This window comes from Nannobrachium achirus (genome assembly GCF_963921795.1).
Source record: "Nannobrachium achirus genome assembly, chromosome: 2".
Classification (NCBI taxonomy): Eukaryota; Metazoa; Chordata; class Actinopteri; order Myctophiformes; family Myctophidae; genus Nannobrachium; species Nannobrachium achirus.
Window position 1 is genome coordinate 64,411,417 of NC_137811.1, and position 72,089 is coordinate 64,483,505.

Here is a 72,089-nt window from a genome sequence, read left to right on the forward strand (position 1 = left end):
TTTCTAATGTATCATACAGTATATATTGATATATTGACCAAATGGACCAATGTCAGATGAAAACTATCATTGTTTCGGGAGCCAATGCCACAACAAATTCTCATATAGAATCAATAACGGCCAGGATTGTTATGTTGTAGGAGGGGGAAAATCATCTTTAAATATGTTATAATGCATTATAGACATGGGCTTCACATAATTAGGTTATATAATTTCCCTCCATATTGAAAAATTAGTTTGCACAAAGTAATGAAAGAAATTCATAACTTTTGCATAGTTTTGTATATATTGCAATAACACTATGGTTGTATCAAAATCCACCAGTGTTTCTTGGTACACCGTTTGGCAATTCACTGGCTTTTAGTGTGCCAGATATTGTCTCTTAAAAAACGTTCAGCAGCAGTAGATTTCTTCTTTTCAAAACCTTTCGGTCTTCACTGTATATGTATTTTAGTTTATTTGAACACTCACCTCCAAGAAACCACGTTCTCCTGGCCACTCAACAGCTGTGTCCCTGACTGACAGCGGAGCCTCCAGGACCTCATGTCTATACGGAGCCCCTGCAGGTTGGAACACAAGACGTTTGGGAAACCCAGAACTCTATGGAAACGCTATCTGCTTTAATTAAATTCAGAACGGGTACACTATATTGTGTGTCATTATTTTATGCTTTAACTATTGAAAAATAGCAGATATACAAGCTCACAGCGTGGCACCGAGTGCCACGCTGCGAGCTTGTAGATCTGCTATTTTTGAAAAATCGTGAAAATTAGAATTTTGACCCGATTATATGAGTGTCTTTTGAGTCCTTATAAGATTTTTTGAAAACCCTATGTTTCTATCTCAGCAATCTGGCCAGCCATCGTCAAAGAAAAGGTCCTTTTCACTTGAACTGGAGCTCAGTTAGTCTTGTTCTTGAGAGACTACTATGTCAGTGGTTCTCAAACCTTTTCATGTGAAGGACCCCCAAAATGATATGTATTTGGCCACGGACCACCATCTCAAAACATTTAGTTCCAGGGACCACCCAGAAGCAAAATTTGAGTTACAAACGTTCGCTTTGAAAATACATATATTCAAAGATTTGCAAACCACGGTTAATGTAACCACTTGAACCGTCAATACTTAATAAACTTGACCTTTCACTCTGATTATACTCTACATCAGGGGTCTTCAACGTTTTCAGGCCAAGGACCCCTTAGCTGAGAGAGAGATGAAGCAGGGACCCCCAGATTCTATATAGTTTTTGACAGCACAATCATCAGTGTATTTTGGATTCATGTCAATTTGTGTTATCAGATATGTAACCACTTGAACCGTCAATACTTAATAAACTTGACCTTTCACTCTGTACTTAGTGTGCTCTTTTTTCCCCTCTAAACCAAAACTCTTTGCCGAAAATAGCCGATCTACAAGCTCACAACGGCGTTGTGAGCTTGTAGATCTGCTATTTATGGCTAAAGTTCTCAGAATATGGACGTTAGGGTTCAAGTGGTTAATATAAAAAAGGAGAGAAAAAGCTTCTATCACACAAAGATTTGAAGGACCCCCTGTAGTAACTCTGAGGACCACCTAGGGGTCCCGGACCCCCTGTTGAAGACCCCTGCTCTACATGACGCTTAACAACTTAAACCCTTTATAAATATATAATGGTTACAACAGTCTAGAATGCTGTCCCTCTTCCTTCCTTCAGTCAGAGGTATCTTACGACAGCAGCACTTCTTAGTTCTTACCTATGGTTTTGCTCAAAACAGTGACCCCTGGAGCGCTGGAGGGCACCAGGGCGTTAAGGGTCGGCCGGGAAGCAGCTCGAACACCACTGACGGGGTCATCCGCAGAATGGAATGCTGGGAACATGGCGAACCGGGAGATGTGAGATGAATAGGGATGCTCTTTTGGAATGGCGACCTTTATCATTCGTTCACTATGTGAAGTGGTAAATAAAGAAATGGACAGGAAGCATTTGAGGAAAATGGTGGCTATACCTATACATAATGGAACATGTTCTATACAGTATGTACAGTATGTAGATAATTATGTCTAAAGTATTGCAGGAGTTGTAATGCTGTAATGTAAAGCACAAAAAAACTCACCCAATGTTTATATCAGTTGGTTTTGGAACACTGAAAAGGAAACGGAAACGGATATTAAAGCCGTCACTTTTGTTTACGCAGAAACATTCACTGTATTCTTGGTCAGTTAATTTATTTTGTATGTTTTATTAAATACTTTATTAATCATAAAGGTAAACAGCACGTGGTACAGTAAAACAGTAAGGCTAAAAGGATAACACAAAAAGTCCATTGTGCTCCTATCTATCTATTCATTTCATCAAAAAGATTAAGAGGAATTGATTGATATGATATGTCACACAGATGGATACCCACAGCTGATCATTGAGACGGATATTGCTTTTCATTGTGGGAGTGATGTCATAACGTTGCTGTATGGTGACGTTCCTGTGAAGGTAAAACAAACATAACATACCGTAAGTAGAAATTAGTCGTTTTTTTTTTTTGCTGTTTAGACTTAAAGCTATACTGTGTAAGATGCCCAACTAGTGGTCATTAGCCCTATAGCAAACCGCGGTCGCGTCCGCGTCTTTCGGACGTTTTTCGTACCTTCAGACCCCCGCGTCTGCCTCCACCTCGCTGAGATCTATCTTTTAAGGGGTCCCTTGTTCCTGTGCGTTCAGTAATTCCAGAGATACGGACTCCTTCACCCTGCCTGGTAGGCGAAATTACCTAGAGAAGGGATGGTACAAACGGGCGACAACAAATATGGCTGCCATAGCGACCCCACTTCAAGATGCGCTGTGATTGGCCGGCAGTTGTATAACCCTCGCTGTGATTGGCCGGTAGTGTGATGACGCAATTTTGGCGCGAGATCCGGTCCACGGCAAGGATCTCAGTTTACATATAGAGAAGGCTTTACAGGCTGAAATTCACGGCGCGGATCTTCTAAAACTTTTGTGATTTAATAGTTAGGAGAATTTTAAGATTTGTTTTATAAAAAAAGTTACATAGTACAACTTTAATCAAAGCAATCTGATTCTAATCAGGATAGGCCAAAAATGTGTTTTGGGCACAGTAGCCTTACTATACTGTTGCTGCTGCCGGGTGGAAAACCTTGCTCTGTATGTCCAAAACCATCCCCTTTTCATTATTGTTATTTGTTTAAAAAAAATTAAATAGTGAAAATAGCCGTGACCAGTGCTTCTTTTCAGATCTTCAATGTGTCAATGATTTTTTTTTTTTACCTAAATGTACACTCATTAGCAGCAACATTTGGTACATGTGGCCCATCAGAACAATCTATGTATGTATGTTTTGTATGTCCAAAACCGTTCCTTTTGCATTTATCATTTTAAAAACGATTTAAACTAGTGAAAACAGACGATCTACAAGCACGTTGTGTGCTTGTAGATCTGCTGTTTTCACTACTTTTGTGCGACGGCCTTGTATGATGAAGCAGGGCTTTACTTTACTAAAAAACATACAAATTTGAAACTTGGAGATACGAGGTTTCCGCCCGACAATGACGATATATATGTATTGTTAACGAAATTCTATGACACATGTATGTGTGAATATCACCACATCCGAAAAATCACAAGAAATTGAACAGAAACATGAAAATACAAAGCAAAGAAAAATGCTGCAGCCAAAAAGGTCTCTATTTGGAAGGAAGAAAACAACTATGCCCAAACAGCTATTTTGATTGACACAGGGAAGGTCCTGGATCCAATCAAATAGGTGCCGGATCCAATCAAAGAGGTGGGGGAACGTGTTCCCCCCTTGTTCCCCCACTAATTAAGCACTGGCCGCGACACTAATTTAGTGTGACACTCTTGGGTGCTGCAATTAAAAGGTTATTCATTTACACAAAAAAAACTAAAAAGTTGAAATATGATAGGAGATTTCTGCCCGACATCAACGGTATGTGTGTGTGTTTGTAAACAGTACTCAGGTATGACTGCTCCTCCGTAGCTGAAGTGCCGATGGCCTTTTATGACAGCAGGAATCCTGCCGCTCGGTGTGTCTTTGGCCTCCATCCGGCTTCTGTTGCTGTCCTCCCTCAACCAATGTGATGGCAGGAGGATGAGACGGTTCCCCACTCCCTAGGTGTGGTCAGACTTGACTTATATGCTGCTGCGCCAGTATGCATTCAAAGTTTCAAACCACAGATACATAGCACATAGAAACCACGCAATAACAACTGGTATTTACCTACTGTATATATTTTTTGCACTGTTTATTTTATTTGTATTTACATTTCTTTTTTACTACATCTACTGCATAGTACTGTGTTCTATCCGTCTGTCATTCAATGTTATATGAGATACTTCAATGGTTTCCTTTGGAAATAAGCTTAGCCTTTTCTAGGATCTCCTTTTAGTTGACCTTGTACCAGTGAACTGTACCGTCATGAAACTGTACCTTTTTCTATGCAAACTTCTGATAAAGTCTTCAATCACTCAATCAATCAAGCCTGCCCTTTCCCTGCCCCAGTGTGTTGGAGTAGGAACATACAAGCTCACTAGTGTGTTTTTATTTTGTTTATTTTGAGCTGTGCTCCTGGAAGGAGCTAAGCTCCAACATCTGACTTTGTCCGTTTGTCCAAAGTTGTTCGCCTAGGGTCACTCGCAGGACACTTAATGCAATTAACTCATAAATAGCACTGCTCACTTCATACTTAGTAAGTATATAGGCTAACAAATAGTAACCATACCCACTGACGTGGCTCAAGACCCTGTTGCTAGATAAGAGGGTGCGGAGGGCAGCGATTCAGGAGTCCCGAGTTGGTGTTGACTGGTGTCTCGCATCGCATTATTAAATATCTGAATTTGGAATAGCTCTTTTATAGAAGAGTTCTTCAATCTGGACTGGAGGTACACAATGTACATTTAGTTAATTCAAAACACTATTTACATCTATCACAAAATAAAGAGCTATCAGGTGATTCATAAAAAAAGACGTATGTACCCGTAGGTACGCAGGTCAACCTGTTGATGAAAACAGAATTTGTGCCTGCGTGACAATATTCCAACTGCCATTATTATCATACAGTATTCTACAGTACATACATTCTTATACTAGACTAGAGTCATGATTAAAATCTACAACATCTAGAGAGAATCGATGTAAAATGTAAGGGCAAACAACACTATCATGTGCTCTTACCTGGACTGCTGGGCGAAGACACGTTTACTCAAAGGCTGTTGAGGGGTCCATCTGGAGTGTGTGTTTGTCCCCTATAGTAGAGATGTTTGAATAAGGGTAGGTAGGTAGTCCTCTTGATCCAGGAGGTTTGGGTGGAGTACAGCAGTACAAGGAGGAAGACGAGGAATTGTCTTCAGTAACTCCAGCAGGACTTCCACTGCTGCCGTGTCTGTACGTGCCCACTCAAATAGACTTGGATTGTGGTGGTACAGGCACAGCACAATGAGGGGGAACAGGATCAGGTTGAGTGACACCCAATCCACTGAGCCAACAGCACAACTGTGTGACCGGTGTCATCAGTGCCTGCGGTACTCACTCAGTAATAAGGATATTAATTGAACTCTGAAAGTGCAAAGTTTTACTTTTCTTTCTTTTCTTTTTTTTTTTTACTTTTATACCGTTCAAGTTAAATTACTCTGGATCTTGCTGGGGAGAGACAGAGAGAGAGAGACAGAGAGATAGAAAGAGAGAAGCTGATGTAAGCCCAAGTCAATTGCTGCAACCATATTGTATATCTGGTATGTTGCAATCTGACAGTACATGTCAGCGTGGATATGAAACTAGTACAACAAATAAAATAAAAAAAGCCCAAGCTTGCATGTATTGTAAATATAAACTTGAATGTGATTATGTATAATCATGTAATAGTACTGATCAACTGATCAATAGATTTGATCAGTGCTGATCAAACTGGCATTGCACTATATGTTTTCATCGGTTTCCAACGAGCAATCAATCACTGCTTGGACTCCCAAACTCATGCCATCAGGCCTCAGATCTGATATGTTATCAAATGTTCACAGCTTGGTCAGCGCACAATCAAGGGCTTTGAAGGACAGGTCAGTAACAAAGCTGCCTCAGGCCGAGGCCTTGTGACACTAGATACAGGGCTGCTGTGTCTAGTTTCACTCATTCTTAATTTATGCTGTTGCCTGAGGCCACACGCTGAAAATAGCTGATCTACAATCTCACAACACGTCGCCATACAACGCATTAGTGAGTTTGTAGATCGTCTATTTTTGCAGCAGCACAGCACCAGCGGGCAAGAAAGTATACATGGCTAAATCAGACTTTAGAGTTCATGTTTCCATAACCCATTACTTTTATGAACACACAGGACCCTGACAGTTGCTTTTCATCAATGTGAAATCTCACCATAGACATGTGGGCTGTATTAATGCCGTAAAGATTGAGGGATGACGCCAGTTCAGAATGAAGGGGGGAAGACAATTCACACAAATAAACACAACTATCTTTTCATATCAAGAGAAATGTCAGAGTATTATCACAAGTTAACAGCAGGTAAAAAAGGGTGGGTGAAAATACTTGGCGCAAGGACGCAAGCTTACCACAAATTGCAATTACATAATTAGAAATTGAAGAAGAGTGAAACTGTGGAGCGTTATAAAAGTTGATAGGTAATGTTAAGTGTCCAGATCAACACATTATTGTACTATAGCATGGATAACCATTAGTTACAGACATACAGTATGTGAAAATAGAGAATTCATAGGTGCAGTTTTATGGTCTGCTTAGTATTATATTGAGCCTGCGGAAGTTCTTTTATACATGGTGAGGCAGAAGGTGGTTGTTGCTATCTCCCCAGACCCCCTCTTCATTCATTAACAAGTTAATTCATTCACACTCCCACAGAGCAGTCTGTCACCTCATGTTCATTCTCATTGGCTTCAAACTCATTCTCATACGCCCTCTTACTCACAATGCATCTCAAGCAGTCTATTTAAGCAGCTCCCTGTTCTGAAGTATGTTCATTCTAGGTGTTTAGCTGTTACTACTGGTTGCAGCTGTAAGGGCAAAAAAACTCCCGTCCTACTCTCTGTAAAATGTAGTTAATCATGTTAATATGTATTGTTTACAAATTGTTCTGTGTTCTATGGATTATGATATGTGATATCTTAAATCATGCAACTGAAGGTTCAATGTTATGTGCATGTAATCTGTATATCATGCTTTGCTCTGGGGGGTTCGTGATATCAGATTATGGCTCATGTTCGAGCAGATAATGGAAAAATGGTAATATCATTGCAATAAATGGTATGGTCAATCTAAGCATGTGTGGTTATTCTGAGCTGAAATATATAAAGAAATACATGTTGAAATACAATAGACCAGTGGCTTTCAACCCTTTCTGGATCAGGGCTCACTTGAAAAAGTGTTTATCAGTGGTTCTCAACCTTTTTAGGAGGCAAACCCCAAAATAATCATATTTTAACTAGAGACCCCCCACCCACCCCCACCCTGAAGAATAGCAGATATACAAGCTTGTAGATCTGCTATTTTTGAAAATTTGTGAAAATGTGTGCAAGTCTTTTGAATATTTCAAATCCTTCTAAGGTTTTTTGAAAGACCTATGTTTCTATTAGGGATGCCCCGATCAGGTTTTTTTTGCTCCCGATCCGATACCGATCAAATATCATTGCTTCCGATTCGATCCCGATCTTTCCCGATCCGATCTTTTGGCAAGGCATTAAGAAAAAAAATTCTATTCATTCTATCACTTAGTGCAGCACTGAATCAACAAATTAAAAACAAAGCTTATGAGTAGTGTATAGTGATATAGGCCTACTAGTGCAGTGTTTCTCAAGCATTGTGCAGCGGACCTTTGGTGTGGCCTTTGAAATTTGGCAGTGAAGTCACGATTTAAGGACTTTTAAAACCTGTTTAATACCTCAAAAAATAAAATAAAATAGACCATTACAGCATCAAAAATAATCAACCAACTATATAAAAACTGGTAAAACACTGGCCATTTTTAAAGTTGAAACAAAATAAGTTAAGAACCAATTAACCAGTCTGCTTGAAAAGTATGCATCTGTAGCAGCTAGTTGACACTGCAGAGAGACATAATTGCCTTCCTTTGATCCATTGACAAGGGGCCAATTACTACTTATTGGCATCAGCTGCCAGCTGGACACAGAGTCTGACACAATCACCTCCCCTCTGCAGGGCTGTGTCTGTCTCATTTCTCGATTGAAAATGATTAAGGATTACTGTGATTATGGTAAGCTTACATTTCATATCGCATTCACCTTACCTGTAACTTTCAGTACTCCCAGAAATTTTTTTTTTGAAAAAATAAATAAATAAATAAAATTTCGATATTTTTTTTCCCGATCTCCGATCTTAAAAAAATGACCATATCGGCGGCCGATCCGATCACGTGATCGGGCATCACTAGTTTCTATGTCAGTGGTGCTCAAACCTTTTCATGTGAATGATCCCCTAGATGATATGTATTTGGCCACGGACCCCCATCTCAAAATATTTAGTTCCAGGGACCCCCAGAAGCAGAATTTGAGTTACAAATGTTCGCTTAAAAAATACATATATTAAATGATTTGCACACATTTTCACAAACTGTGAGCTTGTATATCTGCTATTTTTCAATAGCTAAAATGATTAAGGCCCCTCCACCTTGGGGCCTTGTAACTCAGTTCCACTTTTCCCCCCTTGTGACGGTGCTGGTGCTGAATATACCTGAGCTATCCATGGTGCTGAAACTGCTATTATAGGCATGTAAGCAGGAACGTGTTATCCTCCCAACCACTTCCTTTCCCCTCCACCAGGCTGGCCAGGGGGAGGCAGTATAGACACAAGGATTACTGCATGTTTTTTGTGAGGGTACCTACCAGAGGAGACACGGGGAGAACATGCAAACTCCACACAGAAAGAAAGGCCCTTTCGCGAACCCCAACTTGTATGGTCACTGATGACGTATACAAGAAAGAACACGCCCCCAGCTCCCGCAGCGCGTCCCCAGCGGAATCGAAGCCAGGACCTTCTAGCTGTGAGGCAACATCGCTACTGACTGCGCCACTGTGCCCCCCCCCCCCCTACCCTCCATGTGAGCGGTTTCTAGATTAGCTTGATTTTGTGCAAGCATTATTTGAAAACTTCAAAGGATGAGAAATTCAATTTTCTTTCACTCTCAGTGTTTTATGACCAAACAAAGGTCCAGCCAGCTGTGCTTGACAAATTGTTCATTTCCTTTTTTTTTTCCTTTTCCAACAAACCCATCTTTCCGGACCAGCATTCCACAGCAGCCTAACGCATATAATATAATCAATGCAAGTGTCCGTCTTCAGACCATGGAAGTGCTTTTAAAGCAGCAGCAAAGTCTTGTTTATCAGCTCTTTTACAAGTCCAATATTCTGCATTTGCCTCGTTTTAATTGGAATTCTTGAGAGACCTTGTCCAAAGTATCAGCAAACACACGCACGCACGCACGCACGCACGCACGCACGCACGCACGCACGCACGCACGCACGCACGCACGCACGCACGCACGCACGCACGCACGCACGCACGCACGCACGCACGCACGCACGCACGCACACACACACACACACACACACACACACACACACACACACACACACACACACACACACACACACACACACACACACACACACACACACCAAGAGGCAGACCCAAGAAGTTCAGTCCAACAAGCAATTACTGTGTTTTGCCCCAGTGGGATGGTTGCGCTGCAGATTACATTCCTGCTGCTGCATTATAAATGTGCCACAGCCTGCAGTGATTTCTCCCCCTTGCCTGCTGGTTAATATTCCGTCATTATGGGGATGCAGTTTGATTTGTTCACTGGTGTCAAACTGTATGGCTTGGACCCCGGCAGTGATGTAAACTCCTACCTCTTCTCTCAATTATCCCATTAATTAAACCAGATAAACTTCCCGGAGGCTAAATAATCAGTCTCTCCAGCGCAGTGACAATAATTTACGGCTATCGAAAAACGTAATTCAAGCGTTGTAAAACATGGGCCTTGCACCCAGGTTATCTCTGGGCATGCACCCTGGAAGTATCCCAAGCTTGGGACAGACTCTGATAGGCTGAATTGCAACTGACCAAACCAATATTTATGATCATGTTTGAGGTCAAGGTCAAGCTTCTGTTTTACAATATATTTGCTCAGTGCCAGATCCAGACCCAGAAGGATCAGCAGGGTGGGCACTTGATACACATAGGCAAAATCACAAATCATCGCATCGTCCAAAACATTTATTCTTCAGGATTCAAATAAAAAAGGATATATATATGCAATTTCTTGCTCATTTTGTGTGACACAAGTAGTATGAAATTAATATGGAATAAATTTCAGGAAAAACATAAAAAGGAGATAAGAGTTTTCTGCCCCACAGCAACACAATTCTCATACGTATACAATATGTCATGTGGCCAAAAACAATGATGTACCAAAAAACAACATGTAAAACTAGAAAAAGTGCTTTTCGGAGCACAGGTCTCCGCCAGGTCAGGTAGGTTATTGTGGGCCAGCAATGAAGCCAATGAGGATGTAATATGAAAGAACAGACAAATCCGTCTTAATCTCATAGAGATCATGTGTACTGATTTGCCTGTTGTTTGGTCAAAATATGTAGGAGTAAGGAGTGTTTTGCAAAGATCTGCCTAATAACAGCGGTGACTCTATAACAGGCCCATGTGACGATCAGGCCAACAGAGCTGGAGATTAGCTTTCCACACAGACGGACGGACGGAAGAACAGACAGACTGACAGGGTGCAAAATATAGTCTCGCCATGCCTGAGACAATACAATACTGACAACAAACAAGTAAGTACAATGAAACACAACCAAATTAGGCTATCAATCAAAGCACTGGCAGACGGCTGGGCAGACAAAACCGAGGCGCAAAGCACTTATTGTGCCTATTAGTATAAGCTTACGTCAAACTTGAAGCACAACAAAGATAAAGCATGTTGTCATCCATACAGAAAGCCCACTAACACGGTGATTGCATCACATTAATGTAACTTGTCGGCAGTTCCACGGCAGAGGAGAACAAAACAGCGTGTCCGCAGTGGGATTGAGTGTGAGACATTTCAGGATGGAGAGTTCCTCAGCTACCGTATAAGCGTTGTGGTTGTTGTATTAGATACAGAGTTCTCAAATTCTGCCCAAACCCGACCCGACATTTAGAGTAGGTTAGGGCCTAACATGTATGCTAATTAGTTAGGGACGGCCCTTAATTTGTCAGGCCTGTTGAGAACTCTAATTAGATACAGTCAACAAACTGCTTTCAACCAAATACCAGTAGCAACAATATAATAGTTGACCTACAAACTATATGAGCTTATAGACCATGTGTGCCTGTGTGTGCGTGCGTGCGTGCGTGCGTGCGTGCGTGCGTGCGTGCGTGTACTGTGTGTACCCCTGTGCACTTGTGTGTTGTGTGTATGCATGAGAGAGAGATAGAGCAATAGAGAGGTAATAGGGAGGCAGAAAGACAGTGGTGGGAGACTGAGAGAAAGAGATGAGAGAGAGGGAGAGAAAGAAAGAGAAACACACAGTGTGGGGGTGCAGTGAAAATCAAACATTGAAAGGTAAGTCAAATGCAAATGTGTTCCTTGTCTACTCTAAGGAGAACCTATTTGCATTTGCACAAACGAGCAAATGAGCAGCTCTCAGCCCAAATGTTTTGATGAAAGCCTCCACAGTCCTCCAAGTAGAGGAATTTCACTGAGCCTGCCCTACATGGGTGCTCTGTTCTTTTTCTCGAAATCTTTATAGCCCTCTCTATCCCTCTCTATTTCATTCGGTGTGTGTGTGTGTGTGCGTGTGCGTGCGTGCGTGAGTGCGTGTGTGTGTGTGAGATACCTTGGAGCCTGGCAGCCTTGAGCTCACTTCCAGAAGTATTCACTTATTCAACAGGCGAGTCAGCGCCACACAGCATCTGAACACATTGAAAAATTGTACTGGGTTATACAATGTTTCATACGGTGTCTGTCCTTGCCTGTCTGCATGAGTATAATGTCTGTCTGAGAGAGTGACTGCTAATTGCTGTAAGAGGAGGATTTCTTCAGCGATTCTGTCTTCTGACCTGTCTAGCTGTCTGTCTGTCTGTCTTGCTGTCTGTCCAAGTTTATTTTTCTTCCGATCGCCAAAATAAAAGTCTGGGTTTCCGAGGCCAGTCCAAGTTAGACAGAAAGATACACAGACCAAGAGCTGTAAAAAAGGACCCCAATTGAATCAAGCCCAAAGGCTTACTTGAGGTTTTTATCCATTTAGTTGACCTTGTAGCAGTGAACTGTCCTGTCCTGTATCTTTTCCTATGCAAACGTAATAAAGTCTTCAATCAATCAGACAGTCCATATCACACTGCGTGGATATAGTCTGGTTCTCAGCCATTCAAAAAGTTATTCCAGGGGCGGTTACAAAAGCTATTCAAATGGACTCTATTGGAACGCAAAAACCGAAGTGTTAAATACAAACACAGCGGAAAGTAACAGCAAAGGTGATACACCCTCCCCTAAAACCAATCAGAGTAGCCCCAGAACCCCAAGAAACAAAGTAGAACGCAACAACCAAAGTGGACGATACTAACACAGTGGAACGTAACAGCAAAGATGATAGACCCTCTCCTACATTTGCATACTGGGCTCTGGTTGGTTCCCTCACGACTTGGGTGCTGAGAAAAATGTACATACCGGTAGCTTAGCGAGGCTAGACCCTATCTGCTGCCTTGTGTTAGCCTGGGATTCAAACTCTGGTCTCCCACGTAAAAGTCCAATATCTTAACCAAAGGGATATCCCCATGGACCAGGGAAGATACTAGAATTTTGAGGCCATCAGGCTGAGGCAGTGAGTCACTCTGCTACACTAGGCTAGACCCAGTTTGATATTGATTAGGCCCCATAGAGCCCCATTTAGATGCATTTTATCTCTGTACCACTATAGTCGAATCCTCACTGTTCATTTAACCACTTTCCACTGTCTACAACAAATCACTTCGCAAAAATATGTTTAGCTCCCCCCACTTAACTATGAAGGTATATAATTATGGATCCAAGGGGTCCTATTTGGTTCCATTTTATATTTGCTACCGACCATAAGGGTCCACTTGGTTCCTAATCAATAATTTAGCTCAAGGGCTCCTTGAGGGGGTTCTAGGGTCCCCAGACCCCACTTTAAGAACCAGTACAGTACTGTACTGTACTGTACTGTTGTGATTTGATTATGCCTATACCGGTATGTCCCCAGCACTATAGGCCTATACTGCTTTGTAAACCTCAGCGCAAGTTATACATGTCATGTGCTCACCAGGGAGTTATTCCTAGGCCTACAGGTCCTCACTGCTCCTCAGGCTCCATTCAATAATAAAGGTCAACTTACTTCATTTGCATTTAACGCTGTGCTAATAGCAGACTGCTATACAAATGGACACGCTCTCAGAGCTAGTTATTTAAGCTTGGCAAAAGGTTTACTCGACTGAGTCCGAACCAAGCGGGAGGCTCTCTCCATTCCGACATGTCGCCACTCCGAAATTGACTTCTTATTGTCGGAGTGGCGACACTCCCACATGTCGGAGTGGAGAGATGCACCCTGAGCATATACGGTAGGTTGCAACATCAAATCTGCTTGATTAGAAACCTGTAGTGTAGTACTGTAGATCTATGGCATATGGGCAACAGGCGGCCCGGGGGCCACATGCGGCCTCCACCTTCACTTAATGCGGCCCCAGGTTAATATCGGAATACTGATAGATTTCAACTTTCACAATTCCTAACATGCCCAAACATAACCCGCTTTAATTACTTCAGTAGCTCAAGCCATTAATGACTAATACTAGTCTTTTTTATGCCCAATGTATAAACATAATAAGAACATATAAATGCATTTAAAATTAAATAAAAATGCTCCTTTATTCCAATAAAAAAAACTAAAAATAATTCAGGATTCCAATTCAAAAATAGCAGATCTACAAGCTCAAAACATTGCACTGCTATGCGTTTTGTTGTAGATCGGCTATTTTTGCTATAAATATAGTGGCCCTCTCCATCATCAAAGTTGTCCACCCCTGGTCTGCTACTACCTCAGGTGGTATAAGAGAGCGCATGAACATCAACCCCGCTCTCTCTCTCTCTCTCTCTCTCTCTCTCTCTCTCTCTCTCTCTCTCTCTCTCTCTCTCTCTCTCTCTCTCTCTCTCTCTCTCGCTCTCTCAGTTTTTCTAGAATATATAGGCGCCGCGTGTGTTTTCCCCCCCAGTTCTGTGAGGTGTAGTATAATTCACTATTCAGCTTCCAGCACAGTAATCCCCGGGGGCGTTAGTAATATCAGTCTGACTTGACTGACAGTTTGGAGTGCATCGACTGACTGGAGTGGAGCGTCATCATCATCATCATCATCACCACCACCACCACGGTGGTGACAGAACCAGCTGAGCCGAGATTCCTTCATCATCTACTTGGCCGGTGTTTTGTTTGTGCCACTGCCTCCTGAATTTCAATGGCATAGATGGGGATTGGGGAAGGAACTATCCACTTTATGTGTGAGCCTATCTGCCTTCACAGGCTGCATCCTCTCCTCTTCTTCTCTTTCCCCATTAACGCACTCCGGTTAAACTATTCCGAGAGCTTCGCGCGGCTTAATTCGCGCGTCTCGGAGAGAGAGAGCAACCAACCCGTTGAGAGAGCGGGTTTCAAAACACATCATGACAGCGTTCGACTTCTCGGACGTGGAGGCGTTCCTGGACTGCCACCCGGACCTGTTCGAGGAGTACCTGGTTCGGAAGGGGAAATGCGACGCGGTGAGCAGGTGGCTGAAGGATCACCCCGCGCCGCCCAGCAAGGCGTCCGGGTCCGCCTTGGTCGAGGATGAGGAGGGACAGAAAAGGGACCAGCTATCGTCGGTCAGCGGCTGCGGTAACAGCAGCAACCCCCCGGCCGTCCCGGACGGACTCCGGCGCCGCTCGTCCCACATGGAGCTGCGGAGGAACTTCGCGCGCTCCAAGGCCACCACGGCGCACCGCACTTACGACGAGCAGGTCACCAGTGTTGAACTTGGCCATAACGAGTAACTAGTCTAAACTCTTCAATCAATCAATCAATCAATCAATCAATCAATCAAATCTCCTTTTAGTTGACCTTGTACTAGTGATTTGTACTGTCATGAAACTGTACTTTTTCCTATGCATGCAACCTTCTAATACATTCTTCAATCAATCAATCAATCAATCAATCAATCAATCAATCCCAGTAACGAGTAGTGTAAGGAATTATACACTCTGCCAAAACAGTAATACTATATGACATACATTACTCTGGTTTTGTTGGCTGCCTCTTGAAAACATTTAGTGTAAAAGTTCAAGAAAGATTGCTGCTATATATTCTATAGCCATTTACAGTTCAAAGGAGCTGGCTAAAAAGATTGTGTTGTTATCTCTCTTTTTTATTTTGTATAATAGCCTATTTAGCCCACTGGTTCCCAAGCATTGGGTCGGGACCCATTTGTGGGTCGTGAACACATTTTTATGGGTCCCTTAATTTTTTTCCCCTACATTTTGGTTTTAATTATTATTTCAAATTTCAAATATTAAAAAAAAATAAAAAAAAAAAAAAACATTCCCCCCAAAAGCTAATATTTTCATGAATAAAGTGGTGAAAATAGCTGATCTACAAGCTCACAACACGTCGCTTTGGACGCGTTTGTGAGCTTGTAGATCTGCTGTTTTCACTAGTTTGGTTCCCGGGCCGGGCAAACGTCTAATTTCTCTTTTGGGTCACAACAAGCTAAAATATATTACCCTTGATTCCAAGTAATAAGTAACATAACCTTTTTCAGGAGTAATATGAGTGGAAACACCTGATACACGTGTTATCATATCCTTGCTATGGGACTGTTATCAAAATTGTCATACCTTAGAGAAGGCTCAGTAGTCAGACTACCAGCTACCAGTAGCTGGGTAGTCCCAATATCAACCTTAATATCAGCCGAGAAGAAAGAAAAAAAAAGTTGCTCCCGAAGCGAGATTCGATACCGCGCCCAGTGACATCAGCCACCCGACGCTACCGTTCACGCCACTATAGACGACGGAGCCGCGCCGTCTCAGGCGCCGATGAGCCCCGTGAGGAGCCGCCGAGGCGAGCGATAGCGAAGCCGAGTCGCCGCGACGAGCGGTGCGAACGGCGCCTGAGCCGACTCAGCGGCGTTACCGAATTATGTGCCGTTATGGACAGAATAGTAAATTTTGACCAGGGGACTGCTCAAATAAAGGAGTATCCACGTTGTCAAAAATAAGAGCAGACAAAAGAACGAGCGATTTCCAACCGTCTCGTTAGCTCAGCTGGTAGAGCATGGGACTAGTAAAACTCAGACCCGGGTTCGATTCTCACAGGGAGCCACCAGTACGTTATTCCAGAGAACGTGCGTTGGCGCATGCGCATTGCAATGACAAGTCTATGGGTGATATCGGAACTACCAGCTCCTGGTAGTTGGTAGTCTGACTACTGAGCCTTGGCCAAGGCATGACAGGGGTGATAACAGACCCATCCCAAGGGAGGATAACACGGGGATCGGCTGGTGGAAATGACTCTCCTGATTAATATCGCCCAACAACTGCAGGTCACACAGTCCAGCGTGAGGCGGCGCGCGCTCCTGCGCAAGGCCAGCTCGCTGCCGCCGACCACGGCGCACATCCTGTCGGCGCTGCTGGAGTCCCGGGTCAGCGTGCCCCAGTACGCCTCCAGCGCCATCGACTACAAGTACCGCCTCAAGAAGACCAGCGAGCGCGAGTTCTTCCTGGAGCTCGTCAAGGACATCTCCAACGACCTGGACCTCACCAACCTGAGCTGCAAGATCCTCATCAACGTGTGCATCCTGGTGGACGCCGACAGGTGCTGCTCGGAGGCATCATTTCAGAAAGAATATACCCTACAGTATATAGACTACCTACATTAGACCCTCCAGAAAAAAACACAGCGAAATGTGCAAAAAGTTGTCAGTTACGCAAAATATGCGAAAAGATGCAGGGGTTTTTGTGATTTTGTGTGGTGAAATATGTGGGTAGTTTCGAAATATAATATTTGACCCCGCATAGCATTTGGCTGATTATGTGGGAAATTATGTGATTGCATAATCACATTTCTCTGGAGGGTCTAATATATATATATATATATATATATATATATATATATATATATATAATAGGACGACAAAAAAATAAGTTACCTGTTAACCTACCACAGCCCTTTTTTCAAATAGCAAAAATAGTTGATCTACCAGCATTGAGAGCTTGTAGATCAACTATTTTCACTGGGGGGGCGAAAAGAGAAGAGATGTTTGAAATTGTTCGCCTATACTACAGTAAAGACATTGCCAAAATAGGGAGCCATGTTGAAAGTGGTTAGTAAATTAATGGTTGCATTAAATGATAAAAAGGCTTATATAACATGTGTCATAAGGGCATCAGATTAATCTGCTAATGCAACTCAAAATATGCTTAAAATAACTGAATTCAAGGTTAAATGTGAACAACACTGGCCAACCCGTGATGACCCAAATGACACCCCTCTGCAGGTGTTCGCTGTTCCTCGTGGAGGGCCCCGCGCACAAGAGGGTCCTGGTGTCCAAGTTCTTCGACGTGCACTCCGGCACCACGGTGCGACCCTCGTGCAGCACGCTGGATTCCAACGAGGTGCAGGTGCCGTGGGGGAAGGGCATCATAGGATACGTGGCGGAGCACGGAGAGACCGTCAACGTTCCCAACGCATACGAGGTAAAACATATCGTCGTTGTCGAGCGGAAACCTCGTATCTCCAAGTTTCAAATTTGTACGTTCTTTCGTAAAGTACAGCGCTGCTTCATCATACAAGGCGGTCGCACAAAAGTAGTGAAAACAGCAGATCTACACCGCGAGGCGTTGTGTGCTTGTAGATCGGCTGTTTTCACTAGTTTAAATCATTTTTAAAATGATGAATGCAAAACGAACGGTTTTGGACATACAGGGTTTTCACCTGACAGAGACGATATGAGCCCCATGTGCCATGTCCAGTCTACCAGAAAACTCATGCTCTGTGAATGTTATTACAGTATAAGCCAAATATGTGGTGTAAAGTAACTAAGTACATTTACTTAAATGCTGTACTTAAGTACACTTTTGAAGTATTTTTACTTTACTTGAGTATTTCCAATTACTCCACTACATCTCAGATCCAAATATTGTACTTTTACTCCACTACAATTATTTGAAAACTTATATAAATTAGAATATTATTATAAAACATACATTAATCCACTTTAGCCCTATTTTATATCTAGGCGATTTGAAAATAGCCGATCTACAAGCTCACTTGTAGATCTGCTATTTTCAAACATTTTGTACTTTTACTTTTGGTACTTAAATAAATAAATTGTAAGTACATTTTGATGCCAACACTTTCATACTTTTACTCAAGTACATTTTGAATTACTCAAGTAAAGAATGTGAGTACTTTTGCTGGTCCCTCATTGGCTGTTAATGAAGGAAATGCTGGAGCCTGATTGGGCCATGGGCTTAAACAAAGAAGGACACTGACATACATACCCAGCTGAACACAGTACTTACTCTGCTGGCACAAGTAACTATTTCTAAAATAAATACATTATTTACAGTGGTCCAAACCGCTCCTATATATTCCACTGAGCACGAACCAATCAAAAGCCGTTCTGTCCATGTCCATGACATCACGTGTTAGCCAAACACGGACCTATCAAAAGCTTCGTTTTAGCCAAAAGAAATTGCACCGACCAATCAAAAGTCGTTCTGTCCATGACGTCACGTGTTAGCCAAAAAACGTCACGTGTTTGCACCGCTCACTCCGCATGTGTGCGATTTTGAATTTTACATTTTAGTTAGAGCACAATAATACTGTATATTAAGGTATATTTGGCTTATCTTTTTTGAGCGGTGGTAGACCGCTCCTATACGTGGCTGTGCGTGTGTCTGTAGCCTTTTTCCTCAGCGTTTTGCCATAGCAAAATGTGTGTACGTACTAGCACCATGTTTGTCTAGTGATGTTGTATGTCGTATGTCTGTAGCCTTGTTCGTCTGAAGACATTATGCAAGCACGACCACCGCTCACTTCACATTGGGTGTGATTTTTGTATTTCTGTGGAATGCAACATTGCTCAGACACTGCTATAAACTGAAACGTTTGCGCGTGAGGGCTGGCTATAATTCACCTCTCCACGAAGGCTGGTGAAGGTAATTATCCCAATTACGTCAAAAAATAAAAGACGAGCCCCACCGTCGTAAGAACTGGGTTGGGGAAGCCAATCCACCCCTGCTGCTTCACACAAGCTTATACTATAGGTCTCCTTCCTATCCTCTCCACTACCAGTTGCGCTCCACACATCATTAAGCCATGGCCCTGGGCGTGTTGAGATGCGAGGACCCCTGAGGTCTATTACTGCAGTAAGTGCAGATATGTGTCAACGACAACCAATGTTGTTTTCTACAGGCCCTGGAAAACACGCAGCTGCAGTGGACCAGCCAGGCGTGTAATGCATGTGCGTTTATATAAGTGGACATCTCGCTAATTACATCTAAATGGGTCATAACACCCAGTGGGTTTATTCTAGTGTTTCAACTTTGCATGGGACTCACGTGGAGGATGGCCAAGTGTGTGTATCTCTATAATATGTAGGGCATCTAGTGTAGGAATCAGGCACGTGCACACATAGACATCAAAGGGGGCTTGTGCCCCTGCCCTTTTATCAGTCTGTAAAAAGTGCCCATACCATGAATGCAGTTTTTAGAGAAATGCAAAGGCCCACTTTCCATACCATACCTGAAGGCAGTGTTCAAGAGAATTGCCTTGTCCAAACTCTCCTGAACCTAAATATAGCATCTTATGTTGAAAGAATTGCCCTCTCTGTGTAGAAGTCCATGCCGTTACAACACATCTCCAGTATTCACTTGATTATGCTTAGTTCAGTGTGATGTCAAGTACCGAAAATAGCCGACCTCCAAGACCTCCTGTGAGCTAGCTTGGAGGTCTGCTATTTTCGATATTTTCATCAAAAGACCTTTTTTTTTTTTAGAAATGTCAGCCCCTGCCTCTCTAACATTCTCTGCGGTCTGCACGTCCCTGGTAGGAATACTATTTATTATTAAGCCCTATGAGGTCTGGTTCCATAATACCAAGGTCCATTTGGGTTTGTTTCTCACCAAAATGTACAATTTACAATTTGAATTTAGGCATTTAGTAGACGCTCGACTTACAATGAGCAAGGACAGCACATGGTAATACATCAATATATCAACATTAATACATCAAATGCATAGGAATAGTTATCCAAAAAGGTACAGATGTGCCGTTTCAAGTCTTCAGGCTTCACTGGTCTTTTCATGAAAATGTCCTGCAATTGCATTTTTTTTCACAGGTTTCTTTCCCTGTTTTGCCTTTCAAAAAACACTCCATTCCCATTGTAAAGCAGAATCCACCTTCGTAGATTTAAACTTCAAAGACAGAGGAGGTCATACAAATAGCAAAAACTGCTGATCTACAAGCTCAATGTTCTGCATTCCACTGGAAATCTACTGTCTTGCCAAAGGCAGTACGTGTGAAGTTTTTAAATGGCACATCTGTAGACCAATAACCCATTCAATACATTTCAAAACCAATCAAAACATCAATAGTCTGTACCAGGGGCGTCACAAGGGGTAGGAAAGTGGGACTGAGTTTCTGGGGCCCAAGGTGGAGGAGGGGCCCTAATAACTTTATCTATTGAAAAATAGCAGATATACAAGCTCACAGCGCGGCACCGAGTGCCGCGCTGCGAGCTTGTAGATCTGCTATTTTTGAAAAGTTGTGAAAATGTGTGAAAATCTTTGAATATATGTATTTTTTAAGCGAACATTTCTAACTCAAATTTTGCTTCTGGGGGTCCCTGGAACTAAATATTTTGAGATCGGGGTCTGTGGCCAAATACATATCATCTTGGGGGTCCTTGACATAGGTTTCTTGCACACAATTTCACGATTTTTCAAAAATAGCAGATGTATAAGCTCGCAGCGCGGCACTCGGTGCCGCGCTGTGAGCTTGTATATCTGCTATTTTTCAATAGTTAACATTCATGGGGGGCCCGCAGTGAATCCTTGTACCCAGGGCCCAGAATTTGGTGTGACGCCCCTGGTCTGTACCTCGAAGCTACACACATAGCTTCCATATGTAGATAGGATGACAAGTCAAACATGGCCTGACATATATAACAATGCTATCTAAATGACATGTACGGTCATCGAGGGTGGGCAAGTGGTGTTTTTTTTTTAGCTCGTATAGGGGAACCTCTTTTGGTGCTATACTGTTTGGTGCTATACTGTGCTATACAGTGCCATACTATCCTTAAGGTGCTACGGTATATAGCACCTTTGTCAAATGGTGCAATAAGGCGCCTAAAAAGTAAGCTTAAGAACCTCTAATGCGGTGGTTCTCAAAGTGGGGTCCGGGAACCCCCAGGGTCCTTGAGGGGGTTCCTGTGTGTGTGTGTGTGTGTGTGTGTGTGTGTGTGTGTGTGTGTGTGTGTGTGTGTGTGTGCGTGCGTGCGTGCGTGGGTGCGTGCGTGCGTGCGTGCGTGCGTGCGTGCATGCATACGTGTTTTATTTCTCATGGTGTGCTGTGTCTTGGTGGCTTCAGGACCATCGGTTCAGCGATGAGATTGACAAGATGACAGGCTACAAGACGCAGTCCATCCTGTGCATGGCCATCTGTAACAGCGACGGAGAGGTCATAGGGGTCGTTCAGGCCATCAATAAGAACCCCATGGGCATGCCTTTCACCGAGGATGATGAGAAGGTGAGCAACCACCTGAACCCCAGTTTGAGTAACGTATATTTCAACACCCCGGGGGCGAATAGCCGCTGGGCACCAAATACCGGGGGTTTGACACCGTTTTGTGCATGGACGCAAATAAGTGCTGCAAATAGCCGCTCGGTAAACGCTGGGGGTAGGGCTTTCACGATTATGACATTTTACATGACGATTAATTGTCACTCAAATAATTGCGATTAACTATTTTAATTGTGTTTTTGTTGTTGAGAATTACATTTCTGTTTGGCTTTTAGGCCTTTAAGTTGCACATGGTAGATACAACACATAACCTAAATATACAAAGAAATTACTGACATATTTGACAACTTTATACTTATAAAAGAACATTGATTGTGGAAACAGCCAATCTACAAGCTCACAGCGTGTCGCGATGCGACGCTTTGTGACGCGTAGGTCACGTGGTCTCTGTGTAAACGTTCTGAAACAGGCAGAGAGCAGAGCGAGAGGCAGCAGTGCCTCGCACTGACCAGGACATTGAGGAAGTGGCCTCAACTTAAAATGTATTTTAATTGTAATTCTGCGCATATAAACATATGTACCCAATCGAATATCTTAGTCACATCGATATTGTCCACATGAACTAGTCTGTTCATGTTTATTCATTATAATTATCAAAATCGCTATGAGAGCACCGCACAGCACCATATTTGTCACGGTCAGCGAGCACCACCACATATGTGTCCGTCTTTAGCTCCCTCCTCCCCGAGAGGTTATATAATTTCTACATGCACAGATTTAGTAATAAAATACATTTTCCCGTTAAGGCGACTTCCTGGTTTTCATAGTGTGGGCAAGGGGAGACGGACCAGCCGATCAAGGACGGACAGTACAGTACATACAGTGAAGTACAGTAGAGGCATGCCGTGACGTCATCAACAATATTAGCCAAAGAGATAGCCTGATGTATCTTTTTTTTGCGTGTCATCACAGCTTCAAGTAAAAGTATCAATATTGCAATATAGAAATACTCTGTAATGAAGCGGTCACACCAAAGTACCTATGAGAGTGGATTCCCCATTTCAATGAGAATGGAGCGTTTTTTTTACTGGCATGAAAACGCTCCATTCTCATTGAAATACATTGGCGGAATGGGGAATCCACTCTCATAGGTACTTTGGTGTGACGCAGCCTTAGGGTGCCCTCACACCAAAATACCTAGAGTGGAATCCGCCAATGCATTTCAATGAGAATGGAGCGTTTTTTTTTTTGCAGAAATCCTCTACTGGCAAAAAAACCCCGCTCCATTCTCATTGAAATGCATTGGCGGATTCCACTCTAGGTATTTTGGTGTGAGGGCACCCTTACAAGTAAAAGCCTGGAATTAAAAATGTACTTTATTAAAAGTATACAAAAGTATTGGCACCAAAATGTACTTAAAGTAGCAAAAGTAAAAGTACAAAATTATTGAAAATAGCAGATCTACAATCTCACACGCGACGCGTTGTGTCTAATTTCTCTTTGGGGTCACAAGCTAAACATTTTGATGTGGCATATCTATGACATAAGTTTGGAGAAGAATTGATTATTGATTGATTACTCACGCCATGGAGATCAATAATATTTTTTTGTATTTGTCGCATTTCTAAGACAACATTTTTATTTTAGTACATTTACCTCAATTGATTCCGGATGGGGACCCAAAAGCATTTGGGAGTACATTTATTGTAATCAAATTATTGTCTTATGAATGCGACAAAAAACTATAAATATTATTAAACTCAAGTCTCCATGGCATGAGTAATCATGAGAAAAAAAGTCATTTTGGGACTACTCCTTTAAAGTTAAATATAACCCCAGTTATTGAACAAACACTCCATGGCAATATTTACTAGTGGAATACAGCAAGGCATTTTAAACGTATGTTGTCAAACAAAACAAAAATCACTTACAGCACATGATAACTTTATTGCAAGTGTCAACTGTCCAGTTATATTACTGATGAAGTATCCTTTATGTCCACAAGGTGGCAGAGTACAATTGGTGAATCAGAATCCTATACATTTCTCTCTATACATTTCCCACTCTATTAAACAGTTTCATTTTCAGTAATATCAGAAACTATTATGATGAGACCAGAGACAAATACTGTACAAATTTAAGGGTACAATACATGCTGGAGCTGGAGAAATTGAGATATAAAATAAATATATAGAAATGTCAATAAATGCTACAAACAACTTCCCTTCTTTGGAGAGCTCTAAAACAAAAGATCTTAATAATTCTTTTTACCCTTTTTTTTAATATAGTTTCTATCCCACGATTTTGTAGCCCATTTTTCACCTGATGCCAATTACATAAGCTTCTCTGCCAACCTGATTTTTTATTTATTTAGAAATGAGCACTTAATTAAGTTATTATGTACTGTGTCTGAGTGGCTTTAACGCATCACATTGTGAGCTTATACAGTACGTTGGCTATTTTGGAAATAAAATAAAAAGTAATCATTATTTTTGCCTCTTCCCGTCGCTCACCCACACACGCTCACTCACTCGGAGAGTTTAGTTTTAGTTTCTATAGTGCATGGTGAAGCAGAACCATACTGTGGCTGACCTTTAGAGATGATGGGTGCCCTTGGGCGCGTCGTGTTGTGTGCTCTCCTCCACGCATGCAGGTGCTGCAGATGTATCTGCCATTCTGTGGAATATCAATCTCCAACGCCAAGCTGTTCTCAGAGTCCCGCAAGGAGTACGAGAGGAGCAGGGTGAGGTCACGCAATGTGTGCTTTTGGTTTCGTAACACACCCCCTTCCCAATGTTGCTTCATGGTGATTTAGGTTAGCTCTGTAATAGTTGAAAAATACATTCTGGTTAAACCATTGTCCAACATGTACCGGTATACTCCAATCAATATTCATCCTATGTTATGCAACACTGTTCTGACTTAAAGCCTTTACACGCCTGGGGGGGCATTACTAATAAACAGTACAAAAATGTGGAATATTATATATGCAAGCAAATATTTTGCATCAAAACAATTCATGCAGTAGTTGATGCCTCATTCACACAGGATGACTTCTTCTTCTGATGAATCTCAGACAAATCGGCCTCGTTATAAAATGACAATTACATTGCTTTATCGGCACATAATATATTCGGTCCTGCGTGAATGTACTCATAACTCAAAAAATCACACTCGTGTGAACTGAGCGGTGGTGTGTGTGTGTGTGTGTGTGTGTGTGTGTGTGTGTGTGTGTGTGTGTGTGTGTGCAACAGCGCCCCTCCCTTAACATGTGTGGTCAGAAAAGGTTACTGCAGGCTACAGACAGACAGACAGACAGACACGGAGACAGACAGACAGACAGACCCACACACACGGCCACGTATAGGAGCGTTGTGACCACCGCTCAAAAATATATTTTTCCGGTCAATTATTCGCATTACAAAATACCGTGGCTGTGTAATGACCTTTACAACTCCACCAACAAAGCATTGTGTCGTGCACTGTAAGATGTGTTCATTTAGCTCCCAGGAGTGTAAGAATGGATCCAGAAGGGTTAAGACTTTCAGGTTGAAATTAAGACTGTGGGGTGTTGCAGTGTGGCGATGGTGTAATGCAGGGTTCCCCAATTAGTTTTCCCCAAGGGCCAAATTATGTCTAGCGCGGCTCGGTGCCGCGCTGTGAGCTTGTATATCTGCTATTTTTCACTGGTTAAAGCATTCAATAATTCTAGGCCTAAATGGATTAAAATCTTAGTGTTCTGCCAGTTATTCGTAATATCCTCACAGCCTGCTGCTACTTGTTGAGGATGGCTGGTGTGTGTAACGGCTTCTTGGTTGGTCCGCCCCCACCAGGCACTGCTGGAGGTGGTCAACGACCTGTTTGAGGAGCAGACCGACCTGGAGAAGATCGTGAGGAAGATCATGCAGCGCGCGCTGACCCTCCTGCAGTGCGAGCGCTGCTCCGTGCTGCTGCTGGAGGACATCCATTCACCTGTGAGACCCCTCCCTCCCCCCCTCCTCCTCCTCCTCCTCCTCCTCCTCTTCTGATCTGACTGCTACTGTAGTTGCATGCACGGCGTGTTTGTGTTTGCAGCAAAAGTTGCGGATCTATTAGTACAAGTTCCCTATGCCAGGGGTTTTCAAAGTGGGTGACTGGGCACCCTGGGGTGCCGCGACGGCAGTCCAGGGGTGCCGCGAGATCATTTGATAATATTTGGAATTTATTTGGACACAAAATATTTCATTTTAAACTTGAAGTACAAAGTTATTTTCAGTCAGTTCTAACCAACATGGCTATTATCTCAACATTTTCCTCGCAACATAATCACTAAAATATCGTCACTGTCGGGCAAAAAACCTTGTATCTCCAAGTTTCAAATGTGTACGTCTTTTGGTTAAGCAAAGCCCTGCTTCAGACCGTCGCACAAATCTAGTGAAAACAGCCGATCTACAAGCACACAACGCCTCGCAATGCGAGGCGTTGTGTGCTTGTAGATCTGCTGTTTTCACTAGTTTAATATATTTTTTAGGAGATAAATAGAAATCGAAAGGTTTTGGACATACAAGGTTTCCACCCGACAACGACGATATGCTATAAATATAAGGTGCTGGGAGTGAAAATTATAATGTAGGGGTGCCTCGGATTAAAACAAATATTCATGGGGTGCCCTGAGACAAAAGAGTTTGGGAACCCCTGCCCTATGCGCTGCGATGTGCTGCGAGGTTGTAGATCAGCTATTGTTGTTGGTGCAAAGACTTGCAACTCTCTCTGTGTCGGTCTGTCTTTCTCTCTCTGTGTCTGTCGGTCTCTGTCTGTCTCTCTCTCTCTCTGTTTCTCTCTCTGTCTCACACAGTTTTGTTTTGTTTGCGCGCTCCTCGCTCTAGTGATGAAATGCCGTGAGACGATGATGAGTTCAGATCAGATCAGAGCAGATGAGAAAAGTGTGTGTCTTTGCTTCAGGTGGTGAAGTTCTCCAGGACGTTTGAGCTGATGTCTCCCTTGAGCACCATGGACCGAGATATCAGGTGAATAGTTTAGTTAGTTTAGAACCTAATCATACAACTCCTTTCTCTATCAGGACTTTATTATCGTACCTGTGATACTTATAGTATCCTAATAATTACAGATTATTAGTCTCATAAAGTGTATCACTTTGGATTTTTGTATACGTTTTTTTTTTTTTTTGCTGTGTATCATGGATGTACTACTGGTGTTTTCTTTTGTATTATGTACTGCAGAGATGTGAAATTTTAATCTGCCTCTTGGCCAGTTCCCACTTGAAAATGTGTTTTTACTGGTTAAATAAAGGTTAAATAAATGAAAAATGTCGATAATGCACCACTGCTGCTGTCATAAAGTAGTATAGTAAGTAGGCTACATCGTACCCAGTGGTTTTAAAGTAACTAAGTACATTTAACTCAAGTACTGTACGTAAGTACACTTTTGAGGTATTTGTACTTCACTTGAGTGTTTTCCAATTTCCAATACTTTTACTTATACTCCACTACATCTCAGATCCAAATACTTTACTCCACTACCTTTATTTGAAAACTTTAGTTACTAGTTACTTTTCCGATTCAAATTATAATATTATAAAACATATAAACCACTTTAGCCCTATTTTGTACCATGTCTATTTGAAAATAGCCGATCTACAAGCTCACAACGTGTCGCGATGTGACACGTTATGAGCTTGTAGGCCTACGTGTAGAACTGCTATTTTCAAACATTTTGTACTTTTACTTTTAGTACTTTAAGTACTTTTTGATGCCAATACTTTCATACTTGTATTCAAGTACATTTTGAATTCCGGACTTTTACTTGTAACAGAGTACATCTACATTGTAGTATTGATACTTTTACTTAAGTAAAGAATGTGATTACTTTTTCAACCACTGATCGTACCTTGTCTTGAGAATGTTGTGCTTCTTTGTCTTTTTCTATTGGCTGTGTCAGCATGGAGAAGCTGTCGTGCTCTGATTGGCTGATCAATAACAGCATTGCTGAGCTGGTGGCGTCCACGGGCCTGCCTGTCAACATCAGCGACGTATGTCAGGACCCACGCTTTGATGCCGAGGTGTGACCACCTGTCTGTCACTGATGAGAGACAGGCTGATGCAAGCACTCTCTCTCTCTCTCTCACCCTCTCTCTCACGCACGCACACACGCACGCACGCACGCTAGGGCATTCACGCATAGTGATTTTTAGTATTCGAATTATTCGACCTCTAAGTATTCGAATAGTCGAATATTCGACAGGACTGGCCAAACTGTCAAATATTAAGTAAGCAAGAGACGAACATTGTGAAAATAGCAGATCTACATGCTAGCATGTAGATCGGCTATTTTCACAATATTTATCTGCGGAACAGAATCACATTAAATGTAATACCTACAATTCTAAGTGCTTGTAAAATATGTTTATTTTGGGGGGTGTCACGGCCTAAAAGGTTTGAGAACCCCTCGTATAGAGCATTAACAAATTCATCCACCAGGGGCATTGACAACTCATCATTATGACTTCCTATCTAGATGGCATAAAGATAAGCTAGATTCATCCCTGAACATACTTAGAAATTGCATGGCCAGAATTGGCCACTTATCAGAATGCCGTCAAGGAGGCAAGAAACCTATATTTCTCTAAGTTAATCAGCTCTCAGAGTCACAACCCCAGAGTTCTATTTCAAACCATAGACTCAGCAATCGGCCCACCACCTAGTCAGCCTCTGGAAGCTTCACCAGAAAAATGTGAGGAACTACTCAACCACTTTATAACAAAGATTGCAGTTATCAGACAACAGATCATTCCAGAGCCCAAAGTATTTGGATTTTGTCCTGCTCCCCCAGTTATTTTAACCACCTTTAATCAGGTCCCTTCACTCAGCCTAGAAAAAATAATTTCCCAGATGAAATCTTCGACCTGCGCTCTGGATACTATCCCTACCAGATTTTTTAAGGAAATTTTACAGACAATTGGACCCAATATTTTAAACGTGAACTGCTCCCTGTCCAGTGGCATTTTTCCCTCCACCCTTAAAGCTGCTCTAGTTCAACCTCTCCTAAAGAAACCCTCTCACGACCCCCTGATTTTAAGTAATTTTAGGCCTATCTCAAAACTGCCTTTTTTAGCAAAGATTTTAGAAAAGATTGTGTCCAATCAGCTGATATCTTTTATGAATTTTAACAGCATTTTTGAGAACTTCCAATCCGGTTTCCGCGCATTCCACAGCACAGAAACAACCCTTTTAAAAGTTACCAACGACCTTTTACTTGCAGCTGATGTTGGTGACTGCTCTATTTTAATACTTTTAGATCTCAGCTCGGCTTTTGATACTATAGAACACTCTATTTTAATTGACCGCTTGGAAAAATGGGTGGGTGTCAGGGGTACAGCATTAAATTGGCTGCGCTCCTACCTTACTGACAGGAGCTTCTCAGTAGTGATTGGGGAGGCGTCATCTTCTCAGGTCCCTCTGTCCTGTGGTGTCCCCCAGGGATCAATTCTGGGCCCACTCCTCTTCTCAATATACATGCTCCCAGGCACTCGGCCATATTATCAGAAACCACAACATCAATTTCCACTGTTATGCAGACGACTCCCAATTATAACACAACGACGCAGGCAATATATCCAGGATCCTTGCCTGCCTTTCAGATATAAAGTGCTGGATGTCCCAAAACTTCCTCCAACTAAACGAGTCAAAATATGAGATCCTCCTATTCGGCCCACCAGATTCCACCTCTCTCATTCAGACACAGCTGGGCAGCTTATCAAACAATGTTAAAAACACAGCCCGCAACCTGGGGGTGTGGTTCGATTCCGAACTGTCCTTCGATGGCCAAGTGACCAAAGTAGTTCAGTCCTGCTTCTTCCAGTTGAGAAACATCTCTAGAATTAAGTCATTCCTCACCTTTACAGACCTTGAAAAAGTAATCAATGCATTCATCACTTCACGTCTAGACTATTGTAACTCCCTGTATTCCGGACTCCCCAAAAAGACCATCTCTCGCCTCCAACTAATAAAAAATTCAGCAGCTAGACTACTCACCAACACCAGGAGGCGTGACCACATCACACCAGTCCTGGCCTCCCTGCATTGGCTGCCAGTGAGTTTTAGAATTGATTTTAAAATTTTACTTACAACTTTTAAAGCCCTGCGAGGTTTGGCCCCCAGTTACATTTTAGACATGCTGAATCCATATGAGCCTGTGCGTCCTCTTAGGTCGTCGGACAGGGGTCTCCTGACCCCATACACTGCTAACCTCGTCACCAGGGGTGATCGGGCCTTCACAGCCCAGGCACCTCGCCTCTGGAATGCCCTACCCCAGGAACTGAGGGATGCAAACTCTATAGCATCTTTTAAAACACTTCTGAAAACCTACCTCTACACCAAGGCCTTCCCTTAGATTACTTGTTTATTGTTTCTATTGTTATTTTTATTATTCTTTTGTTGTAATGATTTTATTGCTGCTTATTTGATGCACTGTATTTTTTGCTACTGTAAAGCACTTTGTAACGTTGTTTTGAAAAGCGCTTTATAAATAAAGTTTATTATTATTATTATTATCTAGCCAAGCTTTAGAAACTATATATATTTTAAAGAGAAAATAATAAAATAAAATAAGCGAATATTCGACTTTGGTGAACAACGTCGAATAGTGACTTTGATATTCGAATGTTCGAATATTCAAATATTTGGTGAATGCCCTAACACACGCACGCACACGCGCGCACACACACACACACGCACGCACGCACGCACGCACGCACGCACGCACGCACGCACGCACGCACGCACGCACGCACGCACGCACGCACGCACGCACGCACGCACGCACACACACACACACACACACACACACACACACACACACACACACACACACACACACACACACACACACACACACACACACACACACACACACACACACACACACACACACACACACACATTGTTATGACTCTCTCTCCTCTATACACTGTAGGCAGATCAAGCCTCAGGCTTCCACATCCGGTCGGTGCTGTGTGTGCCCATCTGGAACCGAACCCATCAGATCATCGGTAGGTTGACCTGCAAGACAACACAAGGTTAGGTTGTCCATATCCATCTGACGTGTCTCATTCTTCCCTGTTGGCTCATGCTATTTTAAATCTTTAACTTTCGACCTGCAACAAACAGTAAAGCAAGTACTAAAAGGATAATACAAAAAATCCCTGAGGGCTCGTTTCCATTGTGGTCATGTATTCAATACATAATCAGGACGTATACAAGACATACTGTACATACAATACAATGCATGATGAAGCGTATAGGGAAAGGGTCTTCAACTGGGGGTCAGGGACCCCTAAATCTTTGAGTGATAGAAACTCTTTTTCTTGTTTTCTACAGTATATTAACCACTTGAACCCTAGTGCCCATATTCCGAGAACTTTAGCCAAAAATAGCAGATCTACAAGCTCACAAGGCCTCACGCTGTGAGGCGTTGAGCTTATAAATCGGCTATTTTCGGCAAAGAGGTTTGGTGTAAGGGGGAAAAAAGAGCAGACCAAGTACAGAGTGAAAGGTCAAGTTTATTAAAAGGGTACTGTCACCTAAAGAGGTTGAGGAGCAGATTACACTGTGACATGAGCTTCTCTGAAAACGGTCTGAAACAGTCTGAAGCTCATGTCACAGTGTAATCTGCCCCTCGCCCCCCAACAACAGCTGACCTGTACAGTAAGTAAAGTAGTCATACAGTCAGGCTATACAGACAATTAATTTGATTGGCTTATAATTGCGCATCCCCACAATGACATCATAAAAATATTAACTTGTTTTTTTAAGATGATTCTTAAAGTGACAGTAACCCTTTAGGTGACAGGCCCCCTTTAAGTATTGACGGTTCAAGTGGTTAAATATCTGAAAACACAAATTGACATGAATCCAAAATACACTGATGATCATGCTGTCTGTCAAACAATGACACTATATGGAATCTATGAACAGGTTGTGGGGGTCCCTGCTTCATCTCTCTCTCTCTCTCTCTCTCTCTCTCTCTCTCTCTCTCTCTCTCTCTCTCTCTCTCTCTCTCTCAACTAAGGGGTCCTTGGCCTGAAAACGTTGAAGACATAAGCGGTTAACACTTTTTTGTATTATTATTATTTTTGGACAACCATTCTTTTGCATGTATAAAAGGGTTTCTTTCAACATGTCAACCACAGGCGTGGCCCAGATTCTGAACAGACTGGACAGAAAGACCTTCAACGACGCAGACCAAAGGCTGTTTGAGGTGAATGTCTTCTTCTGACCTGCAGTATGCATGTGCCCCATACCTCTGTGTGGGTGCACAGTACTGTAGTACACTGGTGCTCAACCCTTTCAGTCCGTGACCCCCAAAATAATACTATATGTGAACTGGTGACACCCCGAAATAATCCTATTTGAACTGGGGACACCCCAGAGTTGAGGCATTCAGTTTAGTTTGACTCAATTCCACAGATACATATTGTGTAAATGGCAGATCTGCAAGCTCAATGCATTTACATTTTTGCTTCTTTCTTATAGAATTTAGACAATTTGGCCAATGTTTGGCAGTTTCTATAGTATAGTTTGTTGATTACCTTTGATGCAGTAATGTCTTCTTTCCTTTCTTTCTTTCTTTCTTTCTTTCTTTCTTTCTTTCTTTGTATATTAAAAATGTCTCAAAAGTCCTTATATTGTCACTTCACAGTCCTTCTGGGGACCACCTCAAAATCACATGGGGACCCCCCTGGAGGTCCCGACCCACAGGTGGAGAACCACTACAGTAGTTAGTACAGTGTTTCTCAACCACTGTGCCTGGGGACCTTTGGTGTGCCCCTGAGAAGGGTCAAGTGTGCCCCTCGAAACCAATATATATGAAGCCAATATTGTATTTATCATTTAAAAATGATTTAAACGCGGTGCGAGGCGTTGTGTGCTTGTAGATCTGCTGTTTTCACTACTGTTGTGCGACAGCCTTGTATGATGAAGCAGGGCTTTACTTTGCGAAGAAACGTACACATTTGAAACTTGGAGATACGAGGTCTCTTCCCGACAGTGACGATATTTACACCCCCGTAGTATGTTGGTGTGCCCATGGATTCTTGGGACATGAAAAGTGTGCCCATGCAGAAAAAAGGTTGAGAAACACTAAGTTAGTACACTGCATACATTAAATCCAACTACTTGTGGGCGACAGAAAAAGAGGTTGTCAGCGGAACACAACAACCCTCCCACACACCGTTTCCCCTTTGCTTTTTAATTATGGCAAACACATTTTAGTGCAAGATGCAAAATCTGTATCAGTGTTTGAAAGTAGACACAATTGTGGGTGGCGGACCGATATTTGTGGGTCGCGAGTAAATATCGATTTACTTTCCCTTTTTACTTCCTAAACAAAATATCTTATTCCAAAACATTATACGTTTTTAAAGTTAAGCTTAAACAAAATACCCTAAATCTCAACTTTCCATCAATTAAAAACAATTCCAACAATTCCAAAAGTATTTAATTAAAAACAAAACAAAACAAAAAAACCTTTAAGAAGTAGTCTCTCTGGGAAAGTCTGGGAACCACTGGTATAGAGTGTTTGTTCAGTAACAATCAGGATAGAGAACTGGAGAACAGGATGCAAATTAAAAAAGTGAAATTGGTTGTGATGAACCAGAAACGAGCAGACACGATAGGACCTGATTGGCTGAAATCTTGCAACCTGAAACTGTATTTTCTGTTTAATAAAAGAGCTGGAAAGACTTTTAAAGGTTGCTCATGCAGATACCGTAATTGCTGGACTATAAGCCGCACCTGAATATAAGCTGCACCAGCTACATTTAGAACGAAAAACAAATCTTTACCTATATAAGCTGCACCTGACTATGAGCCGCAGGTGTCCTTCCTGCTTCCTGCTAGAGCGCCCCGGGAGGCCATTAGCCGTACAAATCTATATATAAGTCCTTGTTAAAGACCATTGTAAAACTAACTAACTGGCCGTTTGCTGTAAAAAATCTCTATACAAGCCGCACCGTTGTATAAGCCGCAGGGTTCAAAACATGGGAAAAAGCAGCTGCTTTTAGTCCGGCAATTACGGTACTCATGACTTAAAGCACCCAAAGAGCACTTATAGGAATTGTAGTAATCACACACACTACAACGGATTTAACAGTTATTATAATGCATTATAAATTATTAAATTATTAAATGAACCCGTTAAGAGTTCATTTGGTTCCATTTGTACACTGTCAGAGTTAAGGTGAGATCTCGGAATTTGAAAGTTTGAGAAACACTGCACTAAAAGCTTTTAACACTGAGGATTGTACTGTGCACGCAGGCCTTTGTTATCTTCTGTGGGCTGGGCATCAACAACACCATGATGTACAACCAAGTGAAGAAGACCTGGGCCAAGCAGTCTGTGGCGCTGGACGTGAGCATAGACTTTTTTTTATTTCACTGTTGCACCCTGGTGGCTCCACCAGGTAATGCACCTGCCCCATGGGTGTAACTTACCGTGACAGCGGGAGTGGTGTGCTGTCACCGCACTCTCTGTTTGTGTTGTTTTTCACTGTTTAGCCCAGCGTGATTGTGAGGCATACAGTAGCTCCTGTGAGGGTTTGGGTCAAGGTTAGGTTTAGGTTAGGCATAGTGTTTGTGAGGTTAGGGTCAGGGTCAAGTTTAGGGTTAGGCATAGCAGGGCTGCCATGTTTCAGGAAAGGAGACTTTAGGGGGGCTGGGGCTGGGGTGGATCCTCATGCACACGCGCACATAATAGATTAGCCCCCAAAATGGAACGAAGGCGGTTACTGTAATTACCAGCGGTCGACGTCGAGTCACACTTTAATTACAAATTAATTACAAATGAATTAAGTCCTTGTCCCTTTTATGCCAATATATGGAGATTCCTGTCCTCTACATCTGATTCCCAGATGGAGACGACTGGATCACCACCTACATCTCCATATATGGATCTGACCTCTACACCTGATTCCCAGATGATGCCCTGTTAGGGCAACCACACTGCACGACCTTACCCTTTCGGGCAAAGTCGCTTTTCACCCTTAGGCGTCTTACTGGTAATTTATGTCTGCAAAGTAACTAGTACGTTTTCAAATAATTGCAGTGGAGTAGAAGTAAAAGTATTGGAAATTGGAAATACCTCAATATCTCAAAATTGTACCTAAGTACAGTACTTAAAGAGGCGGTGCCATAGTTTTGTTCTTTTTCTGTTTTTCATGTGTATAGGAGGTTGACAGTACTTCATTAGACCCCCTGGTTGTGTTGTTATGAGCAACGGATAAAATGACATCATATAATCATCCCCTCCCCTTTTACCATTCACCCAACACTGTGGGTGTAGCTAATTTCATCTGGGTCACCACCCACCATGACAACCAGGCATACTAATGAACTGGTGGCTGTGGCCACATAAAAACCAAATTTTAACTCTTTCTGTACACTTTCTTGGAAAAAATCTTCCTCCTAGTATAATCATAATATCTGATAATCATGTTTTGGGAGGGGGGGAAATCATGGCACTCCATCAACTCATTGACTGCCAAGGCCCGAGTTTCCCGAGTTATTACAGTAGTAACAGGGTGCCACAGCCCGAGTTTCCCGAGTTGGAAGCCATTTTGAAAAAAAAAAAAAAAAAAAAAAAAATGTTTTTTTTTTCAATTTTTTTTTTAATAAAAAACATTCTAAAAATGCCTCAAATGTATTAGGCATGATCGCAATTGCGAAATTGCATGTTTAGCCCCATAACAAACACATCTTTCAAAATGTCAAAAATGGCTGTTTTGTCTGACTTTGAAGGCTTGTATCTCATGAATGCCTGAACGGATTTCCAAGCGGATTTTTTTGTTTGAAAGCTGTTAAAAAGTACTACACATATGGTGCATGATCTAGGCATGGGCGTGCACGATCCGTGCACTAAAAATTGATCCGTGCACTAGAAATTTAGGAAGGTGGCAGTGTTTGTTTTGTCTGACTTTGAAGGCTTCTATCTCATGAATGCCTGAACGGATTTCCAAGCGGATTTTTTTGTTTGAAAGCTGTTAAAAAGTACTACACATATGGTGCATATATTTAGGAACGTGGCATCCTGGTACTTGGCGGCCATCTTGAAAAGGGCATTCAATAAGTTAAGTAAATGTTACTTTCCATCACTAATGCAAATGACTTTGCTCATTGGCTTTCTCTTACCATTGTTGCAAGGCTCGGCTCCACCGTGGAACATGAGCAGCTACAACATCCTGCCCAAACAGTGCTGCACTGTCTCCTCCGCTATCAATATTTCAACCATTTTCAATAATTCATAACAAAATACAATTGAGCAGTCTGCTCACACGTTGTTATAAAAGCTACGGTACACTTTTTGTATTTCAATCACACCATCTCTCCCTTTCCTCACTGTTACACAACAACACACTACCAAATGGCCTGCTTTTTCTGGGGCTAATATTATTGCGTAAATAAAATTAAAGCACGGTGGAGCTGTCTGAAATCCAGATTGCACGGTGAAATAAGATGGGAAAGATGCAGGAGCTTGGATAAATATTTCCCAAACATATCAATAATAGAGTAGTTTGTGTCCTAAGAAAACAATGGATCTGGTATGTTTACAAACAGATCTGTAAGGGTACATTTTCATATGCTCAGCTACCAGATGAAGCTACAATCCGTATGTTTTATGACCATGGCCCATCTCCGATGGAGAGAGACAATTTCAACAATGTCCAAATAACAATGAATGGCGCATACGTATATAATATGGGCCCTATTTTCGTCCATGCCTTACCCCTTGTCCCTAAACTTCTTTAGCTTTTCTTTTACTATTTTGAAAAACATTTTAAATAGTTAAAATAGCTGATCTACAAGCTCACAATGTGTCGATGTACATCGGCTATGTGAAGTATTTTCAAACGTTTTTCAAAAATAGTAAAAAAAAAAGGAAAAGACGTTTAAGGATAAGGGGAAAGGCATGGACGAAAATATTCAGCTATATTTTCATGGACGAAAGGCATGGACATCTGCTTCAAATCAATCAGTAGGGGTCCTACCACAGTGGTTCTCAAACCTTTTAATTTCGAGGACCCTCAGTATACTATTAGGCCACGGACCCCCATAACTCTGAGAGCATTCCAATTCCATTTGGGCTCCCCAGGCGGCCCAGGCGGGTACATTTGGTTCCATTTGTACACTCTCAGAGTTGCAATTCATCATTTAGCTGGGGACCACCTGGAAACCCCTCGAGGACCACTGGGGGTCCCCAAACGCCACTATGAGAACCACTGTCCCACCAGACACCAGTGTCTACATTTCTATATGGAAGAGTAGGGAGACCGCACCGCCAACCACAGTCTAAAACCTTATATCCTTATATCCAGTTACAGACAGTCCAACTAAACATAATTTCTTTTCTAATCTTTCCTTAAATTTATTTTTGAAGCTTGATTTATTGTCTATCCTTATTATATGGCACAGGAGCCTACTCCAATGTGTTAGTGCTCTATACTGTTCATACAGGCAGAGTGAAGTGAACACCCATAGCCTGGTGGCATAGCCATGTCTAGAGTTAAATACTTATAGTATTAACTAGGGGTGGGTAAACAAAAACAAAAAAAACACTGTAAATCCAGGATTGTATAGGTTCAACATCATATTGAAAGGTTTATTTTGTCTTTTCTGCTCTCTTTCTCTCTCAGATGCTGTCCTACCATGCTACCTGCTCCAAGGTAGAAGTGGACAGACTGAAGGTAATCTCTAGGCAGTGTTGATTTTGACAGCAATTTTTGATTTCGTCTTAGTCATTCTTTTGAATGAAATTCCATTTAGTTTTAGTCATATTTTAGTCATCTGAAATGTTTTAGTTTTAGTCTAGTTTTAGTTGACTAAATATTATAAGATTTTAGTGGACTAAATCTCCAGTTGATTTAGTCGAGTAAAATGTATTTTGGCAGGCCTTGAGGGTGTCGTAATGGCTGATTATACTCTTGGTTGCATGTTGAAACTAGCCACTCTACAAGCTCACAACGCGTTTTGTGCTTGAAGATTGGCTATTTTCAGAGTGCAACACCCGAGCACAACCAAACATAAAACAACTTGTCTTTTAGTTCTAGTAGTGGATTGATTGATTGATTGATTGAAGACTTTATTAGAAGTTTGCATAGGAAAAGGTACAGTTTCATGACGGTACAGTTCACTGGTACAAGTTCTACTAAAAGGAGATCCATGAAAAGACTAAGCTTATTTCCACAGGAAACCATTTAAGTATCTCATATAACATTTAATGACAGACGAATAGAACACAGTACTATGCAGTAGATATGTAAAGAAAAGAAATAATGAGAGAACAAAAAAAGAGTCTAAAACAGTAAGTAAGTAAGTATATACAAAGAAGGGGCAGGGGAGGGTAGGGTTGGGCTAGGTTCGTTTTTTTACCAGTTGCGAACGGCTGCTGACATTAGTCTAGTTTAGTCTAGTTCTAGTAGTGGATCTCTTCTCCACTAGACATTAGTCTAGTTTTAGTTCTAGTAGTGGATCTCTTCTCCACTAGACATTAGTCTAGTTTTAGTTCTAGTAGTGGATCTCTTCTCCACTAGACATTAGTCTAGTTTCCTAGTTTCCATCCATGAATTCAAGTCTCCACAGGGTGAGTAATCGATAGAAGAAAATATATTTTTGGGGTGAACTATCCCTTTAAAAACCTAGCACCACTATTCTGGGGGGGAACATTCAGCACCAATCTACAGCTTGTATATCAATTATTTATGCAGAAGAGATTTGGTGTAGAGGGAAAAAAGAGTGCAACAAGTACAGAGCCAACTCTGAGTCATATTACCCGTCTTAGCTTCACTACACTGCCTCCCAGTTTTAGCATTGATTTATTTTATTTTTTTTACTTGTTTAGAAAGCCTTAAATGGTCTTGCACCTTTCGTACCTCTATGACTGCCTGCCTAGAAATGTTCCAAATCACCCACTCAGGTGGATCGCTTTAAAGCACAGCTCAAGACCTATTTCTTCACTCTTGCTTTCAGTTGATTTTTAAATCATTTTATTCATGTTCACTGTTTTGTTAACTTCTTTTTACTTTACTTTTCTGCTTTACTGTCAATTATTTGTACTTTCTCTGTAAAGCACTTTGAGCTGCATCTCGTGTCATAAAAGATGCTATAAAGTTTATAATTCTTATTATTAGTCCGGTATCAAGGGTTTAAGTGATTAACAGCCCTGACCTCTCCTCCTATAAGGCAGCCAAGATCCCCCTGGGCAGCGAGCTGGGCATCGACGAGTTCCACTTCAACGACTTCTCTTTGGACAACGACGCCATGATCACTGCCTCGCTACGCATGTTCCTGGAACTCGGAGTGGTCCAGAAGTTTAAGATTGACTACGAGGTGAGGACACGGAACCATGTGTTGGACCACATGTTTGGAATAACATGTAAGGCAAGGCGAGCGTGGAGGAATTCTGGATCAGTGAGGATGTTGAGGCAGAGAGTTAGAGACACGTTTTCTCAAGATTGATGGTTTTAAATCCATTTATGAAAGATTTAACCACTTGAACCCTAGTGTCCCTATTCTGGGGCAAGAATTCAGACTGCAGACGGACCGTTTTGGCTTTGTTTTGCAGTGCAAATAATTGATTGTGTGGAAACTAAGTATTTGTGCCTTGTATTTAGCAATTTTAAGAAGGAAAATTAAAAATAGGGGTTTCATTATTTTTCATTCCATATACCGTAGCTACTCTTGGACTATCGATAAATGTGTGTAATCTCTGTGTTCATGTCAAGGTGCGGGTTTGTCCATACTGTATGTGTTGAAATATAATAAATAAATATATTTGCTAGAGAATCACAGTGTTTACTTATTTATATCCATAATAATAGATTTTAGATAATAGAGTTTCACACAGATTTAATTTCTTTGCTAAATAGTTACTATATCGATTTTAAATCATTGAATCAATTCGTATGTTATCGCCATGAATGAACCAATATTGTCCATGTATCGTATCGTCAACCACGTATCGTGATGCGTATCGTATCATTGTTAAAATCTATCGTTACACCCCTACTGGGGTGTAAAAAACAGGTTTATTATTTTGTCCTTTCTGCCTACGACACGATGCTCAATCAGAAGCATGCTTGACTTGGCTCTTTACTTGCTGTGTTCTTGTTTCCTTCTACACCAATCTCTTCACCAGAAATAGTGGACATACAAGTTCACAACGTGTCGCAATGTGGCATGTTGTGAGCTGGTCGATCTGCTATTTCTGCCGAATGTTCCTCCACTCGGATTCAAGTGGTTAAACATACACCTTAAAATTCACCATTATGCTTGAAAAAGAAGCAAGTGAAGTCTGAAAGTTTTAATAATTGGCCGCAGAGAACAAAAGTTTTTGACCTGAATTTAAAAGTAGTCAGAGTTGGCGAAAGCCTAAGTTCCTCTAGAGGTTTGTTCCAAATGTGGCGTAATAACGAAACGCTGACTCACCATGTTTTGTTTCAACTTTAGGAGTAGTTAGTAGTTAGCAGGCCGGCCCCGCATGACCTGAGACGTCTTAGAGGTTTCATAATGTGAAAAACCATTTAGTGATTTAAAGACGAGAAGAAGCACAAGCAGAAGCACAATCTTATGACTCACTGGAAGCCAGTGCAGAGATCTGAGATTTGGGGTAATGTCAGAACTCTTGCAGCTGCATTATGGGCTGTTTTAACTGTCTGATCCTTTTTTTTTCTTTTTTCTTTTTTACCAGAGAGATCCAAGAGTAGACCATTAGAGTAGTCTAACCCAGTGTTTCCCAAACAAGGGGTCGGGACCCATTTAAATTCAACAAAATGTTAAGTTGAAAAAATATCTGAAAACATTCACAACACCAACCCTTTTCAAAATAATTTCAGAGTTTTTGAAAAATCAACTAAAAAAAGGTTCCATTAAAAAAGAAAAATGGTAATTGTGAAAATATAGAGCCAAAATTGTGAAAATAGCCAATCTACAAGCTCACAACACGTTGCGACACATTGTGGAGACTTCCGGTCACAGACACAAACAAAGTTTCATATTTGACTATGTCTTACTACAGTGGTTCTCAACCTGTGGGTCCTGAAAAGGTTGAGAACCACAGTCTTACTATACAGTATGCAAAGTAAAATGTCTCTCATCTCTTAGGTTCTATGTCTTAAAGTATGCAAAGTAAAATGTCTCTATATCTCTTAGGTTCTATGTCGCTGGCTTCTGACTGTGAGGAAGAACTACAGAACCGTGGCCTATCATAACTGGAGGCACGCCTTCAACGTCTCCCAGTGCATGTTCGTCATGATCACTGTAAGTTTCATCTCATCAGGGACTGTTTTAAAGACGTGCCAGCCGCTTCTACTACTGACTTTGTGTGTTTGTGAGTGCTTTTCCCAATTATAGTCGGGATATCGCTTTTATATTAAATAACAATAGCGTGCGGTCATTGGGACCCGCGGGTGATGCAAAAACTCAATCTCCCATGATCCTTTGGGAGATGACGTCATCAGGAATTGAAATCCTCTGTTGGCTTCAATCTCCAGATCACGTTGATCGTCGGGAAATGCTTTTTTCACCGGCCTGTATCTAACTGACGGACAGTCGGGGTAACAATTTGTATTTTCTCGCGCCCCCCCGCACCCCCCCCCTCGCTCTGAAAGTGCCTTAAGGCAGTAGGGAGTCAGTAATAGAGAAACGAAGCCATGTCGTCATTTGTGCGTAACGACGCCCTCTAGGGGGTTCATGCTGGTATTGTTTTGTATTCAAATCGCCATTGGGAAATTTGCGATTGCCGCATATAAGGACTGTGTTAAAAAAATAAACACACCATGTGTGCGTTTCTGTCAGCGGGGGGGTTCTGCATAGTTTATGATATTCATTCATATCTGATATAGCCTGTTGTCAGAGAAAATGTAATCAACGCTGTCCTAAATGTTGGAAACTACAGAGAGACACTCGTGTCTGGGACAGACTGTCGCTGAGAGCATGTCCGCGCACATGGTGTGTTTATATTTTTAACACAGTTCTTATATGCGGTGATCGCAAATTCCTCAATGGCGATTTGAATACAAAACAATACCAGCATGAACCCCGTAGAGGGCGACATTTCACGCCATTTCACGGAAGTGACATCACACTTCGCTGCTGAATAAGGCAGCACACAGTAAGGCATAGGGAGGCAATAGACTGTAAACTTTGCTGGAGAGCTTGTCTGAGAATGCCCTAAAAAGAGAATATTAATATTTTCACTTGACAAGCAGAGCTAGCTGAAGTTAGTTAATTAGTTAGTACTATGGAGCCAACTTTCAGAAAGTGTTTTCATACTTACTGTAGTCATCCAAATATTTCGACATAATGTTTCTTCTTACAGTAATTAGCAATGCTGCTTCTCATTTTGTGGTCTAGTTTTATTCTTCTAATGGCTGCTGTAACACCTGAATATAATATGATAAAATGACTTCGATGAGGCAGTATTTGGAATAGCTAGTTTCTCCCGACAGCAGAGATGATAAGGTTTAATATTGATCAAACATAATATTCAAATATATTGTTTTTCCAATCCACGAAAACACTACACAAGAATCACTATAATTGAAACGCTGACGTTTCAATCTTTTCCATCTTTGTCAGAACGAAAGTACTTTCAAAATATATTTTCTTACATGCCTGTTTCTCTCTGCTGCATCTGCCAAAAGGCTACACACAGGTGTGGAGAAGATACTTGTGTGAACATTTAATCTCATCTTAACCACAGGAATCCCAGCATCATTGTAATGTACGGTATATGTGTGTTGTATGTCTTTTGCTTGCTACAGTATATAACATAAAAACTGTTAAATAAAATTAGTTACTGTGAAAAAATCACACCTGTGGGAAGTGAGCGGTGCTCACTTTGCATGGCATCAAACATGACACACGGGCATATGTCCTTGTATGGGCCGTTGTGTCTGTGACATCAGCCGTGGTGATGTACTTTCTATGACGTTAGTCTTGTGTGACGTTCGTCTCGTGCTCATACGGACATATAGGGACATAGGGACCTACAAAAATATAGATTTGGTCTAGAGCGGAAAAAAGGAAGGCGCCTTGCAGACCTGGAATTTCATCATTTTAGCGGAAAGGCCACTTGGCCTTTGGTGTTGTCCATTTTTTGAGGGCACAAAGGCCAAATGCCAGGGCAGGAAGGCCATCAAATAAAACAAGATTTCGGTCCATTGAAATAATTTTAAATGTAATATGTAGACTATCTGCTGTGAAATAAATAATTTGTTATTTACAATCTGATCCATTCTCAGCACAAATCAAAGATACTGGTGTCTATATGACAAGAAAGAGACACTGGTGTCTACATACTGACAAGAAAGAGACAGAGGAGAAGGTGGTACAGTCAGCTGGGGCATTAAGGCCACTGTGGCCTCAGGGTATGCCATTTTTTGGAGGGGCACAAGGCCAAACTGAGGGGCAACGACGGCCATGGCCTCCCTGTAATTCCTGCCCTGGGGTCTAGTATAGACCCGTGGGGGACTCCGGGCAACGAGCAGTGTTTCTCAAACTTTAAAATTTCAAGGTTTCCCTTAACTCTGACAGTGTACAAAATGGAACCAAATGAACCCGCTAGGGTTCATTTGGTTCCATTTGTACACTGCCAGAGTTACAGACCTGTATGGTTCAATTTAGACCCCACTGCTGTAGAGTTTAACTGGTAACCAAGTGTTGTTGATGTTTTTCCGCAGAGTGCAGGGTTTCAGGAGGTCTTGACAGATGCAGAAACACTGGCACTGATGGTGGGCTGTCTGTGTCATGACCTGGATCACCGAGGCACCAACAACGCTTTCCAGGCCAAGTATGTCTATATACGCAGTGGGTTTTGTTTGATTTAAAGATTCATTACACCGTGCGTGGATGGCTCGGTCTAGATGCCATCTAGATTAGAAGAGGGTCTGTGAGTGAGTCAGTGTGTGTGTGTGTGTGTGTGTGTGTGTGTGTGTGTGTGTGTGTGTGTGTGTGTGTGTGTGTGTGTGTGTGTGTGTGTGTGTGTCTGATTTCCAGGCTACGACGGAATTTCGACGCGTTGTAGATCGGCTATTTTCGTGAGCTTGTGAGCTTTTTGTGAGCTTATAGATCGGCTATTTTCAGCACGCAACACCTGAGAGCAACCAAACATAAAATGACTCTCTTCTCCACTAGTCCCTCCCTAACGTTTTAGTCTAGTTATTATTTTGTTGACGAAATTGTCAATATATTTAGTCTTAGTTTTAGTCGTCACAGCTTAGTTTTTATTTCGTTTTTATTTAGTTTTCGTCAGTGAAAAAAACGCAGTCGACAAACATTTTTCGTCATAGTTTTAGTCGACGAAATCAACACTGCAGCAGAGCGCAGCCATGCGGTGTGCTCACCACTGGCATCAGCACTGGCATCACCAGGAATGCTGGTCACATGAGCTGGATTCAATCCAAGGAGGTGGATTCACTAGCAGACCCGTCTGTGTTTCACCCTACAGGACGGGGTCTGCTCTGGCGTTGCTCTACGGTACCTCAGCCACCCTTGAACATCACCATTTCAACCATGCAGTCATGATCCTTCAAAGTGAGGTACCAACGAGATCTCATTTCATTTTAAAAAAGGAGAGTAATTTCACTAGAAAGAACCCTTCATTCCCAGCCTTGATTGATTGATTGATTGAGTACTTTACTTAGCGGTTTGCTAAACAAAAGTACAGGAACATACTGTTCAATAGCAGGTCTGCTAAGAGGATTTTAAGCCCAAGAAAGCCTACAACAGTATGGCTTGTTTCCATTGTGGTCCGGTGTACTCAAGTCATCCAAACAGTTATTGACAGACAAATATACAATACTATGCAAAAACATCATTGACTTTTTACAGGGGCCAGTTTCGAATTGCAGCCACCTGTAAGTGCTCTTTTAGAGCGGTTTTGAAGGAGAGTAGGGATTCACACTCCTTTAAGACTGTTGGCAGGGCGTTCCAAATTTTTGAGAACAAATTTAACCCCTTGTTTCAGCCAAATCTGGGTTGATTGATTGATTATTTTATTAGACAAAAATGGAGAACAGTACAAGTATAGTCAATACAATACAAATCTAGTACTGAACGCAAGTACAGTTAAACACCCTGCCTAAAAGGAACATCCCAAATAAGTAATTTTACAGTCTTTTTTACGTCAGAAGTCCTTGGTATTTAATTCATGGACATAAAAAATCATCGCAGTTATAAAAACACTATATATACGGGTTGGGGAAACAAAGGGGTGGGCTAATGTAAGGGAGACTATCTATCTATGGGAGAAGTGATAACTACCTCCGCCTCTGGCCTCCTGAAAGGTGAGTTTTCAGGGCAGTTTTGAAGGAGGCCAGCGAGCTACATGTTTTAAGGGAAGTAGTCAAGGAATTCCACACCTGGGTGGCAGGTGAACATGATTTCTGGGGTTAACATTACAAAAGAAACAATTGACTATTTTTGGTGAAGACCTTGGGTGTAGAGGGGGCGTACCAAGTACAGAGGCAAATCATGTCTAGTGTACAAAGTATGTAAGGTTTATGTGGTTAACTGAGGTGGACAGCAGGAGAGCTGAGAGAGAGAGAGAGAGACAGTGTGGGTAGAAAGCAGATAGAAGGCATTGTGTGGATTCTATCCCCAGCTAACAGTAGAGAATCACATCACAAACAATGATGGCCATAGGCCAGTACTTTTACAGAGTGACAAATTGGGAGCTGCTTCAAGCCATATGTAACATGTATAATCAAACATCACTACATTGCAAAATCCCTGAGTGTTAAATTAACACGGCAGGATTAACTCACTGGAATGTCTAACATCTGATCTGGTTGTTACTGCATAATAACTGATACATTTAAGGTGTAAACTTATTGTTCGTTTGAAGTCCATTCAGCCACTCTGTACTGAATTGGAACATTATTCAAGTGGTGCATGAGAGACCAGAGTATTTTTTTGTGGTATAACTAAAACACTTAAGTAAAAAATCTGATTACTTCTCAGAACACTGGATATGCTGTTATAATTTCTGCTTTGTCCCACAGGTTTTAGTTGATTGTGACAGAAAGAGTTCAATTTACCTGTGCAAAGTCTTAATGAACGCGTTTTACTCATTTACTATTTGTCATGGCCTACTCTGTATTATTATCTACTTTATTTTCCTCCTTTTTCCTGTGTTGTTTATTTCCTGAAACAGGGCCATAATATCTTTGCCAACCTGTGTTCTGAAGAGTACAGTAACATGATGCATCTTCTGAAGCAAGCCATCCTGTCCACTGACCTCACACTCCACTTTCAGTAAGTGGTTTAACCCATTTGAATGCTTTAGCTATAGAAAAATAGCAGATATACAAGTTCACAGCGCGCTGCGAGCTTATAGATCTGCTATTTTTGAAAAAGTCGTGAAAAGTTGTGCAAATCTTTGAATATATGTACTTTTAAAGCGAACATTTGTAACTCAAATTTTGCTTCTGGGGGGGGGGGGGTCCCTGGAACTAGATATTTTGAGATGGGGGTCCGTGGCCAAATACATATAATTTTGGGGGTCCTTCACATGAAAAAGTTTGAGAACCACTGACATAGTAGTCTCTCAAGAACAGACTAACTGAGCTCCAGTTAAGTGAAAAGGACCTTTTCTTTGACGATAGCTGGCCAGATTGCTGACATAGAAACATAGGTTTTTCAAAAAACCTTAGAAGGATTCAAAAGACACTTATAGAATCGGGTCAAAATTTTAATTTTTTCAAGATTTTTCAAAAATAGCAGATCTACAAGCTCGCAGCGCGGCGCTGTGAGCTTGTATATCTGCTATTTTTCAATAGTTAAAGCATAAAATAATGATACACAATAATGTGTACCCGTTCTGAAAATAAGATTAGCGGCTTGTGAATGATAAATTAATGCATGGCATTCTTGACAAGAGTGTGCAGTTTCTGTCAATAATTCTAAATAGTGCTTTGGTCAGAGCAATTACCCAATCCTCTTGGTTTACACCTCCATTTATGTGACGTGCGTGACTTTACCCTGTTGCAGTGGTGGAGTATTTCTCAAGTAAAAAGAAAATAGCAGTACTTCTTCCACTACCACCCTGTTGTTCCGGTTAATTCAATTCGATACAATTTTATTATAGTGCCAAATCACATCATGCTTATTCTGTTTATACTCTGTCACACTTGTAAATCATTCTGGATACAAGTGTCAGTTAAATGCCTAAAATGTCGTTGGGGGGGAAAGGTCAACAGTGAGATTCACACAGTGCTGCTAAACCGCTGCTAAACCCCAAATCCACTAAACATATTCCAAAAGCTATGAAAAAAGTAAAATCGGACAAAATACATTTAAAGGCTTTGAAGAAGGCTCTTTGACCTTTTTTGTAATTTTTTTTTGTAATGTGAAAATGTGAGTATTTTGTCCTCTTTGACTTGAATTTCAGATGTAGTACCCTTTTCATATCCTGTGGATATATGTTTAGTAAGTGTAACTATAGTAATTACAGTGTAAAGTTTAGTCATTCACAGATGATTTATTCAGATTATTACAGCAGTACTTGACAAAGGTTTCAGTATTTAGTTGCTTTACTACAGAAAAGAGTGTGGTTCTGTCATTCACCTCAAGTGTTATTGCTAGTAGCTGTAAACTGGGACCTTTATTGCTTCTAAAATGGTTTTATTATGTCTTCTCTGATTGTGTCTTTCTTCTACTAAAGGCGAAGGACCAAGTTCTTTGACTGTGTTCTGTCTGGAGAATTCAGCTGGACAGATAATGACTGCAGAGAAGTTGCAAGGTATTTCTTCTTCTTTTTTTTTTATTTGTATATATAAAACTTTCCACCGTTTTTCAGTCTGATGATATATGGCTGTCCCTTGAGCAGATCTATGTTGATGACAGCTTGTGATTTGGGTGCTGTCACTCGACCATGGAAGATATCCAAACAGGTGAGACCATCTATTCCTCATGACTGTGTTGTCATTTCTCTGGCTTTGGACACACAAAATAGATTTACTTTATTTATTTTTGGGGGGAGGAGGCTACGAATGAGTTTCAGACCCGTTGTGAGCCGGGTAGATCTGCTATTTTTGCCTATAATGACATGCGCAGGGACGGTGGGTTGAAAGTGCCTAAAAAAAAACTTGGAACATTGAAATGTTGTTCTGCCTTCAGTAGTTAGTTACAATGCACGAGGCATACTGTATTCTAGCACTGAGTCACTTGAAACACAAGTTTGGGATTATAGAGGAGACAATTAGTTCTGTGCAGTTCGTGGTAGGTATTTGTAAAATAGAAGCCTTGTTGTTGTTGTTGCCTATCAGTGGTGCAGAGGTTGAGATACTTGCCCCCGGACCTACATGTACTGTACTGTACAGTATAGCCTTCCCTAACCTTAGGATTGATTGGTGCCAGAGCATTCCTCCTGTCCTCCCACTCACTTCCTCTTGTGCAGATTTATATCGACCATGGTTCACCAAAGGCAAACAGAAAGGAAAGTTAGATGGAGGTTAGATGAGCGATAAGGCAACTCTACGATAACTTTAGCCCAGTGAGACCACTCACCGGTTCTTCTTGCTGCCTAAAGCTGTACACACTCACAGTACACAGGAAAGTAGTGAGTGCAAGTTGCAACAATGGTGACGTATGAGAGAATGTTTACACTTTCTGAATTAAATGAAGACTCAGGTTTTGTTGTGTACGTTTAATTAAACAAGCTCTCAAGGAGCTTCTTACAACTTTAGACCTTTGTATACTTTGTCGCGCAAAATAGCGAAGAAAGACTGTCTTTATGCTCACAAATTAATACTTTGTGAGATGCTGTGAGCTTGTAGATCGGCTATTTTAACTATTTATTTTTACAAAGAAAATCATTCTACCTCTTCTCTTAGCTCTAGTTTTAGTTAAACGTTAAGTAGTGTCATGTAAAGATGTACTGCTGATACTCCGAGGTGTAGTTATGTTCAGAAATGTCATGATATATGATGATTATTGTTGATGTTCCAAGGTGGCTGAGCTGGTGACCAGTGAGTTCTTTGAACAGGGAGACAGGGAGAGGTCTGAGCTAAAGTTGACACCAGCGGTAAGTTACAACTCTCAGCGTTCTTTAAAATCTTGAATTCTGCTATCATTTTAAAATCTTAAATTCTGCTGTAATTTTAAAATCTTAAATTCTGCTGTCATTTAAAATCTTAAATTCGGCTGTCATCAGGGATGTCAAACTCAAATACACAGTGTGCCAAAATAAATTTAAAAAAGTCGAGGGCCGGACTGGTTCAATGTTTATTTATGCTTATTGAAATGATTGCACATATTGAACCTGGACCTAACACAACCTATATGATTGCACTAACATTAATCATTAAATGAATAAAGTAAAACAAACTAAATCAATTGCTCTTATGGCTCTGTCAGTAATTTCAAGTGAAAACGTTTTTCAACAAGCAAACAGCAAAAACTTTCCTTCAAAAATAAAATATGTCCCTTAATAGCAAGATAAATGCAAAAATGAAACTGTGTGCTTTAAAAAAAAGAAAATGTATTATTAAAGCTCAGTTTGCTGCTCTATGATCCTCACCAATTACTGCTTTTAGAGAAAGTAAATCAAATCCATACAGAAGACACCCTGTGTGTCTCCGTGAACATGTACTCTGCCTCCCACCTGGCTTGAAAAGTTCACCTTTCGTTTAGCCATTTTTGGGGAGAGGGGTAGCTGAAAGTTGACCACAGGCGATATGCTTCCGCTGCTGACATATGTCTTAGAGCAGGGGTAGGCAACCTTAGGCACGGGTGCCAACATTGGCACAGGGGAGGGTGATCACCGGCACACTGGCAGAAGTGTGAGAGAGAGGATTTTTATTTTAAAAACAAATCTTTTTTTAAACGTGGTCAATTAAATGAAGTTAGCTAATTTAGAGCAAATTACATCGTGCACAAAATTCTACATTCATTAAAACTCTGAACTCTGACTGGGGAGGGAGTTGGGAAGATAGGTGGATTATTGCTCTGAGTCTAATGATCGTTATAACAATGTACTGCCAATCAAAATATGTAAAAATAGTTGTCATTATTTTTTTTTAAACGTGGTCAGTTAAATGAAGTTAGCTAATTTATATCAAATTACATCTTGCACAAAATTCTACATTCATTAAAACTTTTAACTTTGACTGGGGATGGAGTCGGGGAGGTGGATTATTGCTCTGAGTCTAGTCTAATGATCGTTATATCAATGTCCTGCCAATTAAAATATGTAAAAATATTTGTCATTAAACTTTATGTTGACATGGCACACTAACACTCAAGAAAATAAAAACATGGCACTTCATTTCAAAAAGGTTGCTGACCCCTGTCTTAGAGCATATTCCCTTCTTTTATTAATGCTAATGATTCATGCTGCGATTCCTGTTAAAATACATGTCAGGTCAAAAGGCAATACAAACTAACTTTTAACATGCATTTGTTGGATAAGGATGCTTTTTTTTGTGATGGATGACAACATAACCGAGGCTTCTTGCGTTCTCTGTAGGCCATATTTGATCGCAATCGCAAAGATGAGTTACCGGTCTTACAGTTGGAGTGGATTGATGGGATCTGTATGCCCTTGTTCCAGGTATGGCTCTGAAAACATTCTGTTGTCTTAATTGTTGACCTAGGTCAATGAAGGCGATTATCGTTGAAGGACTTTGCACACTGGGGGGGGGGGGGGGGGGGATCACCGGCTAGTAAAATACTGTAGTAGCACAGTGGTTCTCAAAGTGGGCGCTTCTTTGCGAGTACAAATTGTATTGTTTTCCAGGGGTTAAAGTTCTCAGTCCAGGGGACTGATTTCAGTCTTGAGGATTCCATAGGGGCCATTTCTCAGATCAGTGCAGATCCGCAAAAGAAATAAGGGGGAGGTGTAGCAATGGCCAAATATTAGCGACCTTAAGCAACGCTACGAAACAGCAGATGCCAACGGTAACCGGAAATGATCCGCGCTCGATAGATAAACCTGCCGTCGCCGCAGCCGTCTCTACTACGGCAGAAGGTCCCTTCCCACGTAGCGCCTACTCCTTCTGCTGCGTGTACGCGTCGCCATGGGAACCAAAGTGTTCAGTGAAAGGGGTGGGAACCCGTCGCCGCGAGGATTTGCTTAACCATTTTGATCGCTACAGCGATTACGTCATAGCAGCCGTAGTCCGCCTGGCTTTGCCGTCCTGAAAATCATCTAGCTTAAAGTCGCTATTGGTGTGCGCTGCGCGTGCCATGTTTCTAAAATTACATATTGGGAAAATAAATGTCAGTCTTTTGGGCTTTAACCACTGCTCTTTCCCAGGCAATGGTGAAGCTGAACAGGAAGCTGCAGCCCATGGTGGACGGCATCGATGCCAACCGCAGCAAGTGGCAGGAGCTCTGCTCCTCCTATCAACGGCGCAGGGCGTCCGCGACCAATCAGATTCAGTGCCCTGAACCGTCCGCGACCAATCAGATCCAGAGCCCTGAACCGGATCAAAGCCACCAGTCAGTCCAAGGCACAGAGAGCAGTCAGCAGGAGGAACCCCTTAGAAGCCCCGAGTCTGGAGAAACGCACTCTGAGTGTGACCACGGGGATCCCAGGCAGCAGAGCTCAAGCGCAGATCCTACGAGGAATGTGACATGATGGACATCAGCAGCTCTCTCAGGAAAACAAACAGACCCTTGACCCTTGAAGGCAGAGGAAAAGCAGTAAAAGAACACAAACACATCACTCCGAAAATGACAAAACACCGCAGGGTAAAAGTATTTGCCAATCAATCAATATTTGACCTGAGAAGCACTTTTATTTCAATTCGCATTTTGGTATACGAGTGAGTTTTATTAAATCAAAATATCCCATCCACCGAGCAAATACGTGGTCTTATCGTCGACCATTTCGTGCACTGGGGTTTGTTGACTGTTGCACCGATATGATCGGCACGCCTGAAACTTGTCCATTGAGGAAAGGTTCTATGTTGCAAAAACTTAGCGCGATTAAAATGCGTTAATTTTTTTCATTTTCTGTAATTAATTAATCAAAATTAATCAGTTTAAGTCCCACCCCTTATTTATTTATTTATGTATTTATTTATTTATTTATCTGTTTACGTAAATTACTATTATTACTATTACTATTATTATTAATGCAAACAAGTATTTCCCAAGACAAGGATTTATAATACAGAAATGTCAACGTTCTGAAGTCAGAGTTTCTTGAAGTCCAGTGTGAAGTCCATTGCCCACCAATGAGACGCAGAGTCCAATTATGAAGATAAGGTCGAAAATGGTGAAGTGCCCCTCTAAGCCCTATACTCCTTGTGTAACGAATAGCGAACATAGTAGGGTATTCACCAACTATTAGAATATTCGAATATCAAAGTCACTATTCGATGTTATTCACCGAAGTCGAATATTTGCTTATTTAATTTTTTTATTGTTTTCTCTTTAAAAAATATATAGTTTATAAAGCTTGGCTAGATAGGAAGTCATAAGAATGAGTTGTCAATGCCCCTGGTGGATGAATTTGTCAATGCTCTATACTAGGGGTTCCCAAACCTTTTTAGGCCATGACCCCCCCATTCCCCCAAAATAAACATATTTGAACTGGGGACCCCCACTCTGACAAGCACTTGGAATTTTAGGCATTACATTTAATGTGACTCGGTTCCCCAGATAAATATTGTATTGAGGCGTTGTGAGCATGTAGATAGGCTATTTTCACAATGTTCGCCTCTTGCTTACTTAATATTTGACAGTTTGGCCAGTCCTGTCGAATATTCGACTATTCGAATACTTTGAGGTCGAATAATTAGAATACTAAAAATCACTATTCGTGAATGCCCTAGAACATAGCAGATCTACATGCTCCCCTGAGTGACCGTCCCAAAATCGGGATGCCAGTGTTACTGTGTTGAAATTCTACAGATGTGTACTGAACGATGGACCATTGCTGAAACCAAAGAAGGCTCAGCTATCGATGTCTTGTTATGGAAAATGAACTCCTATATTCAAATGCCTTTTCCAAAACAAACAGGATTCACTGTGATTTCTCTTTCTGTCCCAAAAGCTTTCCATTCTGAATGTAGACCGGAGCATGATGTTGTTCCTGAATGTTGTTCACGAGCTTTCTTACCTCAGTAGCAGGCCTTTGGTTGCATGCCATTATTGTTAGCCTTTGTGTACGTTCACAACCTGTGGCTGTCCAGTTGTTTTGTGAACTGCATGTATGTATTATATTGATCCTGTACAATACTGGTTTGTGTTTAAAATATTTTGGGCCTGCTGATAGCTTAGCCAATTAATACACACACAACATATGTGGCGGAGAGAGTCGCAGCCCCAGCCTGAAGCCTCAAAAGTCTAGTATCTGCTCTCGTTCCATAGAGATATCCCTTTGGAGTAATGGTTAAGATATTGGACTTTAATGCGGGAGACCCGGGTTCGAAGCCGGGTGGGGAGGTCCGGACCACCTCCGTTACCCATATAGACACTCTCTACTCACAATGCAAATGTTTGAATATGTCTTGTGACCTACATGACAGATTGCCAAAAAAGGAATATAATGGTATCATCATTTAAGGGTTGCTAGTTAAAATCTTTAAAAACGTATGTCCAAAACCGTTCGTTTTGCATTTATCATTTTAAAAATGATTTAAACTAGTGAAAACAGCAGATCTACAAGCACACAATGCCTCGCACCGCGAGGCGTTGTTGTGTGCTTGTAGATCTGCTGTTTTCACTACTTGTGTGCGACGGCCTTGTACGATGAAGCAGGGATTTACTTTGCGAAAAAGAGTACGCATTTGAAACTTGGAGATACGAGGTTTCTGCCCGACAACGACGATATGGAACTTGGGAAGCAAATCGAATCCCTCGGTTATCCCTCAGCAATACCAGTTCAGTCAGGGCACTTTCATCTACATAAAACCATTTACTGAAATGAAACTGCATTGTATTTGGCAGTGTGGCAGTGCTTCTGTGATTCTCCTGAACAATCTGCACGAGTGTAGTGCCCCAGACAAGACCCGGGGCACATCATCTCTGCCAATCGAGCTCAGCTCTATGGAATGGTGGGTTGAGTGTCGGACTGTCAGTTTGCCGAGTTGGAGAATGGGGTTTGATCCCAGCTTGGTGCGAATCACTACATCTGGCATAATCGGCAGGACATGGAGGAGGTTCTCGCGTGAGGGACACGAAGGATGTTGTGTATCGTGAGGGACGTGATGCTTGAAGTGTGTGAAGCACGAGGAAGTGCTCCCAAAAAACAAGGGGTGTAGCCCCAGACATGACCTGGCCACAACAGCTCTGCCAATCGAGCTCAGCTGTGTTGGCACAGTGGGTTCCCAGTGCGAAATCACTACACAAGCATGACACAGCAGACGCTTGAGATCACAAGCACCCACAAAGTTATTGACTTGATGACAGACATAAAAGCCCCTAATAGGGCAGAATCTAAAGCAGGGGTTTTCAAAGTGGGTGACGGGGCACCCTGGGGTGCCGCGACGGCAGTCCAGGCGTGCCGCGAGATAATTTGATAATATTTGGGATTTATTTGGACACTTGAAAAAATATTTAGTATCATTTTAAACTTACAGTACAAAGTTATTTTCAGTCAGTTCTAACCAAAATGGCTTTTATCTCAACGTTTTCCTCGCAACATAATCACTAAAATATCGTCACTGTCGGGCAGAAACCTCGTATCTCCAAGTTTCAAATGTGTACGTCTTTTGGTAAAGCAAAGCCCTGGCCTGCTTCATCATACAAGACTGTCGCACAAACCTATAGTGAAAACAGCCGATCTACAAGCACACAACGCCTTGCATACTAGTTTTGTGGGGTATTTATGGGGTGCCCTGAGACAAAAAAGTTTGGGAACCCCTGATCTAAAGACACTTCATATAGTGAAACTTAAACACAGGAGGAGGCTGGGCAGGTGGAGGGAGTTTGTTCACTGACATTGTGGATGGTGAGCATGTACGAGTAAATGTCGGTCTGCTTAATTAGACCGTGTAGTTGAGCCGTTAAAATCACAGACGTACGGTATGTGCGTGGGACCAGTTGGGCTTCTGTGCTTGCCTGAACACTGCAATGCTCCGTTCAAAAAGTGCCCTTTAGCTATTTCACCCTCCAGCTGCCCTATGGCTGTCTCAATATTCTACTAATGTGTTCCTCTATCTCACCCTGCATCTATGTCTAACACTGTTGTTACACATAGGTCACACGGTCAATTGAATATATAAATGTATAATTTAATCATGGCTTAAAGTACCATCATAACATTTCCCAGAGGGCGAATGGACTTTAGGTTAAGATCCTGCCAGGCAAAACCCACTCAGCTACTGCCGCCTACTACGCAGTTGTTACTGCACTTTCTTGTTTTTGGACTTAATCAATATGAGTGTTTCACAAACCTGATTAGTTAGCATGCAGCCCTGTTGATTATGAAATAGCATGTGCTCGTGTTTGTTTGTACACACTGGACATTTTCTTAACGCCTTTGTATTTGCATTGCCCTAAGAGATTTGCATGAAATTAAGGGAGATCCTCCCATTCCAGAAGGTTGTTAAAATACTGTTGCTGTACTATTGTTACTGAGAACAGAACTCTATTTTGCATTTGCCGACTCTCTGTATCAAAAATTAATATGATCATTATTTTTCTTACATTAGGCTCTATATTTATGAAAGATATATGATTGGCATTTTCTTCTCTTTCTATTTATACATTCGCCGCGAAGGCAAAGTATGCCGTGGAGGAAATCAATTTGGATCATAGCCTCTCCAATAGTTTTGTGAATAAAATGCCCTGGCATGGAAACAGATGGTTTGTGGTTTATGCATTTCTGCAACACAACATTATTTAGATTTCAGTGACCACTGGTTTCAGTCTGTCAGTATCAGTTTGCTGATACGAGACAACAACTGTTGTCTCGTAGGAATTGTATTGTGCAAATGGAATGTTTTGATACATGACCTGGAGCACATAGTTCTTCTGGTGGACTCTGGAACCCATGATGACGTTGAATGGTGTGTGCGCGCAACATATCTCCTATGGGACCACAAAGGTTCATGTGTTTAAAGTTGCAATCTGTAACTTTCTTTAGTGAAGAAAACTTTTTTGACTGTGTGTTAGTGTTATGTAAATACATTACAATATCTTAAAGGAGAATTTCGGCCTAGAACCTTCCTTTAGATGTACTTATTTTCTCCCCAAAAGACTTCCGCACAGGCAGCACTGGGTGAACTCACATCCGGAAGTCCCGCGAGAGACGAGATCAAACACCTGGACCTGTCTTTGGGGAAGAAAATAAGTAGCCTACATCTAAAGGTAAGATAGCCTTCTAGGCGGGAATTCTCCTTTAAAGGTGCCTGCCAATTATACATGTTCTCCCACTTTAACCACTTTAACCCTATTTGTGGTACACAGGCATTCCGCTCTACAGCTCCAAGACTGCAGGTCATCCCTGCCTTTAGTGCCTTATTCCACCTCAAGAGCAATGGCCCTCTTTGTGATTCTCTCCCTGCTGAAACATTCATCCATGCTTTCATCACTTCCCAGCTCGACTATTGCAACAATATCCTCCAAGATCCTCAATAACTGCCCGTGGGTACCGTTCCAGAGACCATATTACACCAGTCCTCCATGACCTTCACTGTGCTGGCTCCCGGTCAAACAAAGAATACCCTTCAAAACGCTACTCACCACCACCAAGGACTGATGTCCCCTCCCGCTCCCTCAGGTCTGGTGACACCTATACCTCCTGGCGATAGGACCCCACCTTCTCTGTCTAATACCCTTTTAGGCCTAGAATTATTGAATGCTTTAACCAATGAAAAATAGCAGATATACAAGCTCACAGCGCTGCGAGCTTGTAGATCTGCTATTTTTGAAAAAGTCGTGAAAATGTGTGCAAATCTTTGAATATATGTATTTTCAAAGCGAAAGTTTGTAACTCAAATTTTGCTTCTGGGTGGTCCCTGGAACTAAATATTTGGAGATGCGGGTCCGTGGCCAAATAAATATCATTTTGGGGGTCCTTCAAAGTTTGAGCACCACTGACACAGTAGTCTCTCAAGAACAGACTAACTGAGCTCCAGTTAAGTGAAAAGGACCTTTTCTTTGACGATGGCTGGTCAGATTGCTGACATAGAAACATAGGTTTTTCAAAAAATCTTAGAAGGATTCAAAAGACACTTATAGAATCGGGTCAAAATTCTAATTTTCACGATTTTTCAAAAATAGCAGATCTACAAGCTCGCAGCGCGGCACTCGGTGCCGCGCTGTGAGCTTGTATATCTGCTATTTTTCAATAGTTAAAGCATAAAATAATGATACACAATAATGTGTACGTGTTATGAATAGGTTAGGGCAGAAAATACAAATCGTCTTTCTTCTTAAAATTTGTATCCCACGATTTTGTTGTAACCCATCTTTTTCACCCAGTGAAATGTCTAATGTAATCCTGGGCGCTATAACCTCCCTCTGCCAACATTGGCGACTCCAGGGAATAATCAGCAGGGAGGCCTCCAAAGAGGGCACTTTTTCAACACACCCCTACATAGCGAGCCAATTTGTTGGCGCTTTTTTTTTATTTATTTTTTTATGTTTTTTATCCCACGATTTTTGCAACCCATTTTTCTCACCCGGTGACTACCTAACCTGTAGTCCTGGTTTCCGCTCTCCCCCTGCCGCGCCAGGGGACATTGGGGAGCACCCGGCTGGCTAGGGGTAGTATAGAAACCAGGACTACTGCATGTTTTTGTGTGAGGGCCTATGCCCAAGGAGACACGGGGAGAACATGCAAACTCACCACAGAGAGGCCCCATCGCCAACCCCACCTAGGGTATGGGTGCTGATGACGCGGGTGGAGGAACACGCCTCCAGCGCCCACAGCGCCCACAGCTTCCCCCGGCGGGAATCGAACCCAGGACCTTCCCCTAATTTGTTGGTGTTTTGAGCCAAACTAGTAATCACTAGTCCATTACAGGTTTTCTCACTGAAATAATTTGAATTTCCTGGGCTGCATGCACAACAACACAGGTGTATCAAAACAAAACCAACTCGGTGCAGTGCCAGTGTATGCTATTACTGCATTTTCATTCAACTATTCATTAATTTGAAAATGTATATTTATAATAATCACAAAGAACATGGGAACATATTAATTAACACCTGTAAAACATCTTAAAATAATGGTGGGGTAGGGAACTACTGGCCAATCTGGACTGGGGGGGGGGACAAAGTCTAATCTGGGAGGGCATTGCCCCCCCATTGCCCCCCTGTGGAGCCGTCTATGTCTGCCAACCTGGAGAGAGCAACGGACTGACCTCATGCTTCCTTCTATGCATGAGGAGGAACCTTATTCCAACCAGAACCTTTCCCCTCCATCAGGCACCGCGGCTGGTCAGGGGGAGCCAGTATAGAGACCAGGATTACTGCATGTATTTTTGTGAGGGTACCTAGTACCTATACCGAGGAGACACGGGGAGAACATGCAAACTCACACACAGAAAGGTCCTTTTTGACAACCCATAGGGTATGGGCACTGATGACGTCGAGGAGAGAACACGCCCCCACTGCCCACAGCGTCCCCGGTTGGAATCGAACCCAGGACCTTCTAGCTGTGAGGCGACAGCGCTACTGACAGTGCCACTGTGCCCCCAATCGTCTTTCAACAACACGAAAACAGCCATTGTTTCGCTGAGTAGCCAAATAGTTTTCTTTCTACAGTTGGAGACCTTGCACGGTAGTGAAACTTTCAGTCCATGGGAGCTATAGAGGACAGAGATAACGCTCGCTATAACAAACTCGCTATAACGCTCTGGAGGACCAGCGCTACGAAAAGCCCAGCCATGTTAGTCCAAAGAGCATAATGTAGAGAGAGAATAATGGACACAATATTCATACATTCTCTTTTACCCGCTCCTTGTTCATCGTCTGTGTTTGAAGTTGTTCTTTCTAACGAGGCTGGCGAACTGAAGCAACAGTTGCAGTAGTGTAGAACTGCACTCTGCTGGCTTCATCACCAAACCAAAACAACACTCACAGCCAGCCAGCCAGCTGTAGCCAGCGTTGGGCCTTAATCTATAATTTAATGTGAGTTTATATCCTCCTCTGGGTTGATGGTTGGAGTGGTGGTGGCGGGGGGGGGGGGGGGGGGGGGGCTGCACGAGGGAACAAGCTCTTTGTAGATACTGGATCGTTTCTGTTTTAGCCTTTGATCTCTCTCTCTCTCTCTCTCTCTCTCTTGCTTCAAACTTCCTACAGAATGCACTACTCTCGTCTCACATGCACATGCTCACTCTCGCATCACATTCTCTTGCACACTCATTACCACACTGAACATCAAGAAGAGGCTTGATGTAATGTTCAATAGTTTATAAGATATGCATAAACATATTTAGTTTAGTTATTTAGAGGCAGAGGCAGAGAACAGAAGTTGGTTCTCCTACCCCTCTGGTAACCTGGGAAAGGAAGAGAATGGTGTCATTATGTTCTGTGCAAATAGCTCCATTACACATGGAGGCTATTCTTGCAAACATAATGACACCGCCCTCCGTTGCACCTTCGCAATTCTGATGAAATGTCTCGCACGTATTTTTAGAAACCAGATCACAGCGAGGAAATTGTACAATATTAATATTAATATGCGCTCTCTACGCAATAGCGACTGTAGTAGCGATGGGGAAAGCTTACGCTAAATGATTATTTATTATATATTATGATTCACATGTTTTATGAATGAGAGGATATTGAGAGCTCTGTTTTACGAGGTTTCAAAAAGAATGGAATAGAATGTGTCAGCACAGCAGTGAGTCACATTCACAGTGACTACACTACACTACTGTATACCTTTTTACCTTTACCATTTTTTTCTCAAAACATATATAGTAATATTATACCAGTAAGACGCCTAAGGGCGAAAAGCGACCTGAAGGGCGAGGTTGCGCCATCTGTCTTGGCCATCTGTCTTGGCCATGGATTCTGTTAGTGTGGTTCTCCTAACAGGGCATCATCTGGGATACAATCCCTTTTATGCCCATATATGGAGACCCCTAACAGAATCCCTTTTATGCCCATATATAGAGATCCCTGCTCTGAGTATCTGACATCACTGTGATGTCACCTTTTTAAGCCCATATCTGGAGATCCCTGCTCTGAGTATCCAACATCAACAAGTGTGATGTCACCTGTGATGTCACAGTGATGTGTCATGGGAACCACAGTGTCAGGCGTTACCCGTCAGGACGGACGTCTACGGACAAGCTGTGACGGTTCTGATACTGGTATTTTTTTATTTATTTTTTCTGTGATCGTTTTCCCTGGGAGAGACAACAACATAACATTTCTCTTTGGGATCCCGAACTGCAAGACAGTCAAACTCAAAGTTTAAACAATGACAGCAAATACTAATCTAATATGGAAATCAACATCCCACGTGAGACAATTCAGGCACACATATAGCTTCCGACAGATCTTTAAGTCTCATCCGTACATTTGTGGGGAGAGAACTAAGGGAGTGGGGCTAAGGTTGTCACTATGAGGTACGGCAGGGTTCTGGCCCCATGATTCAACGCTGACAGCCCAGACCCTGGCCATTCATCTGTGGATGACGCCCTGTCGACAGCCAGCCTTAAGCAATCCCTTTGAGCTTTCACAGGCATTCCCTATTCCTCTCTTCAGCCCCAGTTGACCGCGGGTCACCAGATAAGATGTTTGGACTGGACAAAACAGATGCTCATCGTGACTTACTCTGACAGCCTTGGATCAAGATGTAGCATACGTATCTGTTGCTGTCGGGCAGAAATATAAATATAAAATATATTATTTATATAAATCAGTGCTATTGAACACTCTATAAATCTGTGCTATTGAAAACTCTTTAAATTCTGTGTGTGGGTTTGAACCCATGAAAAGTATTAAAAAAGCACTTCTGATGAAACCTCCTCAAACTGTCAGTCAAACCAATTTTGGAGATAGTTGTTTTTTTCCACCATTGATTAGAAATGACCAAGTCAGATGGAAATGAACGGCCAAAAACCTCCCAACTCCACTTGAGCTGTATTAAAGTGACGATAATATAAGGACACAATTCAAAACAATGACACAATACAAAAGTATCAGCATCAAAATGTACATATATCGTGATACCGCTTGGGAAAATATCGTGATATTGTATTTTTTCATATCGCCCACCCCTAATTCAAATTCATTTTAAGCTTGTAGATCTGCTATTGTTTCTACTTTTGTGTGACACTGCAATATGACAAAGTATGGCATTCATTTACGAGAATGAAAAACATAGAAAGTAAAATATGTACGAGGTTTTCTGCCCTACAGCAACATACAGTATATATTGTACATACTTTACACTCCAGTGAGCGATGGTTCCAGAGACAAAGCAGTATATGACTGTATGCTCACTGTACAATATACCAGAGATTCTCAACCATTTTAATTTGAAGAACTCCTAGTTTAATATGAATTAGACACCCATTTGATATAATTGATTGATTGATTGATTGATTGATTGATTGATTGATTGAAGAATTTATTAGAAGTTTGCAATAGAAAAAAGTACAGTTTCATGACAGTACAAATCACTGGTACAAGGTCAACTAAAAGGAGATCCTAGAAAGCCGAGGCTTATTTCCACAGGAACCACACTTTAAGTATCTCATATAACATTGAAAGACAGACGGATAGAACATACTTTATCTAGGATAATATCAGTTTCAAAAGCATAACATCAAATACAAAGGCAGAAAAGAAAGAAAAAAGGGGGGGGGGGGAGCATGGGGGCTTAGTCTATTTACAAGTCACAGGTAGCAGCTGTCTGAAGGTGACACCAATTTTGTACAATGTACAACTCTGGGGCCCCAATCTACACTGTAAAAAATAATCCGTTTTTTTAGTGTACAAATGGAAACAAATAGGTCCATTTTTGTTTCATTCGTACGCTCCCTGAGTTACAGACCCGTACTGCTCCATTTGGTTCCTATCAATCATTTAGCCGGGGACCATATCTGACTGAAACCCCCTCATAGTCCCCGGACCCCACGTTGAATGAGAACCGGTGGTCTATCTGTACCGCCATGGAGGAGAGCCAGCCCGCCTCCTTTGGCGACGGGAACTGGAATGTGTCTGATAGAATTTGAGAAAGAGGAAACATGGCAATGCTACACTGCACACTGTCAACACCGCACACCAGCTGCGTCTCCGAGCGTCCAATCACACTGACAGGCCTTTTTTTCCCCCTTTTCCTTTTTTTTTTTGCTTAGATCCAACGGAGCCAAATCCCTACGCTGTAGGACTTGGATATTCTCTGTGTGGAACCCGGGCTCGTGACAGTTCTTTCGGCTTGCCGCGGGCTGTTTTAAAGTCCCCATCGCGCCTCTGACTGCGTTCAAAGGGTCTTTGTGTGCTGTGGAGGAGACGAGGTTTAATTGAAGGCGCGTTTCTTCGAGGAAGTCAAATGACGTGTGTGCGCCCGGCGGTGATGCATGCATGTTTTTTCATTGTTCCTTCCTCTCTCTTTGTTATGTGGAGCCGTGGCTATATGTCTGGGGGTCTGTCGTTAGTCAAAGCTTCCTCACTGTTATGACACAGGCATTAATTATTCACACAGGGCTCAGCGGTTATGTAATGAATGGGCTAGTGAGAGTGAGACGCCAGGCGAGGGCTGCAGGCCCAGCACATCAACACAACATCAACACAACACCAAACCAAGATGAGTCAGATCAACACAACCAGGGACGTGCTGGGCCCCTGATTCAGCCCGGGAAAAAGAGTTGAAGAGGCCCTCATTGCGCGCTATAAAGAGAGATCTCTCTCTATAGCGCTGCTGGTACTCAAAGATTTGTCATTTCAGATCATGACAAGTGACAAGCCAGTGGGCCAATTACATGAATTAGGCCTATATTTTGTTGTTGTTGGGTGGAAACCTTGTATGTCAAAACTCGCACCGCGAGGCGTTGTTTTGTGCGACGGCCTTGTAAGATGAAGCAGGGCTTTGCTTTGCGAAAAAATTTACAAATTTGAAACTTGGAGATACAAGGTTTCTGCCCGATAGTGAAGATTTACTTTCTTGGCCGCCCAGCCCCCAAAATGGAACGAAGGCCGACATTTAATTTTTTATTTTTTCCTAATGGCCGTCCTGGACCGGCCGGGAATGAACCGGCCGTTCGGGAGTTGTCCCGCTTTTCCCAATGGCCAGCACGTCCCTGAGATCAACACAACACCAAACCAAGATGAGTCAGATCAACACAACGTCAACACAACACCAAACCAAGATGAGTCAGATCAACACAACATCAACACAACACCAAACCAAGATGAGTCAGATCAACACAACGTCAACACAACACCAAACCAAGATGAGTCAGATCAACACAACGTCAACACAACACCAAACCAAGATGAGTCAGATCAACACAACGTCAACACAACACCAAACCAAGATGAGTCAGATCAACACAACGTCAACACAACACCAAAACAATATCAACACAGCACCAACACATGTCGATATTGCGAAGACATTTGTTCGACATTCCATTTGTTCGACGCTGGTGAATGCTAACCTGCCGACACTGGTGAATGCTAACCTTTTGAATGTTAAACACTATGCCTAAACCTAACCCAAACCATAACCCTAACCTCAGTAAAGATATGCCTAAACCTAAACCTAACCCTAACCCTAACCTAACGCTTTGTCGACTAATGAAATGTAGAAATATAAACCTAACCCCTAACCCTAACTCTAACCCTAAACCTAACCCTAACCGTTGTGGGGACCTAATATTTGGTCCCCACAATGTCTATTTCTCCAATTCTACTATACTTGTGGGGACATCTGGTCCTCACAAAGTAATAAAAACCTGTCCCCACACACACACACACACACACACACACACACACACACACACACACACACACACACACACACACACACACACACACACACACACACACACACACACACACACACACACACACAGGATATTGTATCATCCTCATAGGAGGTTGTATCATCCTCATAGGAGGTTGTATCATCCTCATAGGATATTGTATCATCCTCATAGGATATTGTATCATCCTCATAGGATATTGTATCATCCTCATAGGAGGTTGTATCATCCTCATAGGAGGTTGTATCATCCTCATAGGATATTGTATCATCCTCATAGGAGGTTGTATCATCCTCATAGGAGGTTGTATCATCCTCATAGGATATTGTATCATCCTCATAGGAGATTGTATCATCCTCATAGGAGGTTGTATCATCCTCATAGGATATTGTATCATCCTCATAGGAGGTTGTATCATCCTCATAGGAGGTTGTATCATCCTCATAGGATATTGTATCATCCTCATAGGAGATTGTATCATCCTCATAGGAGGTAGCCTCGTGTAGCCAGGCTTACTCATCTGCCAAGAGAAAAGCCTGGTTACGACCATAGGCTGAAACGGCATGAAACGGTGCTACTTCCGCCGGGAGAATTTCACAGGAAGACTGCAACGCATGACGTAACTTCCGTTAACCGCGGCACTTTCGGTGTCTGCAGATTCATGCCATTTACATCGCCTATTGTGGCCAGGGTGCATAGGAGGAGGGTACAGGTCCACAACATTGATCTACAAGCCAACAACACTTCTCGATGCTTTATGAGCCTGTAGATTTGCCATTTTAGCTATTGTTGTAGACAGGAAAACACACGTCTATAACATGTGTGTCATAACATGTAGATGGATGGCTGTGAGATGCACTCAGTGCTGGTCTGCAAAAAACAGAGGTGGCAAAAATATCCATAAAAGAATTGATTTTGAGGTCAAATCTGAATGCTATAAGGAAGCGGCAATTGCCATTCCCTGAATGGGATGCCAAATGATAACCGTGGGAAAGGGGCCTGTCAATAAAGTTTGAAGGCAAAGGCTTGAAGAAACTCTCTTCAGAAGTTTATTTGAACTTAATTGGATCTGGTACAAAAACGTTTGAACACATATCTTTTTATGCCTGTAATTTTAATTAGCATTCCCTGCATGCATGGATTTAACAGAGGGCTTGGGCAAATCCTTCACAAATGAATTGTTTACTGGGAGCTTTTTCTTTTTAATTGATAATACAACACAAGCTTGCTTCACACACAGGCATTAGAGACTAACAGGGAGCTACAGTATAATCCTGGATTAAGAAAGCCTTCTTTTTTTTTGGGTAGGGAGCTTAGATGAGTGCAGTACAGCAAGCTTTGACACTTATGAAATCTGCCTTTGGAGAATTCTTGAGTAAATGCGGTGTTATGTATGAGTTGTACAGTTTCAGTTTTTGCCGAGAGGTTTCAACATCCTGAATTGTCATCTAAAGACATTAGAATATTTATTCTTGATCACATTTTCAGTTTTCAGAACAGGAAGCCGACACAGAGTTCACGGTGATGTATTTTAAATCATCTTTAAAATACTAGGACTTCATATCTGGCCCTCATATCTACATATTGGCCCGACACCCACATTGCAACGCCGATCATGACGACGCGGTTTGTTTGGTATTATTGAAGTCTGACAGCATGACACACACAATATTTGGGTGTAGCAGCAGCGCTGCAGTGGGAACTCTGAGTCATATTGAATTCTATATGGTGCGACGGACCAAAGGGACAAAGCGAGTTCGGGGGACGATCACGTGGTTAACTTTGACTGGGGAGAGAATCGGAGAGATAGGTGGGTTATTGTTAAGTCTAATGATTAGGGGTGTAACGATACATTTTAATAGCGATTCGATACATATCACGATACATGGTTGACGATACGATACATGGACGATATTGGTTCATCCATGGCGATAGGATACGATTCGATTTAATTATTTAAAATCGATATAGTAACTATTTAAGAAATTAAATCTGTGTGAAAGGTGTGGATAGTGCAGGTTTTTAAGGGAAACATGTATTATAATGGATATAAATAAGTAAACACAGTGATTATCTGCCAAATACATGGACATTGTATATTGACAAACCCACACCTTGACATGAACCCAGAGATTACATTTAGGAAAGGAAAAGTAATTAAACCCCTCGCTTTAATTTTATCTTCTTAAAAATGCTAAATACAATGCACAAGTAGGTAGTATCGATACAATCGATTCTTTGCACTGCCGATTTGATACGATACAAAATAAAACGATACGATTCGATTTTAGCTGTTTTCATTTCGATATACTTCGATTTTTTAAAGTTAAAGACGATATTTCGATACAGTTACTATATCGTTACACCCCTACTATTGATCGTTATAACAATGTCCTGACAATCAAAATATGTCAGAATGTTGATGGGGTGTCATTAGAATTAATGTTGACATAAAAACATGGCACTTCATTTCAAAAAGGTTGCCCCTGGGTTGGACCATGGAAAATGAAATATGCACATACGGTACACATACGGTACACATACGGTACACTAGCATAGAAATGGTATACATAAAACAATTAGGATGAGGTGGAGAGCAAGAGAAACGCCAGATTAATTTGTTCATGTTTGCACTAGTGGGAGAGAGAGAGAGATAGAGAGAGAGAGAGAGAGAGAGAGAGAGAGAGAGGGGAGGGGGGCGGGTGGCTGGACAGAGATCTTGCTCTTGACCAATGCTGTGGATTTGACCAGGGGAGCGGGAGATAAAAGGTGGGCGGTACTAAAAGGAGCCCCTCCCCCCCCCCAACCCCTTCTCCCGTTGACAGCTGGGAACAGCCCTCTCTGATGACAAGCCCAGTGCTGGATTCCTTCAATGAAAAGCCCTTTGAATGTTGGCAGGAACTCCTCTGGTTTGGCTGAATGGATGTCAGGCCTGTCAACGTGATAGACGGGCGGGTATTTCACCCCTGATAAAAAAAATAAAAAAACAGCCCCCCCCTCAGGCGACCCACAAACTCTCAGGGAGCAGGACCTCTGCCAGTCAACTTCTAACCTCACTCCAACAGATGGAGTGGGGGGGGGGGGGGGGGGGAGAGAGAGAGAGAGAGAGAGAAAACATGAAAAAGTGAGAGGCTGACATAAAGTTCACCACTAAGTAACAGTGACAGAGAAATTAGTCCTGTGGTTGATGTTGTTTTCAAGTACAGTATAGGGTGATATTTTCCATGTTGATCAAGCAGAGATAGAGATAGTTCAGCCCCAAAATGACTTTTTTCTATCGATTACTTAACTCACCCAATGGAGCCTTGAACTCCTGGAGATTGTTTTGTTATGCATGTAACGGTACTGTATGTATGTACTGTAATGTAAATTACAGTATGTACAGTATGTATGTATGTATGGTTACATAGAGTACATACTGTACATACATACATAACCAGGAGAAACCACATTGAGGTTTGAGACCTCATTTTCAAGTGAGGTCTGGCCAAGACCCAAGACAAGGCCAAAGCAGTACAAAACAACACAAAAGGGGACAAGACACATAAATAGGGATGGAGCTCGAAACAAGTATCCCCTACAAACTCGATGACACATTTATTGAGTATACCGGTATCAATAAGCTTTCGGCTTATCAAGCTTGTTATCGAGCGGCCCATGACGTCATGTTTAAACAATCAAGACAAGAGTACCATTCATAATATTAAGCCATTTAACACTTATTGCACACTAATGAATGGTTGTTTTAATGATATTTAATGATACTATTTGTTGCTTTTGTCAATTGTCATCTTCATAGATGGTGGTCAGCCACAAACTCACAGTCAAAACAACTGGCCAATAGAAAAAGATCCCAGTTCTCTTCAGAATTTGTCGTCTCACGTCTTTCCACAAAATAATAGAAAACGCTCAATAGTGGGCTCAATAAGCAGGATCGATAAGGTGCTCATTATATAGAAAAATAGAAATGAACGAGCTCCATCCCTATACATAAATGCAACAATTCACAACCCGATAAAATAAAATATCAATAAAACTCAAAGAATTACCTACCGGATGACTAGCCGGAGTGCTGATCATCAAAATAATTATCAAAAAATCTCCATGAATTCAAGGCTTCATTGATGTAAAATACATCTTTTTGGTGAACTATCCCTTTAACATAAACCCCATAAAGCCCCTTAAATCTTGTTGTACGATGAATAGCAAACATATCTATAAGCTGAGCTTGTGCCTTGTAGATGCTCAAAGTAGGGACGCCAGGTTGAAAGTGGTTAGAACAAAATGGGTTTAATAACGGCGTGGCTTCACATGGATCTCTGGCTTCAACGTGACCGGTCGATTCAGGCCATATTTCAAACTAGAAAGATGCAATTGGAAATTGCAAGTGTGGTTGCCGTTGACTCTAATGGGGAGCCAATCAGAGAGGGTGAAAAGGATGACATCACGATATCAAGGTATCGTGTCTGATTGGGTTTAGGGTTACATCAGATGATGAGAAGAAACTACAATCACAAAACATTGTGGGATTCCACAGTGGGTTTGAGAGATTAGTGTAGCTCCAGAGAGTCACACAAACAGACAGGCGAGACTAGTCGCCAATTCATAAAGAAACCGCACCCAGTGTGAAGTGAGCTGTGCCTTTGGTGGGCACTTGTCCAGATGGCCACTCGTCCAGGAGGCCAGTTGTCCAGGTTCCCACATGTCCCTAGTGCCCAGTTATTCAGGTGCCCAATGGCCTGAGTGTGTGTGTGTGTGTGTGTGTGTGTGTGTGTGTGTGTGTGTGTGTGTGTGTGTGTGTGTGTGTGTGTGTGTGTGTGTGTGTGTGTGTGTGTGTGTGTGTGTGTGTGTGTGTGTGTGTGTGTGCGCGCGTGCGCGCGCGCGTGCGTGCGTGTGTGTGTGTGTGTGTGTGTGTGTAAATACATAGTACACAGTATCACTTCACTTCAAGGCTGCTCAAAACCGTACTCTAACGTACAGAGTACAGACATAGCGACATAGAGACAGACATACACACTCGGTCAAACATTGCCGATCTACAAGCTCACAGCGCACTGCGATGCGTTATCTGGATGGTGTCACAATGAAAAGTTTAATTTCTTAAGGTTATAAAGGAATTAAAAAAAATATATATATATATATATATATATACTATAAAAGTATATAGGAGACCTTCATCAGAAGGGACTGCAACACTTCAAATGAACTGCGATGGACCACTGCTTACTGCATTATTAATTCTTTATTAGCACGACGCGTTTCGCCGCATCAGGCTTCATCAGGTGCTATACATGAAGTGGTGTCATTTCTGTCATACATATATAGTAGCAATAATTATTTCAATGGGGGCAAGCATGATTGAACAGCTACCTGTTCAATCATGCTTGCCCCCATTGAAACCCACTCCAATTATGCCTATATTTTGATATTTTGTTATTTGTTATTTGTTAATTGTTTTAAATGTTGGTCTCTGAAAAGGGTTTACTGGTATCACTGTTGGTGGGTTCATTTTCTCTATTACAAGACATCTGCTATATAGATATCTGTATATGGAAAAAGATGTATATTTTAATTCAAATGTTTTATTCGTTTGTTACATGATGTTTGGTATACATACAACTTGTCTGCCCCCTCCCTCATTGATTGAATGATTTATGCCACGCCTGGGGGGGCGGAACTGTTAATTATTGCTACTATATATGTATGACAGAAATGACACCACTTCATGTATAGCACCTGATGAAGCCTGATGCGGCGAAACGCGTCGTGCTAATAAAGAATTAATAATGCAGTAAGCAGTGGTCCATCGCAGTTCATTTGAAGTGTTGCAGTCCCTTCTGATGAAGGTCTCCTATATACTTTTATAGTTTACATGTCTGCTGATTAGACTGCACCTTCGATACGGGCCTTTTGGATGTGCAGGAGCCACTTCTCTTTGTCATATATATATATATATATATATATATATATATATATATATAAACATTAACAAAACAAATTAAGTGTTTTGCCAATTATTTGGGGGCCCACATGCAGTGTCCTCACGGCCCACCAGTGGGAATCGCTGTCCTACACAATATACAGAGCTGGTTGTCAGTACAGTATGTCACATCAGTATGTACTGTACATAGGAGACCAAATTGAACCAGACTTGATGTCCCCTGGGTTTCAACTGCTAACACAGCTTTGTATTATTGACCAATCCACCAGCAACAGCTACATTATTCATCTATTCTAGACTACAGAGCTTCGTTCATCAATATTCACAGATTATTGTTTACCAAGTCACATCTCTTCTGTGAACCTATCCATGAGCTCAACATTGACAGGAGGAACAAACTGCTGTGTGTGTGTGTGTGTGTGTGTGTGTGTGTGTGTGTGTTGGTAAATGTGGTTTAACGGGACAATTGGCCTGAATACACACCACACTAACAGGACATTTTGGATTAGCAGGACAGGACTGGTGTCCTGCTAATTCATGGACAATTCTGAAATAGCAGAAGTGTTTCTATTGGTCTAGAGAGCCCAAATCCACCTTTTTTTTTTGATGTCCTGTTAATACACATACACCCGACTTTTTTGTGTCTGAACAGCGCCCCCATAGGTTGTGTAATGCTACTGCATGTTCATACACAAGCTCATGAATATTCACACACAGTGTATGTTTTGAAGCACCTGATTGGCTGGGTGTCAGAGTCCTGTTAATGCACATACATGTTTTTATGAACATTTCAATGACATAGCATTTTGGGTGAATAACGTTAGTCATAAACACTCTTCAGGGGTCTGCCATTATAATAGCAACACCACAGGCCCCATGTGGCCCCCAGGGGCCCCTGGCTGCCATAAGCACACCGTTGCTCCGATCCACACTAAACTTGGCACACACACCGTTCAGGGGTCTGCCATTATAATAGCAACACCAAGGGCCCCATGTGGCCCCCAGGGGCCCCTGGCTGCCACAGGCACACCGTTGCTCTGATCCACACTAAACTTGATTGTACAAACACCGTTCTGGGGGTCTGCCATTATAATAGCAACACCACAGGCCCCACGTGGCCCCCAGGGGCCCCTGGCTGCCACAGGCATACCGTTGCGCCGATCCACACTAAACTTGGCACAAACACCGTTCAGGGGTCTACCATTATAATAGCAACACAAGGGGCCCAATGTGGCCCCCGGGTGCCCCTGGCTGACACAGGCACACCGTTGCTCCGATCCGCACTAAACTTGATTGCACAAACACCGTTCAGGGGTCGGCCATTATAATAGCAACACAAGGGGCCCAATGTGGCCCCCAGGGGCCCCTGGCTGCCACAGGCATACCATTGCTCCGATCCACACTAAACTTGATTGAACAAACACCGTTCAGGGGTCGGCCATTATAATAGCAACACAAGGGGCCCAATGTGGCTCCCAGGGGCCCCTGGCTGCCACAGGCACACCGTTGCTCCAATCCACACTAAACTTGGCATAAACACTGTTCAGGGGTCTACCATGTTGGTGGTTTGCCACACCATGGGCCTGCAACATGATTTGCATAACATACAGACAATGTTTCTTAATTATACTAATTTAACCAGATATTGCAATTGTTGTATTGTTATTTTGTGTAATAATTAATCAAAACGTCCCAAAAAATTACGTTTATATTAATGTCCATTTTCCAAGTTTGCCAACATTTTAGCTCACTCCAAGGAGGCTATGCATATTTTACAAACCACTCATCCAATTGACTGTACATTTTGTGGTTCTTACATGTTTCTATTTTTTATTAATGAATTGCATTTGTTTTCTTAATGAAAATCTTGGCCGGATTTAAAAGGCATTTTTAGAATCGGCCCCAGGCCTAAATGGATTAATGCAGTGGTTCTCAACCTTTTCAGGACACAACCCCCTAAATTAATAATAATAGCAGATCTACATGCTCACGAGGATGTAGATTGGCTATTTTCACAATTTCTGCATAATATTTGTCAATTTGGCCAATGTTTAATTTAAACTGTCACTCTAGAGGTATTAGAAAGTACTTAAACTGTCACTTTAAAAATGTGTAGCTATACAAGTGATGACCATGGTAATCAAATGGCTATTCGCATAACAGGTTTACCAGGCAGGCAGTGAGTGGTGGGCTTGCACATACCCCCCTATTCATATGGATAGGCTACTTTAACACCTACTGTAGGTTTCCAGCGGTGACTGTATGTGCATTGTGCGTGTCTCAGGCTACCTGGCTCCATTACTGTGATAGATGAGATTTGTTCAAAGCAAACTTTTAGTTAGCACGCACACATCTAAAGGCGCTCGTGCATGTGACGTCAATAAATGACCGTCCGCCCTGAAAAGAAAACCCCAAAGCACCAC

The 72,089-nt window shown here is 42.0% G+C and overlaps 2 protein-coding genes across 2 annotated transcripts in view; one reads left to right on the forward strand and one right to left on the reverse strand.

Annotated features, from left to right (window-relative positions):
- Positions 1–4,054, reverse strand: part of spmip4 (sperm microtubule inner protein 4) — a gene marked incomplete at both ends in the record, with an annotated part of 9,209 nt that extends 5,155 nt beyond the window's left edge. Inside the window, 5 exons of the mRNA XM_080743493.1 lie at positions 472–560; positions 1,734–1,924; positions 2,094–2,123; positions 2,388–2,459; positions 3,966–4,054. Coding sequence (XP_080599619.1) covers positions 472–560; positions 1,734–1,924; positions 2,094–2,123; positions 2,388–2,459; positions 3,966–4,054 — 471 coding nt within the window. The remainder of the gene's footprint in view (positions 1–471; positions 561–1,733; positions 1,925–2,093; positions 2,124–2,387; positions 2,460–3,965) is intronic.
- A 10,661-nt stretch (positions 4,055–14,715) lies between these two features.
- On the forward strand, positions 14,716–51,460 carry pde11al (phosphodiesterase 11a, like; the record flags this gene model as incomplete). Its single annotated transcript, XM_080743504.1, has 22 exons — positions 14,716–15,048; positions 16,626–16,897; positions 17,580–17,778; positions 21,680–21,838; positions 24,486–24,575; positions 25,666–25,806; positions 26,774–26,838; positions 27,770–27,890; positions 30,803–30,878; positions 32,019–32,086; positions 34,145–34,237; positions 37,515–37,565; positions 39,061–39,207; positions 41,029–41,136; positions 43,560–43,669; positions 44,327–44,417; positions 46,034–46,134; positions 47,543–47,620; positions 47,708–47,771; positions 48,830–48,904; positions 50,348–50,431; positions 51,137–51,460. 22 exons carry the CDS (start codon positions 14,716–14,718, stop codon positions 51,458–51,460), a joined length of 2,850 nt encoding a protein of 949 aa, XP_080599630.1.
- Between the last annotated feature and the right edge of the window lie 20,629 nt (positions 51,461–72,089).